The sequence below is a fragment of the Mobula hypostoma genome, chromosome X1 (genome assembly GCF_963921235.1).
Source record: "Mobula hypostoma chromosome X1, sMobHyp1.1, whole genome shotgun sequence".
Classification (NCBI taxonomy): domain Eukaryota; kingdom Metazoa; phylum Chordata; class Chondrichthyes; order Myliobatiformes; family Myliobatidae; genus Mobula; species Mobula hypostoma.
In genome coordinates, this window is record NC_086128.1 from 39,405,476 (window position 1) to 39,477,564 (window position 72,089).

General features: G+C 40.5%; 1 protein-coding gene across 1 annotated transcript; it reads left to right on the forward strand.

The window, feature by feature from the left end:
* The first annotated feature begins 2,235 nt into the window (after positions 1 to 2,235).
* On the forward strand, positions 2,236 to 42,226 carry haus7 (HAUS augmin-like complex, subunit 7). Its single transcript, XM_063036987.1, has 10 exons — positions 2,236 to 2,337; positions 7,727 to 7,842; positions 9,101 to 9,183; positions 10,478 to 10,539; positions 21,155 to 21,267; positions 22,932 to 23,081; positions 33,812 to 33,914; positions 35,085 to 35,291; positions 38,309 to 38,420; positions 42,003 to 42,226. Exons 1-10 carry the CDS (start codon positions 2,281 to 2,283, stop codon positions 42,068 to 42,070), a joined length of 1,071 nt encoding a protein of 356 aa, XP_062893057.1. The 5' UTR covers positions 2,236 to 2,280; the 3' UTR covers positions 42,071 to 42,226.
* The last annotated feature ends 29,863 nt before the right edge of the window (positions 42,227 to 72,089 follow it).

Consider the following 72,089-nt stretch of genomic DNA (forward strand, 5'->3'; position numbering starts at 1 on the left):
TTATCTGAATGGTGGCCGATTAGGAAAAGGGGAGGTGCAACGAGACCTGGGTGTCATTATACACCAGTCATTGAAAGTGGGCATGCAGGTACAGCAGGCGGTGAAAAAGGCGAATGGTATGCTGGCATTTATAGCGAGAGGATTCGAGTACAGGAGCAGGGAGGTACTACTGCAGTTGTACAAGGCCTTGGTGAGACCACACGTGGAGTATTGTGTGCAGTTTTGGTCCCCTAATCTGAGGAAAGACATCCTTGCCATAGAGGGAGTACAAAGAAGGTTCACCAGATTGATTCCTGGGATGGCAGGACTTTCATATGAAGAAAGACTGGATGAACTGGGCTTGTACTCGTTGGAATTTAGAAGATTGAGGGGGGATCTGATTGAAACGTATAAGATCCTAAAGGGATTGGACAGGCTAGATGCAGGAAGATTGTTCCCGATGTTGGGGAAGTCCAGAACGAGGGGCCACAGTTTGAGGATAAAGGGGAAGCCTTTTAGGACCGATATTAGGAAAAACTTCTTCACACAGAGAGTGGTGAATCTGTGGAATTCTCTGCCACAGGAAACAGTTGAGGCCAGTTCATTGGCTATACTTACGAGGGAGTTAGATATGGCCCTTATGGCTACGGGGGTCAGGGGGTATGGAGGGAAGGCTGGGGCGGGGTTCTGAGTTGGATGATCAGCCATGCTCATAATAAATGGCGGTGCAGGCTCGAAGGGCCGAATGGCCTACTCCTGCACCTATTTTCTTTGTTTCTATAATATTATTCTTCTCCCTTCCTGTGTAGCTAAATCACACTCCCTAGCAGAACCTGAATTCAATTGCACAAAAGATTCTGCGAATGCTGGGAAGCCAGAGGAACAGACACAAAATGCTGGAGGAACTCAGCAGGTCAGGCAACATCCATGGAAATGAATAAACAGTCAACGTTTTGGGCCGAGACTCTTCTTTAGAACTGGAAAGGAAGGAGGAAGATACCGGAATAAACAGGTGGGGGGAGAGAAAGGAGAACTCGCTAGGAGGTGATAGGTGAAACCAGGTGGATGGGAAAGGTAAAGGACTGGAGAAGAAGGAATCTGATAGGAGAGGAGAGTGGACCATGGGAGAAGGGGAAGAAGGAGGGGCTCCAGGGGGAGATGAGGAGAAGAGGTAAGAGGCCAGAGTGGGGAAAAATAATGGAAAGGGAAATCAATGTTCATGCCATCAGGTTGGAGGCTACCTAGACAGAATGTGAGGTGTTGCTCCACCTCTCTGAGAGAGGTCTCATTGTGTTAAAAGAGGAGGCCTTGGACCGACATGTTGGAACGGGAATGGGGATAGGAATTGAAATGGTTGGCCACTGGGAAATTTCACTTTTGGTAGGTAGAGCGGAGGTGCTCGACAAAGTGGTCCATCAATTTTTGTCTGCTTTCATCAATGTCGAGGAGGCCACATTGGCAGCACCAGATACAATAGATGAACCCAAGAGCTCGCAGGTGAAGTGTTGCCTCACCTGGAAGGACTGTTTGGGGCACTGAATGGAGGTAAGGGAGGAGGCGAATGGGCAGGTGTGTCATTTCTGTCGCCTGCAGGGGTGCCAGGAGGGAGATCAGTGAGAAGGGATGAATGGACAAGAGAATCACAGAGGGATTGATCCCTGTGGAAAGCAGAGAGTGGGGCGTGGGAGGAGGTAAAGATGAGTTTGGTGGTAGGATCCCGCTGAAGATGGTGGAAGTAGCGGAGAATGATGTACTGGATGCGGAATCTCATAGGGAGGTGAAACAAGTGGCACTCTGTCCCCGTTAAGGCGGCAGGGAGATGCCCGGGAAAAGGAGGAGATGTTGGTGAGGGCAGCGTCAAAGGTGGAGGAAGGGAAACCCCGTTCTTTGAGAAAGGAGGACATCTCTGATGTCCTGGAAAGAAAAACGTCATCCTGGGAACAGATGCGGCGGAGATGAAGGAATTGAGAAGAGGGAATAGCATTTTTACAGGAGACAGGGTGGGAAGAGATATAGTTAAAATTATTTTTAGTAATAGCCCTTTATAAGGTTGTTTTTGGTAAATGCGGTCTCTGGGATAATCCAATATCTCTTTTCATCAATTAATTTACAGACACTCGTCAAGTTTAAAATAAAGAGAGAACGCATGCGTGATCATATCCGAGACCACCCAGTTAAGGGAGAGAACAAATAATTGACAGATGGAAGAACCAATCACCTCTTAGAGCCTGTGACGGACAGGCACACTAGCCAATGGGCGGATATGTTTGAAGGCGGCTGAATGTAATTGTGCGGCTCACGATGGCGGCAGGTTTGAGCGAGAAACAACTGGGATTACGGGTGTTGCAGAGACTGATGGTGAGGGCAAAGGAACGGAGGAAGCATTGGTATTAATGTGGGAGGCAGCCCGTGGCAGGGTCGCTGTTACTGTGGAAGAGTTGCAGCCCCCGGAGGCAGGATTGGGCCCAGAGCCTGCCGGTCCCAGGAACTTGAGGGGTACAGGCGGCAGTTCAGTGCGTAGGGAGCAAAGGAGTATAACATAAAATCAGAGCAGGAGTCGATCACTCGGCCTGTCCAGCCTGCCGCGCTAGTCATACCCCAAACAATAGGGCGCCACGGTATCGTAGCGGTTTGCGCGACGCTATGGGATGTCAGAGTTAATTTCCGGCGTCGTCTGCAAGCAAGTTTATTACGCTCCCCCGCCCCCCGTCAAATGTGCGGGTTCCCCTCGGGTGCTCTGGTCTCCCTCCACGGTCCAAAGACGTTCCGGTTAGTAGGTTAATTGGTCATTGTAAATTGTCCCGTGATTAGGTTACCGACAAATCGATGGGTTGCTGAATTAACAGATGTCGGATAGATTTGCCTTTGCTGGAGGATAAACAGGGTCTTGTGGGTGGTGAGAGGGTGTCTGGTCATTTATGGCAGCCGTCTTTTTCCTTTTTGCCCATCTTTAAAGACCCAGTTCATAACCTGGCGGGCTCATGGATATTTATCCCCTGGTTTAATGTTGAGTTACGGAAAAGGTTGGCAGGTTGGTTGAACAAGTTAAGACAAACAGGGTTGCTCAGACTGCAGAGTGCAATCGGTACTGCAGAGGCAACACACACACGCAAAATGCTGGAGGAACTCAGCAGGTCAGGCCACATCTATAGAAATGAATAAACAGTCGACGTTTCGGGCCAAGACCTTGATCAGGGCTCTTGTGTTCCGTATTGCAGAGTTTGGAATTAAAGCATTCAGGGAGACCTGATCTGTTGATGGAAGTGTATTATAATCTATATGTTCTGGAGAGTGTGGGAATAGTGGTACAGTTTTGTTGGGTATTAGCACATGTGGGTGTCTTGAGTAATGAATGGGCTGATGTTATAGCAAAACAGACACTTACTAAGTTGGAGGTAGATATATTAGTTAATATGGGAAAGTATGAAGCCAAATCCTTTATTAGGTTCGCTGGGGTTGGGAAATGGCAGAAATTCTGGGATAGGAGTGGGACAGGGACATAGTATTACGAGTTGTTTCCATCAGTTCAGCAGGGCTCCTTTTGGGAAGAAATAGGAAGGAAGATGTGTGCTTGGTGAGACTAACGTTTGGACATATGAATTTGCACTCCACTTTGGCATTTATTGGTAAGCATAGTAAGAATGAGTGGTGTGATTTTTGGTTGAGCATGTGATCATAGTGTACCACAGATATTCATTGGAACTGGGGAAGCTGTTGAGGGAATTGTTGGGTAGATCTTGGGGTTTCTACTTTTCTGGCACCTGAAGCAGGGATGGTTAAGTTGTGTTTGAGCCTGGTGAATTTTTTAATTAAAATAGGTTGGGAGGTAGCATCTGATCCCCTCCATAGCTCCCTTCATACTCCATTACAATAAGTGGCAGTAATGCACCTTCCTGATAGGTGCAAGTCGCCATTAGCACAAAGGAAGAAAAATGTGGGTTGCTGGGCAGTGCGGCTCAAAGGGCCGATAGTGCTTGTTCACATTGTAATTCTAAATAATTTTTTAAAAATCCCTTTACCAGTTTTACATTGCCCTGAATTTCCCTGTTTTCAATAAAAATATTTACCTTCCCCTGAAATACTTCTTATGATCAAGCCAAAACAACTCTGGGGTTTAGAAATTCGAGACGCAGCGTGGAATAAGCCCTTCTGGCCCTTAGAGCCACACTGCCAAGCACTCCCCCAATTTAGCTCGAGCTTAATAATGGGACAATTTACAATGAACCTAATAATTGCTACATCTTTGGACTGTGAGAGGAAATCAGAGGACCCGGAGAAAATCCACACATTCCTCGGGGAGGACGTACAGACTGCCTACTGTGATGTCAGAATTGAACTCCGAACTTTGACGCCTCAAGCTGGAATAATAACGTACTAACTGTTACGCGACTGTGGCGCTGAAATACAGAGATGCTGCACCTATGCACCTTAATATTATGTGATAGTAGCCTTGTGACGATGTCTTGTTTGAGACTTCCCCCACTGGTGGAAACTTCTCAGCAACTACCCTGTCATGTCTCCTGGTAATCTAATAATGGTTTTATGTACTGTAGGTAGCTTGTCAGAGAGGGTTTGAAGGTGCTGTGCAAAGTGCAGTGTTAAATTATGATATTAGTGGAACATAATATGGTGGTGTTTCATGACGCAGATTATTTGGGTGTGGTCTGCTAAATCCTAAATTAATGGAGTATAGCCAGGAGTCAAATCTGAATTAGTGGAGGATGTTCATTCAATGCAAGTTCATCATCAAAAGGGGAAGAAATATAATAGTACTTATGAAAAGCTGTACAGAAAAGTCATAGAAACAGTTCAGTCTTAAAGTGAGTGAAGTTATCCATGCTGGTTCCTGGTGGTTGTAGAGTACTAACTGTTCCTGAACCTGGTGTTATGAGACCTAAGCCTTCTGTACCTCCTGTTCGATGGTAGTAATGAGAATAGAGCATAGCCTGGATGATGGGGGTCTTTAATGATGGATGCTGCTTTCTTATGGCAATGCTCCATGTAAGTGTACTTGATAATGGGAGGGCTTTGCCTGTGATAGACTGGACTGCATCCTCCACTTTCTTTAGCCTTTTCCATTCCTGGTCATTGATATTTCTATATCAGGCTGCAATGCAACCAGTTAGGATACTCTCCACAGTGCATCTATAGAAGTTAAAAGGTTAAATCTGTGCAAACTTCTAAGAAAGTAGAAGTGCTATTGTGCCTAATTTGCGATGACATGTATGTGCTGGTCCCGAGACAGATCCTCTGTTTGTGAAGACCAAGTAATTTAAAGCTACTGACCACCTCCACCTCCATTTCTCTAATGAGGATTGGCTTATGGGCCTCCAGCATCTTCCTTCTTCAGTTGGTACTTTATCCTCAAATTCATGTAGTCTTAAGTACCGAATTAGTGGTGTGTTAATCGGTCTCAAATCCTGAATTGGTGTAATCTGGTCTCCTGCCCCAATGAAGTGTATTCCATTGATGGCAGTGGAGGGTTAATAAGGTTACTAAAGTTGATGCTGTTGAATTTTTATTTGTTAACTTTGTACTTTTCCACTGAGATCTTAGCATGTTCCTCTATGTGAATGTGATAAGTGTGTCCATCTGGGCCAGAATGTTCAACAAGCATGGGCTTTTATGTTGCTGACTATATCACCTCTTAATAACATATTGTATGGACAGTCATGTTTACAATAGAATTGCCATGTCACATGCTGAATTAATGGAGTGAACTCTGGTACACTCTGGTGTGAATGTCAGGTGCTTGGTAGTGAAAATAATTTATTGATTTATTTGGCAATATTATTTATTAATTTACTTTTCATATTTGCATAACAAAAAGTTAGCTTATCCATAAATCACTGTGGTACAGAAGCTGCACCGCAGCTGACAGGAGGGCTCTACAGCGCATAGTTAAAGCTGCCCAATGCATCACCAGCCTACCTGCCATCAAGGATGTGCATGCAGAAAGGTGCCAGCAATATCATGAAGGATCCCACCCACCCTGCTCATGGACTGTTTGCCCCACTCCCATCAGGGAAGAGGCTATGCGTGGATGCTGTCAGGACCACGAGACTCAAAAACAGTTATTTCCCCCAAGCTATCACACTGATCAACACCTCCACCCACTAACCCACCCCCGCCATCACTACTTTATAATTTCCTGTCAGAATCACCATATATACAGATACTCCTGTATGTAGAGTCACTTTATGTACAATACATGCAATCAGTTTATGTATATAAGCTAATCTTTTAAGTATTTATATTTATTCTGTTCTTTGTGTGTGTTGTGTTTTTTTTAATGCTGCATCGGATCCAGAGTAACAATCATTTTATTCTCCTTTACACTTGTGTACTAATGAATGATAATAAATAATCTTGAATGTTGATCTTGAAATTGAATATTCTGAAGTACTGAATGGTATTTCAATGATCAGCTACTTCCCTTTCAACCATTCGGTCCATTCAGCCGAACCCTAATCACTACAACACCAAGAATACTTTGATTACTTTGCACTGAAAGATATTTTTTGTTCTAATTGTGGCCTTTCATGTAAATATTGTATATAATTTATGCTTTTTTTCTTGTGAATGTTGCTTATGTGCTACTATATGCCGCAGCTTATGTCACTGCTGCAGCAAGTGAGTTTTTCATTGCACCTGTGCATACATAGATTTGGTGCACTTTTTAAGACCATAAGACATAGGAGCATAGTTAGGCCATTCTGCCCATTGAGTCTGCTCCACCGTTACATCAGGGCTGATTAATTATCCCTCTCAACCCTATTCTTCTTTCTCCCCTTAACCTTTGATGTCCTGATTAATCAAGAAACTATCGACCTCCACTTTAAGTATACCCAGTGACTAAGTCTCCACGACTGACTGTGGCAATGAATTCCAATTCACCACCCTCTGGCTAAAGAAATTCCTCCTCATTCTGTTCTAAAGGGATGTCCTTGTATTCAGAGGCTGTGCCCTCTGGTCTTAGACTTCCTCACGATTGGAAACATCCCCTCCACCTCCATGGTCTCGCAAGACTAACGGATGCCTTTACAAGGTGCATGACCATACAGTTCCCTACACTGTATTCCATCCACCACTTATTTGTCCATTCTCCCAATCTGTCCAAGTCCTTCTGCAGACTCCCTACTTCCCTAATACTGCCTGCCCTTCCACCTATGTTGAATCGTCTGCAAACTTGGCCACCAAGCCATCAATTTTGTCATCCAAATCATTGACATATAATGTGACAAAAGTCCCAACACTGACCACTGTGACACACCAGTAGTCACTGGCAGCCAACCAGAGTAGGCCCCTTTATTCCCACTCTTTGCCTCCTGCTAGTCAATCAATCTTCTAACCATCCTAGTATCTTTCCTGTATTTCCATGGGCTCTTGTCTTGTTAAACAGCTTCACGTGTGGCACCTTTTCAAAGGCGTTCTGAAAATCCAAATGAACAATATCCACCGACTCTATATAAAACAATAACAAACTAAATGTGAAGTGTAAAATAGATGTATAGTTTATCATCATTAATCTTCACTTTAACTTAAATGGACTTCCTATGAATTAATGAAATAACTTAGAAATGTATTATTTTTGGATATTTTATGTGTTGAAAGGACTTTCAGACTTCCATTGTTTAACAATATCATCAAGTTTAATTCCCCTCCATAGATGATGCATGATTTGCTGAGTACCTCCAGTATTTTAAGTTCTCCTTGTCCTTTCCTGATGTTTGTGATATTCTTTTAGGATGTGAAATGCCCATTTGTGGAAGAAATCCAAGAGGATGATTCAGATCCAGTTATTCAGTTACTATGCACGCCGGGAGAGGACAGACTCCAGATCTTAGAATGGTTATGCATCAGGTACTCAATGTTCATACTTCAGTGTTCTTGCAATTTATGAAATGTTTGCTAATATTTTGTATTTTAAAAGATTGAAGGAGTTGCGAAGGGGGTCAGAGGTGAACCCTGTGTTATAATGTTACAAAATGTGAAACATACTAAATTGTGCAACTCAAGTGCTGATGTTGAAAGAAATCTCGGTGTCCTTTTATGAGTCACTGAAAGTTGATGTGCAGGTGCAGTAAACAGGATTATTACAACAGGGTTTGAATGTAAAAGATATTTTAATGAAATTATAAAAGCTCCTGGGTAGACTAGAATATAGCGTATATGTCCAGTGTTTATATCTAAGGAAGGATGTATTTTCGATAGGTTCACCAAACTCGTTGCTAATATTGGAGATTATCCTAAGAAGTAAGTAGACTAGAGCTTAGAAGAATGAGAGGTGGTGTAATTGGAATATTAAATTAAACAGTAAGAATAAATAGAGCCTTTTCAACTTAAATTGCTGTGGCTTGTCAGGTGCAATACAAATTGTGCTGGGATCCCAACTGTTCACAATAATATCAGTCATTTAGATGAGGGGACTTAACAGGGCATGTAGACTGGTCACCTACCGCAAAAATAAAAGGTAAGTCGTTGAAAACTTGAGTTGTAAAGAAATTTATTCAACCAGCGAGCAGTGAGTTTTTTTAATCCTTCACCCAAGAGAGTTGTGCAGGATTGCTTAGCATACTTGAAGCAGAGGTCAATATATATTTGGATGTTAAGGGAATAAAGAATATGATTTAGTACAGGAAGGTGGCGCAGGTGCAAGGGGCTGAATAACTTAATCCTGCATCAATTTCTTACATTGTTGTGTTAGATCTCATTATTAATTCCTTGTTAAAGTATTCCAGTATTTTCCCACCTGGCCTACAGTTTCCTGCTTTCTCTCTCCTTTCTTGATAGAGGGTGCAGGTGTAATATATTTGTGGTTTTCCAGTCACTTGGGATCTTTCCAAAATCAATGTAGAACAAAAGCTGTTGGTGTTTGCATCCTGTTTCATATGCAAATTGTTGGGAACTTTAACCTCACATTATTGCACTAAGGCAGTTTGTAACCAAGAGGCCTGCAGGGACAGAGTCTTTACAACCTTGATGTACTACTGACTTATAACTTTTAATGAGGTATTGATTTGCTTTGCTGTTAATGTTTTCTGCAATTTAAATATCTGATATCACTATGCTAGTCTTTCAGGAAAGTAAAATAATCAAATAATTTGTGTTTGTTTTATAGCTTTGATCCACGACTCAAAAGAAAATTTGAAGAGCTACATTATCAATCCATGCAGGACCATGGAACAGAACTTGTAATAAAACGTAGGAAGTTTTCCTAATTTTCCTGACTGTTATCGTGGAGTAGAACTTTATAGTCTATAGCATTAGAGTTTCAATGTTTTTCATTTTTCAGTTCTCTGAACATTATCTATTTAATATTTTGAATATTCTCAGAATGGCTTTTTCGAAGATGATTGTTAGAGTTCTGATTTTTATTTGGACACTTCCTGCAAAATGAGTGTAGTGAGAAATTAAGAGATGCAAGATGCAATAGATATGCGTGTCTGGAATAATGGGTATAGGCCATATGGCTTCACAAATCTTCTTGCTCTTCAGAATGGCTGGTTCATTATGGCCAAGACTATGCTCAAGTTTGCTTTGCTCTTTGGATTCCTAGCTCCTGATTCCTTAATGTTCAAAAATCTCACCTTTGAATATGCTCAATTACTGCATCACCACTCTTCCAGGTAGAAAGTTCCAACATTTCTACCTATCAAGCATGAGTGTGGGTACGTTATATTCTGTCTTTTCATTATTATGGTAAATTGAAAATAGCTGTGCTCCTCAGCACTAATCCCTGTGGCAGCCCACTGCTTAGAAATTGGCAACTTAAAAACAACTACGTTATTTCTGTTTCATTTTTGGTCCTTTAACCAATCCTGCAATCATGGTAAAGTATTACCCCCAATGCTATGAGCCATTTTTCCAATAACAACCTATTGTCCTTACCCCAACTTCCAAAAAGCAGATATTTTACACAATTCTGATATACCCTTATGTCCAGCTAGTTACATCAGTAAAATACTGTTAGATTTTTAAACATGGTTCTCTTTTTAATGGCCTTGCTGTCACTGTTTATTGTGATATTCTAAGTGCCATGTTAACTTATCCTTAATGATGGATTCCGGTGTTTTGTCAATGACATGTCATACTGTCAGACTAATTACCAACATCTTTTCCCCGTTTAAATAATGTGTCACATTTGCTACCCTTCAATTTACTGTGTTTGAGGAATTTAGACACAGAATCTGAGGAATTTAGGGAGACAATGATTAATGGAAACATTATTTCTGGAGCCATCTCTTTTAGAACCCTACAGTGTAGCCTACCAAGTCTCGAGAAATTGTTCAATTTGGGTACCTTCTCATTTCTCAAGTACAAGCTCTTCAGTGATATTACTTTGAAGATGCCTTGGTTCCCCTCAAAATCTACCACGTTCAGTATATTTCTAGATTGATAAGAATTCTGAGCAGACCTTCGTTTAAGTTTGTGTGAAAAGGATATATTCATGATATAAAATTGATCTACTAAACACTTAACTACCTCTATTTCACAGAAATGACCTGGCTTGGGGATAGCTTGGGAGTGTGCAGTGCAGAGGACTTTGATCTCTTTAGGGTAATACACTCTTGTTTTTTTTTAACCTTTGATAAAACTCACTTATATGAATTTAAAATTCTCCCTACTCTTGAAGTTCTCACTTTGTTCTTTCTATTGATGTATAATTTAATAGCCAGTCTATGAGTTATCCCTTGTGTACATTTGCATTCCTGGTCTGGTTTTGAAATTTTGGGAATTTTTTTAATATACAACTTGCTTTTTAAGGTTAAGCTCCAAAGTCTTTCATGTGTGACTTATATTCTCTTATCACAGCACAGACCATTGAGTCTTTACCGACCCTTAGAGTAAATTTATTATCTAAGTATGTATATGTCACCATATACTACACTCAGATTCATTTTATTGCAGGCATTCAGCTTGTACCAGAGAGTGAGGAGATAATTGATCAGAGTTACAGGGAAGTAGTCACCCCGAAGTTGCAGGAGGCAAGTAGCTGGGTGACTGTCAGGAGAAATGGAAATGTGAATAGGCAGTTCGTGCAGAGCACCCCTGTGGCCGTTCCCCTCAAAAATAAGTATACCGTTTTGGATATTGTTGTGGGGATGACCTTCTAGGGGAGTGCCACGGAAACCGGGTTACTGGCACTGAGCATAAGTCCAAGGTGTAGAAGGGAAAGAGGGAGAAGAGGGGAGCAAGTGGTAGTGATGGGGGACTCGATAATCAGGGGAACAGACAGGAGATTCTGTAGATGTGAGCGGGACACCCAGATGGTATGTTGCCTCCCAGATGCCAGGGTCAGGGATATCTTGGATCACATCCACAAAATTTTGGAGAGGGAGGGAGAGAAGCTCGATGTCTTGGTACATATTGGTACCAATGACAGATGAAGGAAAAGTAAAGAGGTCTTGAAAAGAGCATTTAGAGAGCTAGGTAGAAAGCTGAGAAGCAGGACCTCGTGGGTAGTAATTTCTGGATTGCTGCCTGTGCCAGGTGCCAGTGAGGGTACAAACAGGATGATTTGGCAAATTAATGCGTGGCTGAGAAGCTGGTGCAGGAGCAGGGCTTCCGGTTCTTGGATCATTGGGATCTCTTATGGGGGAGGTATAACCTGTTCAAAAGTGATGGGTTACACCTGAACCCAAGGGGAACCAATATTCTCATGGGCAGGTTTATAGAGCTGTCGGGGTGGGTTTAAACTAATTTTGCAGGAAGGTGGAAACCGGAATGAAGGGACTCAGGATAGGATGGTTGGTAAAAAAAGCAAAAATAGCACGCAGTCAGTCTTTCAGGAAGGGCAGACAGATGATAGGACAAAGTTGCAGACAGCAGGGTGAGTATCAGTGCATTAGGGATGCAGAATCAAAAAGGGTAGCAAATGTAGTGTTATATCTCAATGCACTGAGTATAAGAAATAAGGTGGATGATCTTATTGCACTTTTACAGATTGTTGGGTATGACATGGCCATCCCTGAATCGTGGCTGAAGGATGGTTGTTGTTGGGAGCTGAATGTCCAAGGTTACACGTTGTATCGGAGGGAGAGGATGGTCAGCAGAGGGGGTGGCGTGGCTCTGCTGGTAAAGAATGGCATCAAATCATTACAAAGATGTGACATAGGATTGGAACATGTTGAGTCCTTGTGGGTTGAGTTAAGAAACTGCAATGGTAAAAGGACCCTGATGGCAGTTATAAACAGGCCTCGCAACAGTAGATGGGATGTGTCCACAGATTGCAACAGGAAATAGAAAAGGCATGCCAAAAGGGCAATGTTATGATAGTCATGGGAAATTTCAACATGCAGTTCAACTGGGAAAATCAGGTTGGAAATGGATCCCAAGAGAGTGAGTTTATTAAATGCCTACAAGATGGCTTTTTAGAGCAGTTTGTCATTGAGCCTGCTAGGGGATCAACAGTACTGGATTGGGTGTTATGTAACGAATTGGAGGTGATCAAGGAGCTTAAGGTAGAAGAACCCTTAGGAGGCAGTGATCACAATATGATTGAGTCCAACTTGAAATTTAATAGGGAGAAAGTAAAGTCTGATGTAGCAGTATTTCAGTGGAGTAATGAACATTACAGTTGTATGAGAGAGGAGTTGGCCAAAGTAAATTGGAAGGAGCTGCTGGCAGGGATGATAGCAGAGCAGCAATGACATGAGTTTCTGGGAAAAATGAGGAAAGTGCAGGATAGATGTATTCCAAAAACAAAGAAATAGTCATATGGCAAAAATTGTACAACCATGGCTGACAAGGGATGTCAATGCTTATGTAAAAGCAAAAGAGGGCATACAACAAAGCAAAAACTAGTGGGAAGACAGAGGGTTTAGGAAGCTTTTAAAACCCTACAGAGAGCAGCTAAAAGAATCGTTAGAAGGGTAAAGATAAAATATGAAAGCAAGCTATGAAACAAAATGTAAAAAATAAAAGAGAGATGAGGGAATATCGGACTGCTAGAAAATGAGACCGGAGAAATAACGGAGAACAAGGAGATTGCAGGTGAACTAAATGAGTATTTTGCATCAGTCTTCATTGTGGAAGACACTAGCAATGTGTCAGATATTGAGCATGAAGAAAGCTCACCTCTGTCCCAGGATACTGACGGACTTTTACCGCTGTACCATTGAGAGCGTAACTCACCAACTGCATCTCAGTGTGGTATAGCAATTGTCCTGTATCGGACTGCAAAGCACTCCAGCGTGTAGTGAAGACTGCCCAGCGGATTATCGGCACCCAGTTGCCCACCATTGAGAACATCTACCGTAAACGCTGCCTGGGCAGGGCGAAAAGCATTATCAGGGATGCATCTCACCCTAACCATGGACTTTTTACTCTCCTCCCATCCGGTAGACGCTACAGGAGCCTCCGCTCCCGCACTAGAAGGCACAGGAAGAGCTTCTTCCCTGAGGCTGTGACACTGCTGAACCTCTCATCACAGCGCTAAGCAGTATTGCATCCGTATTGTACTGTCTCAGTACTTTTATATTTGTGTGCTGTAGCACTTTTTTTATTCGCAGTTATTTTGTAAATAACACTATTCTTTGCATTTCTGGTCAGATGCTAAATGCATTTCATTGGCTTTGTATCTGTACTCAGCACAGTGACAATAAAGTTGAATCTAATCTAATATTGAAGGGTGTGAGGGAAGAAGAGTGAGTACAGTTATTATTACAGGGAGAAGGTGCTCAAAAAGCTGAAAGGCCTGAGGGTACATAAGTCACCCGAACCAGATGAACTGCACCCTAGGATTCTGAAAGAAGCAGCGGTAGAGATTGTGGAGGCATTAGTAATAATCTTTTAAAAGCCATTGAACTCTGGCATGGTACCAGAAGACTGGAAAATTGCAAATGTCACTCCATTCTTTAAGAAAGGAGGAAGGCAGCAGAAAGGAAAGTATAGACTGGTTATCCTGACCTCAGTGGTTGGGAAGATGTTGGAGTGAATTGTTAAGGGTGAGGTTATGGAGTGGAGTACTTGGTAACACAGGACAAGGTAGGACAAAGTCAGAATGGTTTCCTTAAAGAAAGACCTTGCCTGACTAACCTGTTAGAATTCTTTAAGGAGATTACAAGTAGTATAGATAAAGGGGATGTAGTGGATGTTGTATATTTGAATTTTCTGAAAGCCTTTGATAAGGTGCCACACATAAGGCTGTTTATCAAGTTAGGAGCCCATGGCATTACAGGAAATTTACTAGCATGCTTAGAGCACTGGATGATTTGTAGGAGGCAGTGAGTGGGAATAAAAGGATCCTTTTCTGGTCAGCTGCCGGTGACTAGTGGTGCTCCACAGTAGTTGGTGTTGGGACCGCTTCTTCTAATGCTGTATACCAATGATGTAGATAATAGAATAGGTGGCTTTGCTGCCAAGTTTCCAGATGGTATGGTGGAGATTAGTGTTGAGGAAACAGGTAGGCTGCAGAAGGACTTAGAGAAGGGCAACAAAGTGGCAAATGCAATACAGTGTTGGAAAATGCATGATCATGTATTTTGGTAGTAGAAATAAATGTGCAGACTATTTTCTAAACGTGGAGAAAATCCAAAAATCTGAGATGCAAAGGGACTTCGGAGTCTGTGTAGGGAACGCCCTAAAGGTTAACTTGCAGGTAGAGTTGGTGGTGAGGAAGGCAAATGCAATGATTGCATTCATTTCAAGGTATCTAGAATACAAGAGCAAGGATGTGATGCTGAGGCTTTATAAGGCACTGCTGAGGCCTCACCTTGAGTATTGCGAACAGTTTTGGGCTTCTTATCTAAGCAAAGATGTGCTGGCATTGGAGAGGGTTCAGAGGAGATTCACAAGGAAGATTCTGGGAAGGGCTATTATACAAGGAATGTTCGATAGCTCTGGGTCTGTGCTCGCAGGAATTTAGAATAATGAGGGGGAATCTCATTGAAACCTTGCGAATATTGAAAGGCTTAGACAGAGTAGATGTGGAAAGGATGTATCCAATGGTGGGGGGGGGGTGTGCCCAGGACAACAGAGCACAGCCTCAGGATAGAGGGGCATCCATTTAAAACTGAGATGTGAGAAGTTTCTTTAGCCAGAGGGTGGTGAATTTTATGGAATTTATTACCACAGGCATCTGTGGAGGCCAGGTCATTGGGCATATTTAAGGCAGAGCTCGAAAGGTTCTTGATTGGACACAGCATCAAAGGCTATAGGGAGAAGGCTGGGGAGTGGGGCTGAGGAGGGGGAGAAAGGGATCAGCCATGGTGGAATGGTGGAGCAGACTCGATGGGCCAAATGGCCTAATTCTGCTTCTATGTCTTATGGTCTTATTAACAAAGAAATGCGATAGAATCAATGAAAAACTACACACAAGCAAAGACTGACAAATAACCAATGTGCAAAAGAAGATAAACTATGCAAGTAGAAAAAATACTTGTAATAATAAATAAATAAGTAATACCGGCCAAGGTGGCACTGGTGAACCACAGTGTCATGTTGCAAGCTGCTTACAAAGCTTATAAATATACCTCTTCTGAATTGCACTCACTGAAATCTGCAGCCTTTAATTTTCCTTTAAACAACATACTTTTGAACTATCTTAATGAACTAGTGATTTCACGATCTTCTGAAAGACTTGGTGGACTTCACTCCTAAGCATGCAGGTACGGCACCTTTAAGCAAATGAAGGTTCATCACCATGGCCTGAGGGAGGAGGGGAGGACTTCAAGCCTGGGTGGAATGCCAAACAATGAATGTTCCTCGACCAGGCATCTTGTCAACAATTGTACAGTTGCTGAAGAACAAGATTGAGGACCTAAGGGCAAGATTGCTGTATTTGATGGAAATGAGGAATTGCTGCATTTTCTGCTTCACAGAGACATGGCTCACTCTGAACACGCTGGATTCGGCGATTAGACCCGAGGACTTGTTGCTACAAAGAGGATGGACTGAACTGCTGATTTGGTGAAAGGCAAAAAGTGGGGGTCTGTTCTTCATTATAAACTCTGTGGTGCTTGGATTCACCTGTTTTGGTCATATCACACTTTTTTTTCCCCCCAACCTGGAATATTGAATGATTTATTGCCGACCTTTCTACTTACTAAGGGAGCTCTTTGTGATCCTGACCGCAGTTTACATACTGCCAAAAGCCGACATTAACCAGGCATTTGAGATATTTAATGTTGCCATCACCAAAAAATGCTGCCCAAATCATAGTCAGGGACTTCAGTCAGGCTTGTTTAAAGAAATCTCGGACCAGTTATCATCAGCATATAACCTGCAGCACCAGCAAACTAGACCATTGCTATACTACAATTAGGAATACCTTCCATTCTGTGCCTGGACCATATTTTGGGAAATCTGATCAATTGGCTGTCCTCCTCCTACTTGCTTACAGGCAGAGCCTAAAGAGCAAGGCTTCAGAGATAAGGACAACAAATAGGTGGTTGCGTGAGGCAGAGGAGTGGCTATAGAATTGCTTCAAGTCAGTGGACTGGGCAGTGTTCAGGACTCATCAGAGGATCTTAATGAATACCATGGTTGTCATGGACTTCAGTAAAACAGTTGTTGACGAGTCTGTCCCCACAAAATTATTCAGTCTTTCCCAACCAGAAGCCCTGGATGAACGATGAGATTCTCAATCTACTGAGGGCCAGATTAGTGGCATCCAGGTCTGGTGACCAAGTAAGATAAGAGGTCTAAGTACAATCTCCGGAAAGCCATCTCACGTACAAAATGGCAGTTCCAGACCAACCTTGAATCACTGGGGGATGCTTGACAGCTGTGGCAGGACTTGAATGCTATTACTTCTTACAAAATGAATCTAAGTGACATAGGTGACAACAAGGCTTTGTTCCTAGAGGAGTTCAATGCCTTCTATGCTTGCTTTGACTGTCAAAATATGGTGGAAACTTCATGAACTCCCAAAGGTCCCAATGACCCTGTGATTTCACTCTCTGGGGTTGCATGAGAGTATACTTTTAGAAACATGAAACCACAGAAAGAATCCGATCTGGGTGGGGTTCCTGACCGAGTACTAAAGACCTGTGTGATCAACTGGCTAGAGTGTTCACCAAATTCTTTAACCTCCCGCTTCAGCAGTCTGAGGTACCCACCTGCTGCAAGCAGGCTTCAATTATACTGGTGCCTAAGAAGAATGTGTAGACCTGCCTCAATAACTGTTGTCCAGGAGCACTTACATCCACTGTAATGAAGTGCTTTGAGAGGTTTGTGATGAAGCATATCAACTGCTGCCTGAGAAGTGACTTAGATCCACTCCAATTTGTCTACTGGCACAACAGGTTCAAAGGTTCAATTTAATGTCAGAAAAATGTATACAATATACATCCTGAAATGTTTTTTCTTTGCAAAACATCCATGAAAACAGAGAAATGCCCCAAAGAATGAACGACAGTTAGACGTGAGAACCCCAAAGTACCCCCCCCAGCTCCCCCCTCCTGCGCATAAGCGGCAGCGAGCAACAATCCCCTCTCCCCCCACCAGCAAAACAAAAGCATACCCGCTACTGAGCACAAGCGTGAGAGCTAAGTGATAGCAAAGACACAGACCTTGCAGTTACCCCAAAGACTACCTCAATTCATCCGGCATTCGGCAACCCACATGTTCTTTCTTTCCCTGATAAAGGAGAGGGAGGTGTCTCCCATTTTCACAGCGAGCGGGAGACATAACAACAACCCGCTGGTTTACGATTTTAAAAAGTCCGTCAACAGCATGTGCCATTTTATTAGTTCTTCACTCAACCCTGGAACATCTGGACAGCAAAGTTGCATACCTCAGGATGCTCTTTATCAACTACAGCTCAGTATTCAATGCCATCATCCCCACAAAACTAATCAATAAACTTCAAGACCTTGGCCTCAATACCTCCAACTGGAACCTCAAGTTTCGCACTTGCAGACCCCAGTCAGTTTGGATTGGCAACAACATCTCCTCCACAATCACCATCAGTACAAGTGTATCAAAAGGCTGCATGCTTAACCCCTTGCTCTACTCGCTTTACACTTATGACTGTGAGGCAAAGCACAGCTCTAATACCACATATAACTTTGTTGATGATGCCAGTGTTGTGGGCCAAATCAAAGGTAGTGATGAATCAACATACAGGAGGGAGATTGAAAATCTGGCTGAATGGTGCCACAACAACCTGTCACTCAATGTCAGCAAGACCAAAGAACTGATTATTGAATTTAGTCTGAGGAAAACTGGAGGTCCATCATCAGAGGTGGAGAGGATTAGCAACTTTAAATTCCTTTATGTTATCCTTTCAGAGGATCTGACCTTGGCCTAGCACACAAATGCAACTATGAAGAAAGCATGGCAGTGCCTCTACTTGCTTAGAAGTTATGAAGATTTGGCACGACAGCTGAAATTTTGACAGACATCTATAGATGTGTGCTGGAGAGTTAAGTGACTGGCTGCATCATAGCCTGGTATGCAATCACCAATGCCCTTGTACAGAAAATGCTACAAAAAGTAGTAGATCCAGCCCAGTCCATCACAGGTAAAGCCCTCCTCACCATTGAGCACAACTACACGGAACATTGTCACAGGAAAGCAGCATCTGTCATCAAGGACACTCCCACCACCCAGACTATAGTTTTTTCTTGCTCCTGCCTTAAGGAAGAAGGTACACAAGCCTCAGGACCCACACCAGCAGGTTCAGGAACATTTATTACCCCTCAACAATCAGGCTCTTGAACCAGAGGGGATAACTTCACTTTACTTAACTTGCCCCATCATTGAACTGTTCCCACAACCTATGGACTCATTTTCAAGGACTTTTCATCTCATGTTCTTGATATTTATTATTACTATTATTTCATTTTTTTCTTTTGTATTTACACAGTTTCTTCTCTTTTGCACACTGGTTGTCTGCCCTTTTGGGTGTGGTCTTTCAATATTGTGGACTACTTAAAATGCGATATGGCCAACACTTGCCTGGCCGTGTAACACCATGTCTTAAGACCATAAGGCATAGGAGCAGAATTAGGCCATTCAGCTCATTGATTCTGCTCCTCCATGCCATCATGCTGATCTAGTATCCCTCTCAACCCCGTTTTTCTGCCTTCTCCCCGTTACCTTTGATGCCCTGATTAATCAAGAACCTATCAACCTCCTTTTTGAATATACCCAGTGACTTGCCCTCCATAGCCATCTGTTGCAATGAATTCCATTGATTCACTACTCTCTGACTAAAGAAATTCCTCCTCGTCATCTTCTAAATCCTGCTATTCTGAGGCTGTGCCCTTTGTACTAGACTCCCCGACTATAGGAAACATCCTCTCCACATCCACTCTATCTATACCTGTCAATATTTGATAGGTTTAAATGAGATTTCCCCCCTCATTCTTCTAAACTGCAGTGAGTACAGGCCCAGAGCCATCAAACACTCCTCATACGTTAAACCTTTCAATCCTAGAGTAATTCTCGTGAACCTTCTCTGGACCCTCTCCAATACAAGCACATATTTTCTTAGATAAGGGTGCATTATCAAGGATGCATCTCGCCCTAACCATGGACTTTTTACTGTCCTCCCATCCAGTAGGTGCTACAGGAGCCTCCACTCCCGCACCAGCAGGCTCAGGAAGAGCTTCTTCCCTGAGGCTGTGACCCTGCTGAACCTCACATCACAGCGCTAAGCAGTATTGCACCCATATTGGATTGTCTTAGTAATTTTATATCTGTATGCTGTAGCACTTAGGTTTTTTTATTCGCAGTTATTTTGTAAATAATACTATTCTTTTGCACTTCTGGTCAGATCCTAATTGCATTTCATTGGCTTTGTATCTGTACTCAACACAACGACAATAAAGTTGAATCGAATCTAATCTAATCTAAAAAAAACTGCTCGCAATCCTCCAAGTGTGGTCTGACCAATGCCTTATAAAGCTTTAGCATTACATCATTGTTTTTATATTCTAGTCCTCTTGAAATCAATGCTAGCATTGGATTTGCCTTCCGTATTATTGACTCAACCTGCAAGTTAACCTTTAGGGAATCCTGCACCAGGACTCCCAAGTCTGTTTAAACCTCTGATTTCTGAATTTGCTCACTGTTTATAAAATAGCTTACACCTTTATTCCTTCTACCGAAGTGTATGACCATGCACTGTATTCCATCTGCCACTTCTTTGCCCATTCTCCAAATTTGTGTAAGTCCTTCTGCAGCCTCTCTGCTTCCTCAACACTACTTGACGCTTCACCAATCTTGGTATCGTCTGCAGACTTGCCCATAAAGCCACCAATTCAGTCATCCAAATCATTGACATACAAAGTGATGTGATCAATTGATCTTCAACTATCCACACCAGTATTTTTCCTGTAATACCATGGGCTCTTATCTTGTCAAACAGCCTCATGTGTGACAGCTTGTCAAGGGCCTTCAGAAAATCCAAGTACACAATATCCACTTACTCTCCTTTGTCCATCTTGTTTGTTACTTCTTCAAAGAGTTTCAACAGATTTGTCAGGCAAGATTTCCTTTTAAGGAACCCATGCTGATTTTAGCGTATTTTATTGTGGGCTTCCAAGTACCCTAACCACTGAAGTCAGGCTAACTGGCCTATAATTTCCTTTTTCTGCTTTCTCCCTTCTTGAAAAGTGGAGTGACATTAGCAATTTTCCACTCCTCCGGAACCATTCCAGAATCTAGTGATTCTTGAAAGATCATTACTAATGCCTCCACAGTCTCTTTAGCCACCTCTTACACAACCCTGGGGTGTAGTCTATTCGGCTCAGGTGTCTTTTCCACCTTCATACTTTTCAGCTTTGCAAACACCTTCTCCTTAGTAATGGTAACTACAATCACTACTGCCCTCTGATTCTTGAATTCTAGCATTCTGTTAGTGTGTTCCACAGTGAAGACTGACAAAAAATACTCAAGTTTGTCTGTTATTTCTTTGTCCCCCATTACCAACTCTCCAGCGTCATTGTTATTGGGGTCTTGCAGTGCCACTGACCTAAATATGCTTTAATTGGTATTGTTAATTCATTAACTTCTAACCTTCTCATTATTCATGCAGATTGCCACTTGATTTGTTTTGCATTGTATTCTGTATTCATAAGTATACAGGCAGATGTATTGGTACTCCTTGGGAGATCCAGGCCAATATAAAAGTGTTGACCCAAAAGTTGCTTTATTAGTTACATATACTGCAGGTTATCACGCATGGATGATAACATTATAATGTTTTCCTGGTCATTATTAGGGCCAGGCAAGTCCCTTGAGACAATTAATGATGATGGATCAGATGTTAAAAGGCCTCCAAGAAGTTCAGCACATTTATGCATCAGCCTCAACAGACGTAGAAAGTATTAGCAAGTAAGTAGACCAATATTTGTCATTAAATCCTGAAGTTGCCTTGTTCTGTTTTATAATTCCATCATTTTAATTTATTTAATAAAGCTGATCCATCACTCTTGGCGCAGAGTGCATATGCATGTCGCAGGATGATGTAGACTGCACTCTGCAGTGATGTCTCAAAATTGATGCATCACAAATACTTAGTTTGCTTCTTGCACATTGGTTACTTCCATCATAGCATGGAAATCAGCTCTCATTGTTGCAGTTTTGTTTTGTGAAAAATGTATGGAATTTTTGAATAGACATTCAAGCATAATGAGGATCAAAGCATTTTGCCTTTAAATTTCTGTTTGAATCTTTGCAATAGTTCATTAAAAAGAAACTGAAGCTTGTACATCAGAATATTTACATTTTTTGTCTCCTTTCCAGTTCCAGAGGGCGTCAGTCTCTTCTGTATTAATCTTGTCTTGCAATCCTCTTCCTGTCCCTGTCTGATTGTTGATAGGACTTTAATTAAAGAAGGTGTGCTGATAAAAAGCAATGCCTAAGCCTGTTGCCACTTGGCACTCATACACACCTTCTCCTTTACATATTCCAGGAATGTAATCATGAGCCTTTGATTTCTCATCATGATGTCATTTGGAGCATATCAAATGAAAAAAAACTGGGTGGGCACAGACTGTGTCAAACCTAGTTCCCAATAACTGAATTGTTCATTGCCCTGCACCTTGGAATTTATTATATTTTCCTGAAGGAGCAAAGTAAATTACTGACTGAAAGCAATACATGAGTCAATCTCTCCAGTCCTTGAACTATAGATTCTTATTTCTTCTTGCCTGTATGTGTGCAGATCTTGAACTACATCCTTGCTTCATATGTTGAAAAAATTTAATCATTGGGCCTTGGCCAGTATTGCACAGCAAGTGCAGTGATCCCTGCTCCCCAAAATGCTAAAGACATTGCTGTTTGACACTTAACGAATAAAATGTCAGAAAGTAAAACTTTTAAAATAGGGACTGAATTATATCCACATTCTTGTCCAGTTAATTTGTCCTTGAACCTAACACATATTGAAATTGCTGTTGGTTTTAACGCTGATGAGTCAGGCACAGGAAAATTTCCATATTCTGATGAGAATTAATATGTTGTAAATGCATACCCTCGAGCTGCTTAATGTATGTAAAACTGTAGAACCATTTTGGAAGTATCTGAAACAACTGCTATTTGTGACAGTAATTTTAGGATTTCTGTTTCTGCTATAATGCTCTGGTGTTCAACAAAGCAAAATGGGATATGAAATAAAAATGTATGAGTATTGCAGTAATTTTTAGCTGCAGTCTTAATAAAACCTGAAAGTGATTATGTGAGAGTTTGTGCTACATTTGCTTGAACCATAAAATAAATCCAATGGCACCCTCATAATTGTAATTCTTTTGGTAGATTGAGCAGCTGGAAGAAGTACTGTTGAGAGCAACTTGAGAAAAGTTAGATATATCCTACAAGAAATGTGTCCGATTTGTTAATTAGCCTTTTGCTGACATGCTTTCTCCAGTTCTGCAGTTCTTAACATTCAACCATTGATACTTTAATGTTGAGAATGTTCACTAGATCCAGAATCATTAAATAAATATTTACTTTGAAGTTTGAAATATGGTAATCAACTTTTATTTCTTTTTATTAAGGTGCATTAAAAAATCAAATGACCAGCTGCTGTATGATGTCCTGAGTGATCGCCAATTTTGCTTGCCAGAAAATTTGAAATGTAATCTCTCCCTTGATGCACATAGGCTCCTTAAGAAAGCTGAAGCCAACTTTGATTCACGAGGAAAAATGTAAGTGATCCTTTATTAAAATTCTGCTTTGACAACCTGAATCATCTCTAAGAAATTATGGCCTGACATTTTTCTGTCCATAAAATGAAATCTCAATTAAAAAAAAAAGTCCCACTGTACACCATCATATTGTTAAATCCCTATGTCTCAGTATTTGGTTTTATAAGAGCCCCACTCTCATGAAGATTATAAGCACAGTGGCCTCTGTTCCATACACATTTTATTCATAGAATATGGGACTCTACAGTACAGGAACAGGCACTTGAGTCTATAATGTCCAGACTGAACATTATGGCAAACTAAACCAAATCACTTCTGTTGCTTGTGATCCATATCCCTTCAACCCTACACATTCATGTGCCTATCTAAAAGTCTCTTAAGTGCCATTTCTGTATTTGCTTCCACCACTACCAACAAAAAACAACATCCTTCCCTGCACATCTCCTTTAAATTTTTGCCCTCATCTTAAACTTGTAAAATTAGTCAGCTCGATCATGGGTACTAGCCTCTATTATCCAAGACAGCATCAAGAAGCAGTGCCTTAGGAAGGTTCCGTAGTGTCCAAGATATCTTCAAGGAGCGGTGCCTTAGGAAGGTGATGTCCATCATTAACGATCCCCACCACTGAGGGCATGTCCTCTTCACATTGTTACCATCAGGAAAGAGGTACAGAAGTCTGAGGGACACTCTCTCCGATTCAGGAACAACTACTTCCCTTTGCCATCCGATTTCTAAATGGACATTGAAACCATGAACACTATCTCACTTTTTTTTTGCACTACTATTTAATAGACATATACTTACTGTGTATATAGTAATTAAATGAATGTATAGTATGGAAATGAATACCAATGTATTGATCCACTTGACCCGAAACAGGAGTGTGTGGGCCATGGAAAAGCTCAAACTGGGCACGGCACCTGATGATGATACTTACCGTAATTCAGTTATTTTCTCTATATTTATATATCATGTATTTCATTGTACTGCTGCCATAAAGTTAACACATTTCATGATATATGCCGGTGATATTAAATCTGATTTTGATTCTGAAATGATATCCTCTAGTATTTAACATTTCTACCCTGGGAAAATTATTCTGACTGTCTACCCTGTCTGTGCCTCATAACTGAATAAATTTCTGTCAGGTTTCCCCTCAGCATCTGGTGCTCTAGAGAGAACAATCCAAGTTTGTTTAACCTCCCCGGTAGCTCATACTCTCTAATCCAGGCAGCGTCCTGGTAAACCTCTTCTGTATCCTTTACAAAGCCTCCACATTTTTCCTGTAATGTGGTGACTGGAACTGTATCAAGTGGAGTAGTATCCAGTAGCTCTGAATATCTACCTGTTTGGCACCACCAACATCCTGAGGTTGCTGGATTATCAGTTTTACTGTATATCAATTAAATTTGCAAATAGTTACTGTTACAGATTACAGACGTAACACAGCTAGTATATTAACATAGTTATCCCATGGCACAAGTAATTTTGCATGTTGTTGCTTAGTCATTAAGTCGAGTCAGACTCTTCATGACCTCATGGACTCCTGCACACCAAGTCTTCTTGTTGGAAACTGCCTCTCTAAGATCCTCCCAGGTCATACATATTGTCTGAGTAATATTATCTATCCATCGTAGCCTCTGTTGTCCTCGCCTTCTTTTATCTTCTGTTTTACTTAATATGAGAGTCTTCTCCAAGGAATCCTGTCTTCTCATGATGTGGCCAAAATATTTGAGCTTTTGTCTCATTATCAAGCCTCCTAGTGAGCTGTCTGGCTGTGTTTGTTGTTCTGTGTTCAATTCTAACTGTTGTTTCTTGATCTTTGTAGAAGTTTCTCACAAGGCAGATCAGACGTCCAGGTATCCCAAATTCTTTAAGGATTTGCCATAGTTTATTATGGTCCATACTGTTGAAGGCTTTAGAGTAGTCAATAAAACATAGACAAATACTTTTCTGGAATTCCCTCCATTTCTCCAATATCCAGCGTAGATTAGCAATTTGGTCTCTGGTGTCTCTGCCTCTTCTAAAACCAGCTTGTACATCTGGCAGTTCTCGTTCCATATATTGTTGGAGTACATGTTGTTAAAATAAAACTTGAAAAATACATGTCCTCTGGTATTAGACATTTCAGTCCTGGGAGAAAATTACTGGCTGTCTACTCTGTCTATGCCTTGCATCATCTGATACAACTTTGATCAGCTCTCCCCTCGACCTCTGCTGTTCCAGAAAAAAACAACTCAAGTTTATCCAACCCCTGCTAATAGCACATACCCTCTAGTCCAGGCAGCAAATCTCTTCTGGTAAATCTCTTCTGCACCAAAGCCTCAACATCTTACCTATAATGGGGCAACCAGAAATGAATGCAATACTTCAGAAGCAGTCTAACTAGAGTTCTGTATATTTACAACATAATTTCCTGACTTTCAAACTCAGTTCCTTGACTAATAAAGGCAGCCATGCATTTGCCTTCTTGATCACCTTATCTGTCCTGGGCCCTCCACAAAAGTGTAATTACAAAGAAAGCACGGCAGCGCTTCTACTTTGTTAGAAGTTTGCCAAGATTTGGTATGATGTCTAAAACTTTGACAAACTTCTATGGATGTGTGGTGGAGAGTATATTGACTGGTTACCTCACAGCCTGGTTATGGAAACACCAATGTACTTGAACGGAAAATCCTACAAGAAGTAGTGGATATAGCCCAGTCCATCACAGGTAAAGCCCTCCCATCCATGGAGCATTGTTGCAAGAAAGCAACATCCATCATCAGGGAACCCCACCACCCAGGGCATGCTCCCTTTTCGCTGCTGCCATCAGGAGGAAGATCCAGGATCTTCAGGAATCACACCTGCAGGTTCAGGAACAGTTATTACCCTTCAACCATCAGGTTCTTGAACCAGAGGGGGTAACATCACTCTACTTCATTTGCCCCATCACTAAACTGTTCCCACAACCTATGGACTCACTTTCAGGGATCATTCAACTCATGTTCTGGATATTTATTGCTATTTATTTATTGTTATTATTTTGTTTTTTTTCTTTTGTATTTGCACAGTTGTCCTTTGCACACTGGCTGTCCGCCCTTTTGGGTGTGGTCTTTCATTAATTCTCTTATAGTTATTGGATTTATTGAGTATGCCCATAAGAAAACAAATCTCAGGGTAGTATATGGTGACGTATGTATTTCGATAATAAACTTACTTTGAACCTGTGAAGCCACTTTCAGGGAGGTATGGACTCCAAGATCCCTTTGCACATCAATACTGTTATTGGTCTCATTACATTTGGTCTCCTGAAGTGCCACACTTCACATTTGATTGGGTTAAATTCCATCTGCCATTTCTCCGCCCATATCTGCAAGTGATCTATATCCTGCTATATCCTTTGGCACTCTTCTAAGCTGTCCACAGCACAGTCAATCTTCGTATCACCTGCAAGCTTACAGACCCCTCCATCTGCTTTTTCATACAGTTTATTTATATTTATCACAAACAGCAGAGGTCACAATACGGATCCCTGCAGAGCACCACTAGTCATATACCTCCACCCATTTTAAGTCCTATTAACCACCTGTTTTCTAAACACAATCCAGTTCTGAATCCAAACAGTCAATTCACCATGGATCCCATGTGTCTTTGTCTTCTGGATTAGCCTCCCATGAGGGATCTTGTCAAAAGCCTTAATAAAATCCATGTAGACAACATCCACAGCTCTACTTTCATCAATCACGCTCATCACCTCATTAAATAACTCAAAGCAAGTTTGTTCGACACAAATTGCCTAGCACAAAGCCATGTTAACTATCCCTAATTAGGCCATGGTTTTACAAATGGTCAAATCCTATTCCTAAAAATTCTCTCCAGTAATTCCCTGCCACTGATTGAGACTCACCAGCCTGTAGTTTGCAGGATTACTCCTGTTTTTCTTGAATAATGGAACAACATTAGCTTCTCTCCAGTCCTCCAGGACCTCACCTGTGGCGAGATAGAACATAAAGATGTTGGTTAAGGCCCCAGCAATCACATCTTTGCCTCTCTCAATAACTTGAGATAGATCCTGTCAGGCCTGGGCTCTTATTCACCTTAATGCTCTTTAATGTTCTATGTTTTGAATTGGTTTAATTCTAGCTATATATTCTAGGAGTATAAATTTAGTTTGTATAAGCTTTATCAGATGATGTTTCAAATAATGCTGCTCTTAAATAACTTTGGATCCATGCCTTACCAGTATGTTCCAGTCAAAGCTAAGATGGCTCGGTTTTGGGTTTGGTTAGCTGGACATTCTCCATCCTTGGCAGTCTTGTTTTCTTCATCATTAATCTCGACAATGTAACCAGCAACATATTGCCTGTTTCTTCAGATGAAAGCAAATTTGTTTAGCTTTGGTTGCAACTTATTAAAATCTTGCACTAGCCTTGCTAACTTTCCATTTGGGGAGAGCGTTCAGCTCTCTCAACACTACACTCTGTAAAGCTCTCTCTAAACGTAATTCCACAATCCATCCACTTCAAAATCCACCTCTGATTATACATTTGATTGCTACTGTTGCTAAAGATCTACTTTTTCTTTTGCATGTGAAGTGCTTTGAATGCTTTGTTTGTTTGAACATGTCATGTATGCTTTTGTTGTAACTGGCTATTCATTGCTGGTAACCCAATTAATAGGAAACTCTAATTAAGCCTATGCAGTGCAGAAGAGATGATATCCCACTGCAACTATATTTAAACAAATTCAAAATGCTCCATTTTCTGTGATAGACATAATCATATTTAATATGTTGACTTGAAGTCAAATTTACTTTGACTTTGAAAGCAATTCTCATTTGCATTTGAGTACAGTGCCTAAAAAAAATTCACTCCCCTTGGAAGTTTTCATGTTTTATTGGTTTACAGCATTGAATCACAGTGGATTTAATTTGACTTTTTTGACACTGATCAATAGAAAACACTCGTTGGTGTCAAAGTGAAAACAGACCTCTACAAGGTAATCTAAATTAAATGCAAATGTAAAACACAATAAAATTGATTACATAAGTATCCACCCCCCCCCCCCTTCAAGTCAGTATTTAGTAGATGCACCTTTGGCAGCAATTGCAGCCTTGAGTCTGTGTGGATAGCTCTCTATCAGTTTTGCACATCTGGACACTGCAATTTTTCCCCATTCTTTACAAAACTGCTCATACTCTGTCAGATTGCATGGAAATCATGAGTGAACAGCCCTTTTCAAGTCCAACCACAAATTCTCAATTGGATTGATATCTGGACTTTGACTTGGCCACTCCAGGACGTTAACGTTGTAGTTTTTAAGCCATTCCTGTGTCGCTTTGGCTTTATGCTTGGGATTTGTTTCTTGCTTGTAAACAACTCTTCTCCCAAGTTGCAGTTCTCTTGCAGACTGCATCAGGTTTTTATCCAGGATTTCCCTGTATTTTGCTGCATTCCTTTTACCCTCTACCTTCACAAGCTTTCCAGTGCCTGCTGCAGTGAAGCATCCCCACAGCATGATGCAGCCATCACCATGCTTCATAACAGGGATGGTGTGCTTTTGATGGTGTACTGTGTTTGGCTTACACCAAACATAGCGTTTAGTCTGATGGCCAAAAAGCTCAAGTTTGGTTTCATCAGACCATAGAACCTTCTTCCAGCTGACTTCAGAGTCTCCCACATGCTTTCTGGCAAACTCTAGCCAAGACTTCATGTGAGTATTTTTCATCAGTGGCTTCTCTTTGCCACTCTCCCATAAAGCTGCGACAGGTGAAGCACCCGGGCAACAGTTGTTGTTTGTGCCATCTCTCACATCTCAGCCACTGAAGCTTGTAACTTGTCCAGAGTTGTCATAGGTCTCTTGTTGGCTCCCTCACTCGTCCCCTTCTTGCACAGTCACTCAGTTTTTGATGATGGCCTGCTCTGGGCAGATTTACAGCTGTGCCATATTCTTTCCATTTCTTGATGATTGACTTAACTGTACTCCAAGGGACAGTGAGTGACTTGGAAATTTTCTTGTATCCATCTCCTGACTTGTGCTTTTCAATAACCTTTTTGCAGAGTTGCTCAGAGTGTTCTTTTGTCTTCATGGTCTAGTTTTTGCCAGGGTACTGACTTCCAGATACAGGTGTATTTTTACTACAATCAATTGAAACACCTTTACTGCACGTGGATTAGTTAGTTAATCCATTTAACTAATTATGTGACTTCTAAAACCAGTTGGCTGCAGCAGTGATAATTTGGCGTGTCATATTAAAGGGAGTGAATACTTATGCAATCAATTATTTTGTGTTTTAATTTGTAATTAATTTAGATCTGTTTTCACTTTGACATTAAAGAATCTTTTTCTGTCGATCAATGTCAAAAAAAAACAAATGTAAGTCCACTGTGATTCAATGTTGCAAAACAATAAAACTCGAAAACTTCAAAGGCGGTTGAATGCTTTTTATAAGCACTGTAAATACAACGTGTGGCATTCTTGTAATCGCGTGATGTGCGGCAGAAGAAATTCTTTTTGCATTCTTGGGTACTTTTTTTTAAACTTGTGAGCTAGGTGGTTATTAGAAGGCAATAGCTAGATCTGTCAGTTAATCTCCAATTAATGTGGAATTTGTAACTTTATTGCATAAGACAAAAATGGTTTTATGCAGTACCCTTCCTATCCCTGGGACCTTCCAAATGTTTCATAATCATTTATGTTCAAAATTAATATACAGTTGGTAACTGTAGGTCAATGTATTTATGACAGAATTTCAGAAAAAGTCATTAAATGTGACCAAATTAACACTTTATCCGGTATGGCATGGTTGTTACATCTCGGATGTGATGAGAACTCACTGTTTATCCGTGTTTTGACATTTTTCACCCACTTGAGGGAGCTGCTGCATCTTAAATTTTATCCGAAAAAAGGTCCCTCTGACTATGGCACTCGCGCAGTAAAGCAACAGAATTTTACCACGAGTTAAATGCTACCTTCTTTGAATAAGACTCATGTTAGTGATCTTCTGATTCTGTGATTAGTGTTGCTATTGAAGCAAGGCTCATTTTCATAAAGTCTCGTCATATGCTGATAATCTGCTGTTATTTATTTCTAATGTTGAGACTTCATTACCCCATGTGCTTTCTTTACTCTCCTGTTTTAGCCAGTTGTCAGGTTATAAATTAAATCTACATAAAAGTGAACTTTTCCCTTTGAACAATTTGATACCAACAAATTCTAACTTTCCTTTTAAAATTGTAAGAAACCAATTTACCTATTTAGGTGTAACATCAGTAAAACTTATAAGTGTTTATTTAAAGAAAATTTTCTTACTCTATTGAATCATGTAAAAAGAATACTATCAAATTGGTCCTCTCTTTCATTATCGTAAATTGATCGAATTAACTCTTATCAAAATGAATATATTACCTAAATTTATACAGGTGTCCCCCGCTTTTCGAACGTTCGCTTTACGAAACCTCGCTGTTATGAAAGACCTACATTAGTTACCTGTTTTCGCTAACAGAAGGTGTTTTCACTGTTACGAAAAAAGGTAGTGCACGAAAAAAGCAGCGCGCGCCCTGAGCAGCCAAGCTCCTCCCCCGGAACTGCATTCTAGCCAGCATTGCTTAAACACGTGCCTGTGAACAGCCGTTAGCAAGATAAGTTCTAAAGTATCGGAAAAGCCTAAAAGAGCTCGTAAGGATGTTACACTTAGCGTAAAACTAGACATAATTAAGCGTTTCAATTGTGGTGAACGACCTAAGGACAAAGTGAGTTTCGCTTGTGGAAGTTGATGAAGATGATTTTGAAGAGGTTTTGGCATCCCATGACCAAGAACTGATAGATGAAGAGCTGATGCAATTGGAAAATGAAAGGATAACAATCGAAACGGAATTCAATAGCGAACGGACCGAAAGTGAAGTCGTCCAGTAACTGAATGTGAAGCAACTGCATGAAATTTTCACTGCAATGATTGCAGAAAAGTGTGACTTTAATTTTGAAAGGGTACGTAGGTTTAGGGCATATTTGCACGATGGTTTGAGTGCTTACAAAGAACTGTATGATAGAAAAATGCGCGAGGCTAAGCAGACAAGCATACTGTCATTTTTCAAGCCTTCCACATCAGCCACAGCCGCCAACGAACCTCGACTTTTGACATCGAGGCAGGCAAACATAGAAGAAGATGACTTGCCTGCCCTGTTGGAAACAGACAACGATGAGATGACACCCCAGTGTCCCACCATTCCAACCCCCGTGCCGCAGACCGATACATTGCCGCGGAGAATGAAGCGGTAGCCGGGACGCACCCAACACATCTTTAAGAAAAAAGCCGAAATAAACGAGCTAATTAATTAGGTGCCGCCCAGTATGTAAATGTCGGCCCAGATCAGAGGCGACGCAATCGGCAATCGCCTCTGATCTGGGCCGACATTTACGTGCTGGGCAGCACCTAATTAATTAGCTTGTTTATTTCGGCTTTTTTCTTAAAGATGTGTTGGGTGCATCCCGGCTACAGCTGTACCACTGCATGCTTCGATGATCGGTATCGATCGGTCGGCGGCCTAGAGGTTGGGAACCACTGCACCACCCCAACCTCTGATGACTCAGCCTAACACACCATCAACAGTATGCTCGGCACTGTCTTCCCGATTCTGGTAAGTGATACTACACTGTACATACATTATTTCTACTTTATATAGGCTGTGTATTTTTATGTTTTATTTGGTATGATTTGGCCCTTCATAGCTTAAAGGTTACTGGAGAGAGTGTTTCTGCCGAGAGCGCTTGAGTGAGATTTTCGCTACGGAGAACAGTGTGGCAATGATTGTAGAAAAGTATTTCTACTTTATATAGGCTGTATATTCATCATATCATTCCTGCTTTTACTATATGTTACTGTTATTTTAGGTTTTATGTGTTATTTGACATGATTTGGTAGGTTATTTTTTGGGTCTGCGAATGCTCACAAATTTTTCCCATATAAATAAATGGTAATTGCTTCTTCACTTTACGACATTCCGGCTTATGAACCATTTCATACGAACACTCTACCTTCAGATGGTGGGGGAAACCTGTATATCTTTTTCAGGCATTGCCGGTTTTCATTCCTAAATCCATTTCTGATTCTCTTGACTCTATTATATCTTGTATATGGAAGAATAAACGTCCTAGATTAAATAAAGTTCATCTTCAGAAAGATAAAAAGAATGGAGGATTAGCCTTACCAAACTTTAGATTTTATTATTGGGCAGTTAATATAAGAAATCTTACATTTTGGTTATATTATATAAATCGTGAGGATTGCCCGACGTGGGTTTTTTTAGAAGCTAATTCTGTTAATCTCTATTATTTCTCTTCTTGGATCCTCACTTCCTTTGACCTTGAGTAAGTTAACTCATAATCTGGTAGTTAAACACACTATGAGGATTTGGATACAATTCTGAAAATATTTTGGCTTATTGAGATTTTTTCTTTCGAGTCCCATTTTTTCTAATTATTTTTTTAAACCCTATATGATTGATGTGGCTTTTAAAGAATGGGATAGGTTCGGTATTAAATGCTTTCAGAACATGTTTGTAGAGGGAAGTCTTTTTTTGTTTGAACAATTGTCAACTAAATATAGTTTACCCAAAATGAGATTTTTTATGCTCTCAAATAAGTGCATTTCCTAAAAGTCCTGATAAGAATCTACTAGATGTAATCTTTAATCTGAAACCTTTTTATAATGGATCTATATCTAATATTTATAATATGTTGTTGGGAATGAGAAGTGTTCCTTTAGATAAAATTAGAAATCTTTGGAAACAAGATTTACAGACTTCAAATTCTGAGGAAACTTGGAATCAAATTTTTAAATTGGTCAACACTTCATCGTTATGTGCCCGTCACTCTCTCCCTCAATTTAAAGTGGTCCATAGGGCCCATATGACTAAGCATAAGTTGACTTGTTTTAATTTAGATATAGCTCCGTATTGTGATAATGGAGAAGCTTCACTCATTATATGTTTCACACATGTCCGAGTCTTGGAAAATATTGGAAAGAAGTATTTCAAACCTTTTCGATACTTTTTAAAGTAAATTCTAAGCCTAATCCTTTGACTGCTTTATTTGGTATTGTTGGAGGAAAGGATATTATTTTGGAGCCATCTGATTTGCACATTTTGGCTTTTATGTCCCTTACAGCCAGAAGGACACTTTTGCTTAAATGGAAAGATGTGGCCCCTCCTATTCTCGCCCAATGGTTACGTGATGTGAAGTCATGTTTAAATTTAGAGAAGATTCGATGTTCAATCTTTGCATCTAATTGAGACTTTCGAACATTGTGGGGACCTTTTCTGAATTATTTTCAAAACCTTTGATTTGCTGTTGAAGCACAGATGATGACTAACAATCTTTTTTCTTTTTGTTCTACTAATCAGCTTCGGTCTTGGTAGTGGGTTAGATTTTTATTATATAATAAAATTATTATTTTTCAATGTTATGAACTAATTGGCTTGTACAAATATAGGGTAAGGAGTCTTTATATGCGATTTAGTTTAATGTATTGACATTTTTTCCTGTACTCTGTATTCTTATTTATATATATAAATTAATTAAAAAACATTGGAAACAAAGCTCATGCTCAGTGGCTATATTCTATTTCTTCATCGTTGAGGTAATTACATTCAAGGCTTCATCTTAAAAGATGTGAGATTTGTTAAATTATGAAATGATTTAGTATTGAGTGCAATTTTTTTTTACCTTGTTTATGTAAAAAAAAATTTCAGGAAATCCTCGCCACCTTCTTTTGAATCGCTAGAAAAATTGTTGACAAAGCTTTCTGAGGAATTAAAAGAAACAAATCGACATCTTGAAGAGATGAAGAAAACAGTAAGTTCTATGAAGCATTTTATAACAAACTGATCTTGTTAAATTACCTTACCTTTGTCAGTTCTCACAAAGAAAGAAGCATTTATTGAGTTGATCAGTGACAACTGATTTGAATCTTTTAAACTTGTTCTTTTGTTCATGGGATTTGTTGTTGCTGGAAAAGCCAACAGTTATTGTCCATGTCTAATTCCCCATAAAACAATGGCTTGCTACTCAGTTTTCAAAGAGCATTTAAGAGTCAACCATATTAATGTGTCTGGTGTCATGTCTAGGCCAAACCAGGTTAGGACAGCAGATTTGCTTTCCTGAACAGTATCAGTGAATTTTAGATTTTTGTTTTCCGCAACAGTCCAATAGTTTCATGGTCACTTGCCGATGACAGGTTTTCTAGATTTGACTTACTGGAATGTAAGTTCTCTATTTGGCATGATGGATGTTGAAGTCGCATCTATGAATCTGCTGTAAAGGCCTCTAGATACCACTCCAGTAATTTAACCACTATTCTATTGTATGCAAGTGTTACCAGCATGGATGCTTGTCTGTGTGCTGAATCCAGAAGCAGCACTAAGCAGCATTGGGGTGGGGGGAGAGGGGTGGTAATGCTTTCAATTGTGGTGAATGTAAAGAAGAAGTCTCAGAGCTCCTGAATTCGGGTGATAGCAGATAATCAGATTTTTGAGAGGTTGAACAAATTAGAGGAGGAAAATGAAAGTTACATTTTGTTGATTGATGGGTATATGGAAACATTTCCATGAGTTTCATTGCCAAGCTGAATGATGTTTATTCTAGGAAATTGGAATATCTTTGGTCACCAACATTAGCGAGCGTTCCTCAGTTAGATATACATAAATGTTGATTATTAGCTGTTTCCCCCAAAAACTTTTAAGATTATTAGCCATCTGGTGTCAATCAAATGAAATCTTCTAATTGTTAGCTCTTAATTGGCCTTGCATTGATTGTGGTTCAGACTTCCTAAGCTAATTTTAAATGAGATTCTTACAATCCATCTAATGAAATCTTTATCTAACCATTTTGGGAAAGATACAATCTCGTGCTTCGGGGTTGTAACACACTGCCACTCAATACTCAATATCTTTTTGTTTTCTGATTAGTATGGAATTGCCTTAATAATGCATTAATTTAAACATTTGGATTATTTATTTTATACAGGTTGCTTTTAATGGATCCATTGAAAGTAATGATACCATCATCCAAACCTTGAAGCTCACACTTTCAGACTTTCATCAGCTGATGACTGTGTTTTCCGTGGCATATGACCATGCACTTGGAGTCAATTGTAATAAAGCCTCACCTCAACTTTGCAACTATGGACCACTATCTAAAACTGTACATAACCTGTTAACAGATTTTACCAATGTAAGTTTCTCACTTGAAAATGCTGTCTTTGAAGTACAGAGATTGTTACATTTTGATCTTTGTTCTCTGTTTATTGACTTTACAGTGGTAAAATCAATACCTTATCAATCAGGATTCCCCAAAATGTAGAGAATCTGTGTTTGAGAGCTGAAATATAATTTCTGATAGCAATGATAGAAATGTTTGACTCAAGGGAGAGCACTTAGATAATTGGTACCCAAAATGGGTGCTATTGCCCTTGAGTGTGTTGAGTTTCTAAAGGGGCGATAAAGTTGAAGGGGACGTTGGAGGATGCTCAGTAGCAATGGGGGAAGCTGAGGGATTACAGGATTAATTTAAGAAATTAATTGCTTATTATAAGCATTTGATCCTCAGTGCCTCATAATTGATTCCAATGATCAAGTGATCATCTCTTGCTAACCCACTGTTCTCTTGGACTTTACTCAAAGTGCATTATAATCATTGAAAAGCAGTGTGACACTTCTGTATTTGGCATGTCATGAGAAATCTGGACTGAGACATTGTGTTATTCTGGACCTGGCACTGACTACTGTTGTACAGTGTTAAATAGTACAATTTCCATACTCCCATACAGTCTGTTGTTTTGAAAGAAGTTGGACAACGGCATTGAAACTGTGCTCCACTAAATATGATATTGGAAAGGCAATAAAAAACATTTTGACCTTTTTCCAAAGTGCAGGATAACAGTTAGAGATTTCTTTCTGCAACCAAAAGTCTTGATATGATTTTTTGAACCCCAACTTCAGCTCAAAGTCATTTTGTAGTGAGATCAGTTCTTCCTCCATCCTTCCTCATTACAAGTGTTCAGGAATGGGTTTATTACCCAATCTGGAATTTGGATCGAGAAAAGAGCCTGAAATCTCTGACATGCCTTTATGCAGCTCACCCAGAAACTTGAAAATCATTGTTTGGTATTCTTTCTTTCTCTTCCAACTCAGAGAGGCTTGGAAATTGGAAAAGGTTGCAAGGGTAAATGTGCATATAAATAGGGTTAACTTGGACAGAAATGTGGAGACAACTGATCTGACTTTGAAAAGATTCACATTATTTCCTTGCAATTGAAGGTTGATTTCATCTTCATGAATAATTCTGACAAATAAACAATTTGTTTGATATTCTTGTCTAATAGCCTAATATTCTTGAGTTGAATGAATCACTTGAGTCTTCAAAGAATTGTATCACAGTTTTAAAAAGTGCATAAAAGTATCTCAGGTAGTTTCCTTTGGAAAGCCATCTGACTTCTGTATGCACCAGCAAGCATTTAAGCTGTTCATCATTCTCAATACAAAGCTCTCAAACTAGTCGAGAATTGAGAGCGTGGAATTTTATTTTAATTACCGCTGATATAATTATTGAATGATTTTTACAGTCATTCACTCAGGTCTTTTTATGACAAAATGCTGTCTCTGAATTACACAGTAAATGGTATGTATGTTAGGTACAGCTTGTTTTAAGAAAGTAATAACCCCACAGTGGCGTTCGGTCATTGATAGTGCCCATCTGTTACACAAGCAAGAATGTTGGTGAGCAGAATGTCCTTCTCTTTGAAAAGTTGCTCAACAACCTGAAATATTGACTCACCCCTTGTAGCTGTTTCTAGTGCCCTTGCAAATAACAGCTCTTGAACCATACTTTCATCTTTTATGAAGTGAACATAACCAAGAAGCAAAGATTCGTTACCTGGCAAAGTTAATTAATCCAACTGCAAAGCAAATTCTGTTGTCTTAAGTATGTTGCACAATGTGTCTTCCACATTCTCAGACATTGTACTTGGAACTTTGAACTTTTGAGCATTTCATCTATTCACCTTTGAACAGACTCATGGAAACATAGAAAACCTACAGCACAATACAGGCCCTTTGGCCCACAAAACTATGCCGAACATGTCCTTACCTTAGAAATTACCTAGGGTTACCCACAGCCCCTCTATTTTTCTGAGCTCCATGTACCTGTCCAGGAGTCTCTTAAAAGTTCCTATCGTATCCGCCTCCACCACCATCGCTGGCAGCCCATTCCACGCACTCGCCACTCTCTGCGTAAAAAAACTTAGCACTGACATCTCCTCTGTACCTACTTAAAAGCACCTTAAAACTGTGCCCTTTACGCTAGCTATTTCAGCCCTGGGAAAAACTCGTTGCTGAGCTTGCTGCTGTTGGTTGCTTCGTGCTAGTGTAAATCCATATTTTAGATACGCCACACTATACTATCTACACATCTTTTTCGTTGGGTCTGCTTCTGCCATTTTCATTATGGATTAAGACTACAGTCAATTACCTAATGTTTAAGTCTAACCTGAAGCACTGCAATCAATAAAGGGGAAAGTTATGACATCATCATAGCTCAGGCAAAACCTGATTTTCTGCTTGAAGGTACAGAAAGTGGGGCAGCAATATCTCGGTTAGGACGTGGGCTAGAGAAATGCAGTCAAGACAATTCAAAAGCACAGATTCTGAACTTTACCCCATTGAACTCTATCCCCTAAATCACAAGAATTCTCACTGTGTGACCAGAGTATGTGAATCATAACAGTTAATCGTAGTGAACAGCAATAATGCACAGGCCAGGCCTGCAAATAACACAATTTTTTCAGTCCAGATTTCTCATGATATGCCAAATACAAAAGTGTCACATTACTTTTCAACAATTATGACGCGCTTTGAGCAAAGTCTAAGAGAACAGTGGGTTAGCAAGAGATGAGATGATTACGTAATTGCTGTAATCAATTATGAGGCACTGAGGATCAAATGCTTATAATAAGTATTTAATTCCTTAAATTAATCCTGTAATCCCTCAACTGCCCCCCTTGCTACTGAGTGCCCTCCCATACAAGCACCTTTATCCTTAAACTCCCACCGCGTCCAGGGGGATGATATTGCCCACTTTGGGAACGACTGGTATAAAGTGACTATTATTCCCTTTGATGATTAGGATATAGAATTTAGTGACTGGACAGTGTCTGAAGTCAACATTGCTGATATCTACAACTCTTTATAAAGGAGCTTGCTGGCTTGGCAGAGATAAATGTCACAAGCACAAAGTTGGAGGAGATTGTAAATGGACTACAGAAAGATGTCATAACGTGGGATAGTGGTGAAATTGCTACACTGCGTGAGTAACAGGAATATCTCGACTAACTTTGTGTGAATTTCTATTGCATGATCTTTCCAGCAGAAATTTGTCTACTGATATGGAAAAAAATATTTTAGCTATTGTTTTTAAAACATATATAAAATATAAATTTATTTTTCAGTAACTTGCTGGTATTAAATATAGGGAAAGTTTTTTTTACAGTATTTGGGGAGCAAGGTTTTACAATATTGTGTAAGTGTGCTTTTAATTCTTATCCGTGGTTTGGCCATGCACTTTCTCCACTACGAAACTAAATTTTATTTTACTTTAATGTTCACTAGAAATGAATTCAAGATCAGAACTACAACAGTGATTTTTTAAATTCTGATTTTATGAGGAAATATGGTTCCTCTTTCATGTTGTTCTATTAAATCAGTTCCCCACAATATCTCTTTTGAGACCAAATGCAACTTCTGATCGAAAGATTCAGCATGCTATTTGATCTTGGGGTTGGTAAGGGACAGTGTTGGTCTGCTGTACGTAGCATCAGTTTTTCTCAATGTAGTGGAAAATCATGAGGTACTTTATGGATGAAACAGAAAAGCAAAGGAATTTTAAATGGTGACAGATTGGGAAATGTTGATGTTTAAAAGGACATAGAAGTCAGTGAAAGCTAATGTGCCAGAAGGTAAGTTGTATGTTGACATTTCTTAAAGGATTTGTGTGAATGTTTTCAGCCATTTTCTGGAGACTTGATGAACCTGCACTTGGAATATTGATTTCCTTGCTATAGAGGGAGTACAGTAGACTGAGATAAATGGTGTGCTGTGTGAGAAGAGACTGGGTAGACTGGCCAGTATTCTCAGGAATATAGAATAATGAGAGGTGGGCTCACTGAAGCTTACAATATTCCTTCAGGGGTCAAAAGTTGTATGCAGAAAGAAATTGAGATTGAGAAGTCTAGAACCAGGTGTCAAAGTAGTTTATTGTCATGTGAACAAGTATATGTATGCACAGTGCATTAAAGAACTTACCTGCAGCAGCATCACAAACACAGCATCATACAGGTCCACAACCCCTTATCTGAAATTCTGAAAACTGAAAAGCTCCGAAAACCAAAGTTTTTCTCATGGAGTGTGGAGCGTGACGTAACAAGGCTTGTTTGGCGTGCCAACAGCTGACGTCGCTCAATTCGAGTTAATTGCTGGCCTTGAACAACGTGCCTTTATCAGTGAGCAAGAGATTATGGCAGTTTATTCAGTTAAAGAGGGATTGCTTAGACATAAACCTATGTCAATGAGACAGATGACACTTGAAGAAGTCTTTTAAAATGCCGTCTGTCGTAGTGCTGCTTCATAACTTGAGAATCCTATTCCTGGCCCATCGGGTACCTGTAGAGTATTTAGCTTTGTTTGCCAGACGTAATGCAACTTAACTAGAGGTACCTGTATGTAGTTAGCTTAGTTTGAACCTGTATATGTCCTAGAGTATTTACATTCTACATTTATTCCAATAAGTCATTTACCATGTGTTTGATTCAGTTCGTTTGAAGCTGTATATTTTTATGTTTTATTGAATGTTTTTTGTTGGAAACAAAATGTACTAGTGTATTTATGGTCTATAATTATCCCACTATTTCACTTATCAGTACTGTATATTACTCTATAAATAAACTGTAATAGTATTTGTAAAAGAGCGCGGATCGGGAAAACCCAGAAGTTCTCTCTCCAGCACTTGTTGTTTGAGCATGTACAGACTTTTTTTCTTGTCATTATTCCCTAAACAATACAGTATAACAACTATTTACATAGTATTTACATTGTATTAGATATTATAAGTAATCTAGAGATGATTTAAAGTATATGGGACGATGTGCATAGGTCCGGAGCTCCCCCGGGTCCTAAAGTCCACCCACACTGAGACAGATTAATTATCAATTTTCTGAAGTCCGAAATGCAACTGGCCCCAAGGATTTCGGATAAGGGATTGTGGACCAGTATAAGCAGCCTTAACAAAAAAACACACAAATTAGGAGGTAAGCCATTTAGGGATGCATGACTGGAATCCTAAAGCCATGCCTATGGACTCCGATGAGAAATTTTTTTCCTCCCACACTGAAAATGGTGATTTTTCCATTAGTATTCTCTATCCTCCTGAGGTGTGGAAGTTCAGCCACTGAATTATTTGAAAATGGATCTTGTTGATAAATAGTTTCCTGATTATTAAAGGAGCCAAGAGATGTGGCGATAGTACAGAAAAATGGCACTGAAGTTAAAGATCAGCCGTGATCTTGATGAATGTTGGAACAGGCTCAAGGGGCCTGATGGCTGCCTTTGGCTCCTGTTTCATATGTTCCATGCAGAACTGATTGTTCTCCTAAAATGATGTGAATGGTCTGGCTAAGATGTGAGTCATCAGTCATAAGGTCAAGTTTGTGGATCAAGAGGCAGTATTGGCAGTGCTAGGTAGTATGACGCATTTTGCTTTGCGAAATGACTTATTTAGATTCAGTAGCTGACCTACACAGGATACGTCTGATCTAAGTTCACAGCTACTATGGGTGACATTCGTTGCAGGATATGACAATTACGTAAGTGATGATGGGAGTGATCTGTCTAAAGCTTATTGGTGATAAAGGTTTTTCCCTAACTTGGAATACTCTGTTGTCTCCTTAACACAGGGGTTTCTAACCACAGAACCCCCCCCCCCCCCGGGTTCCATGGCATTAAAAAAACAGGTTGGGAACACCTGCCTTAATGTGAAACTTTGCCGCTGTTGAATAGTTTGTTGAGCCTGTTTGCTGGTAGTATTTGATGAGCCATAATGAATTCTCAGAAGGGGCTGACTTAGTATTTTTATCTTTTAGAGAGCAAATTGGTTAGATTTTGAGTTCCATCTACCTAAGGTATATCTTGGGATGAAATACCAGATTCTTTATAGTCCCCACAAAGTTATGGTTAATTCTCATAGCTAGCTGTGAAGTTTCCAATTTATTCATTGTCTATGTAAAGGTGCCCTGCAGAATATCTGTAGAAGGGAGTATTTTGCACTATTACGCTCAGGTGGAATGATATTCTCCTAATTATCTTTTAAGAAGGGGCTGCTTTCTGATTCGAATACATTGATAAATATGTATTAGTGATGTATTTTGAAACTTTTATTGTTGAGGTAAATTTATTCTACATCTGAACTTAAGTAATCTGATAGACATAACCAATAAGTGCTGGAAATTTTTTTTTTCCAAAAATACAATTCCTCTCCCAAGTATGACGATAATCAAGTGAATTATCGAAGGTTGCCTTATCTGAGTTAGTGACTTTTAGTTGCAGTATGTTTGTGTTTTATTGAACTCATAATTTGCATGCACGAAACTATTTCACTCCTTATTTATTGTTCTCCGCTACCACTGGTTTAAGAAATTAATTGGCAAGAACATTTAGCTAAGAATGTAAGATTTATTGGAGTTAACCCAAGAACATGTAAAACAAGCAACAGCATTTTTTAAATAATTTGAGACAAATAGAACTGCTAGTTTCATGGCAAAATTTCTGATACTGAGTACACTGTTTGTGAATTTTATGCAGTGACATTGCTTTTAAAATTTGACACTTTTTCTTTCAGCAACACAAGTGAAAAAGATGAAGAGGAAATATGCAGGTTTTCTGGAAGCTTTTCAGAACCATGCCTAATTAAGTTGTACTTCTGCAGAATAGTCTTTAATACTAACTCTTACTGAGCTCCCTCGCCTATTTTTGAAAATAAAAATGCTTTTTTATGAAAAATATTCCAGATTTTAAAGCTTTCTAAAAAATTGTATTGTGCAGTAATTAGCAATAATTATTAAATTTTTTTTACTAAGTTAATAATGTGTCATGTTTCATTAACTGGGGTAGCATTGCACTTAAACATTTTCAAGTATAATAGCCTTGTGATTTTATTTGTTTAATAGTTAATGTTGTACATGTCCTAATTGAGAAAGTGCTGAAAAAGTGCTTTCTATTTCACTTTTACTGAGAACATCATGTTTGAAATGTGCAGAAGTATTATTAGTTGATGTTCTTTATAATCAGCCCAGTATCTTAGCTGCCAGCTGTGTGTCATGTTCAGTCCTCTAGGCCAGTGGTCCCCAACCTCCAGGCCACGAAGCATGCAGCGGTGCAGCGGTAGCCGGAATGCACCCAGCACATCTTTAAGAAAAAAGCCAAAATAATATTTTGGCTGTTTTCTTAAAGATGTGCTGGGTGCGCTCCAGCTACCGCTGCACCCCTGCATGCTTTGCAGCCTGGTATCGGTCCGCGGACAGGAGATTGTAGGTACCAGTCCTATCTCAGATTTGCACTTTATAAGTTGTCTTAAGTTGACATTGCTGTCTAGTTCCCAGAAAGCACTGCTTAGTGGCTGTTCCATCTTTTTGATAAGATTTAAAAACTAAGGCCCTGTCCAATTCATCTGAATTCAAAACATCCCACAGCATTATTTCAAAGAACAGTATACATGGTTATGTATACATTGTCCTTGTTAATATAAATCCTTACATCAACATCGCCATCCATTGTCACCATCCATTGTCCTTGTTAATATAAATCCTTACATCAACATCGCCACAGCAGATTTATCTGATCTTGATAAGTTTATGGAGGTTTGCATGGGCAAATTTGTGATTGCATTCTGATACAGTGCCTATAAGAAGTATTCACCCCCCCCCAGAAGTTTTCATGTTTTATTGTTTTACAACATTGAATCACAGTGGATTTAATTTGGCTTTTTTTGACACTGATCAACAGAAAAAGGCTCTTTTGTGTCAAAGTGAAAACAGATCTCTACAACGTGACCTAAATTAATTACAACTGTAAAACTCAAAATAATTGATTGCTTAAGTATTCACCCCTCCCCCTTTAATATGACACACCAAATCATCACTGCTGCAGCCAATTGGTTTAGAAGTCAGATAATTAGTTAAATGGAGATCTATTTTGGGAGACTTGTGTGCAGTCGAGGAGTTTCAATTGCTTGTAGTAAAAATACACCTGTATCTGGAAGATCCGACTACTGGTGAGTCAGTATTCTGGCAAAAACTACACCATGAAACAAAAGAACACTTCAGACAACTCCGTAAACAGCACAACTCTCTGAATATCCCTTGGAGTACAGTTACGTCAATCAACAAGAAATGGGAAGAATATTGCACAGCTGTAAATCTGCCTAGAGCAGGCTTGTCCTTAAAAACTGAGTGACCGTGCAAGAAAGGGACTTGTGAGTGGGGGCACCAAGAGACTTATGCCAAATCTGGAGGAGCTACAGGTTTCAGTGGCTGAGATGGGAGAGACTGCACATACAACAACTGTTGCCCGGGTGCTTCACCAGTTGCAGCTTTATGGTAGAGTGGCGAAGAGAAACGCACTGTTTGGAAAAATACTCACATGAAATCTCAGCTGGAGTTTGCCAGAAGGCATGTGGGAGGCTCTGAAGTCAGCTGGAAGAAGGTTCTATGGTCTGATGAAACCAAAATTGAACTTTTGGCCACCAGCCAAACACTGCATATCATCAAAAACACACCATCCCTACCGTGAAGCATGCTGGTGGCTGCATCATGCTGTGGGAATGCTTCACTGCAGCAGGCCTTGGAAAGCTTGTGAAGGTAGAGAGTAAAATAAACATTTACGGTAAATGGACATTGAACCCGTGAACACTAACTCACTTATATTATTTCTGTTTTCTTTGCATGATTTTTAATCTATTCAATATATCTATGGAAAGGAAAGGTACGTTGCATCCAGAGTTTCTCCGGTTAGCGGACAATTTCTCTCCATGCCTCTCTGACGTAGTGGGGAACCACGTTTGAGGCAAGCTACAGCAGTCGTTTGCCATTGCATTCTGTCGGGTGAATTTCCAAAGAGATCACCAGCTCGTAACCCAGCACGGATGGAAAGCGTGTAGGGGAGCCAGCTCGATACGAACTCGGGACCTTTTGTCCCGAAGTCCGGCACTGATGCTACTGCGCCACCAGCCGGGTCCAATATATCTATAATGAAATTGATTTTTTTTTCTTCTATATTATCTGAATATTGAACTGCTGCTGCTAAGTTGACAAATTTAACGACACATGCCGGTGATAATAAACATGATTCTGATTCTGAACTAAATGCAGCAAAATACAGGGAAATCCTGGAGGAAAACCTGATGCAGTCTGCAAGAGAACTGTGACTTGGGAGATTTGTTTTCCGGTAAGATGATGACCCCAAGCATAAAGCCAAACCTACACAAGAATGGCTTAAATGCAACAAAGTTAATGTCCTTGACTGGTCAAATCAGAGTCCAGATCTCAATCCAATTGAGAATTTGTGGCTGGACTTGAAAACAATCCCCATGCAATCTGGCAAAGCTTGAACATTTTTGTGTTCAAATGTGTAAAGCTGATAGAGACCTATCCACACAGACTCAAGGCTGTAATTACTGCCAGAGGTGCATCTACTAAATACTGACTTGAAGGGGGAGAATACTTATGCAATCAATTATTTTGTCCTTTATATTTGTAATTAATTTAGATCACTTTGTAGAGATCTGTTTTCATTTTGCCACAAAAGAGTCTTTTCAATGTCAAAAAAAGCCAAATTAAATCCACTGTGATTCAATGTTGTAAAACAATAAAACATGAAAACTTCCAAGGGGAGTGAATACCTTTTATAAGCACTGTATCACAGGAGTGAATGCATATTTAAAAGAATAATTAATATTTTGCGAATGATGTTAAAATGTTTAATACTATCTGAATTTGAGCCTTCTTGCATACCTCAAGTTTTAATTATTTTCCCTGTAATAGTGAGCACTAGATAAAAGATTTATTTAGAATCCCTGTGTAAAATGTTCATACTGATTACATGAAAACATGATTGAATATACATTATTTAGAGTAACAATACGAAATGCTGAAGGAGCTCAGCAGATCGGGTGGCATCTATGGCAAGGAATAAAGAGTGAAAGTTTCAGGCTGCGACCCTTCATCAGGACTGTATCGGAGCCACTGGATAGTAATCATCAAAACACATTACCTTTGTATTCTTTGGCACAGGATAAGTGATGGTCTTAACAGGTGGCAACCTCCTTTTAGGATAGGAAAAGGGTTAAAGGTGTTTGAATACTCCCAACGGCTTATCAACACAGGATCTGAGAACACAGCCAGGGCTTCAGCACGGCCAGTAGTTTTCTACAGGTTTGCTTTTCGGTAAGCTCATCTGATGTCTGCGACAGGTGAATCAGAGGGTGTTTGAACAGATGACATAATTTCTCTGACTACCTATACAAAACTGTATAGGATGCATTGATCTCATTGGGTTGATGTTAGCAGTACTGCTTCACTTCATTTTGCAGCCCGTTTAGCATGCAAACCTTGCCAGAATCAATGGCTAACCTGGGACTCTAGCTTGGTGTGGTATGAACTTATGCCATCCTTGTTGTTTTTACACAGGTCATATCTAGATTTCATACACTGGTTCGAATCACCTGATTGGATGTCTTCGACCTGGATTTCAGTAGGGAGTGGACCTCCTGGGGTTGTTTAAAGTTCCGATAAAGATACCACATTACATATAATTTTCTACATTTTTAAGTTCATGATCTACAAAGTCCTTTAATGTTCCATTTGTAAGTTTCCACCTACCCATGCAATCTGCTTTCAATAAAAATAATGGCACATTCCTCAAAGTTTTGCATATATGAATGGTAGATGACCAAGTCTTTAGTGCCAATCAGTTAATTACCGCTTTCTGAAGGGTGTTGGCCAATATCATTGGCTCCACTAATTTGCTACTGCTGAAAAAAAAATCAAAGATTTTATAGGTTCCTTTAGTGTAATAGATTTATTTGTTCTGTCATGTCCAAACTGCTGGAAGAAAAGGTATCAGCCTAATATAATTTCTGTCTCAGTAACTGTAATGCTGAATTCTCTGGCACCTGAAGTGTAAAAAAAAATCTAACTAAACTGTTCTACTGCCATTGAAATAGTTCTGAAATGTAGGGAGCTCCAACCCTAGCCTTCAAACTACAATTTGCAAATAACATTCTCATACATTGGTCTGGCTGAACTAAAATTGTTGGCAGCTCATTCACTGAAACGGGAGAGAATTGATCTTGCACTTGACATCCGTGAAACAACTCATCACTGTGCATCACCCCACTGACTATAAAGAATCATAATGAGACGCAGGATATATGGATTGCTTGTCATGAAGGCAGACATAAAAGACCATAGACCATAAGGCATAGGAGCAGAGTTAGGCTATTTGACTCATTCAATCATGGCTGATCCTTTCCTCCTCCTCCTCAGTCCCACTCCCCAGTAACCTTTGAAGCCGTGTCCAATCAAGAGCCTATCAAGCTCTGCCTTAAATACACCCAATGACCTGGCCCTCCACAACTGCCTGTGGTAATAAATTCCTTCCTGTATGCTTCTAAGCCTTGGACTACCTTCAGAAATGTCTTAAAATATTGAAGGGAGATATTACCAATTTTTTTTGCAATATCCTACAATCATTGCAAGCTTCTAAATTGGAACCTAACCAGTGATTCCATTTGGGTGTGTCTTACTTGGGCAAGGGTACCTATTGTGATGTCATAGGTTTTGGCAAGTCAGATAATTAATTGTATTGTAGCACAATATATCCATCAGTAAATGCAACAACTGTGACATAATAATGACAGTGTCCACAGCAACGACTTAAGACAAAGTTGAAATGGTACCTGCGATGGGGTTTTATGATCTCTGATCTTCAACAGCCACCTATTATACAGGATGACTGGATAAGCAGAGCCGCCATGGCTGGTGCAGGCTGAGTTCTGTTAAATTCTACAAAATTAAGTGGTCAGTACGCAATCCTGAGGAAAAGTTAAATCACTAAACATCAAGAGCCACCAGTTAATATTACAAGGTATGTTGTTTCTGCTTTTATTTATCTGTTTATTAGTTGATAATTATATGCAAGATCAATTGCATCAGCTACTTTTACTGTCATGTAAATGTTTCTGATACTGGAGGTACTTAATTGTGCACATTCAAGCATGCAGTATATTGCGGTTCAAACACCCCATAGTTTTAATACCACTTAAGACACTGTGTACTTGGGTATTTCATTTTGATTATTTTGTACCTTTTGTCTATGGTTTAGATTGTAGTATCAGCTGCCATTCTTGGGAATTGGCACTTTTTATAGTATCTGCCCACGTACTTTATTCTTCCCTTACAAATACTTTGAGCAATATTACAGATATTGATCCTGCAAAAATATATGATTTGAACCAGTAAACTTTCTTGGAGGTTCTAAAAATTAGCATTTTACTTATTATTGCAAATATTCCAAGTCTTGGTGACTAAGTATCTTATGGAGTGTGCCATTGATTAAGGTATTAGGTACCTGAGACATTATTGCCTATAGAATTGTAATGGTATACAAGAAGGTAATTCATCCTGTGCTGGTTTCCTGTGGAGTAATCCAGTTGCTCTACTTTTCCTCTTTAATTTTGCAAATTATTTTCTATCAAGTCTCAATCAATTTTTCTTTAAAAAGACTCATTTTACTATCTTTGCTGTGGGTAAACTCCAGATGACAGCCACTCCATGTAGATAGCATAAATTCCTATCACTCCCTAAGCCCATCCCCAGTCATTTATCCATCATTTCCAATCTGTCCCCCTGGTCCTAGTGCCATTTTTCTATTTACCCTATGCAAACACATCATGGTCTTGTATACCTCTGTTAAATCTCTTTGCACTCTTGTTTGGTTTAAGAAAAACAACACAGTGTAACATCACATCTGAACTCCTTCACCCCTAGAACGATACAAGTAAATCTTTTCTCCAACCTATCTGGAATCCACATGACCTTGCTAAATGCAATGATCGGAAGTCAATGCAGTCCTTCAATTATAGATTAACTAGTGCTTTTATAAATGTTCAACATAATCTCCCTGCCTTTGTACACCATGCCTTTATTTATGAACTGAAGAAGCTCTAGCAATGCACTGTCTGATCTCTCAACATGTTCCTGTCATCTTCAAAGATTTATATGGGTCCCCTTGCTCCTGTACATAGTCACTCAATGTTGTCTCTCTGTTCTTTCTGCCAAAGTGCATCTAGCATTTCATTTTTCTCCACTTGTCACACCTCCATATATGGTGTCATCTGCAAATACACCACTACCCAGATTACTGGCATACAGTATAATGGATGGGAAAAACCTAGAAATTGAAAGACACCCAAGCTGAAATGTTGGTGTACAAGGAGCAAACTATTCTTTTGTTTGTGAGCTTGTCTTGGTCAGCACTGTGGATGATACCATCCATTATTTTGAGAATACAGCTAAGAGGTAGTAGTGGGCTGGACATGTCCTGTCTTTTGTGGACAAGACCTGTTTTCAACGTTGTCAATTTGATTCCAATTTTGCAACTGTACTTGAATTATTTGGTGGGGTTACAAACAGTCTTTTGGGGGAACTCGGTGGGTTGAGCAGCATCTATGAGAGGAAAGGAAATGTTGACATTTTGGGTTGAAACCCTGCATCAGGGCTAGTTGTGTTCCCACGGAAGATTGTTGCTCTCCTGTGTCGTGTCTTGGGTTTCCATTTAGTGAGCTTATTTTCTGGGTGAAAGTTACAGCATCAGAGTTGGGATGGTGTTGAAACTATTTCTTGGAACAATCAGGAGAATATCAAAATCTACTCATAAATACTGTATTGAGATTAATAGAGGCTCCATACACCATGCTCCAAGTATGACCTAACCAATATCTTATACATCTGCAACATGACTCTTGTACTCAATAAGGCCTTTAGACATAGGAGTAGAATTACGCCATTTAACCCGTCGAGTCTGGTCCACCATTCCATCGTGGCTGATTTATTTTCCCTCTATCCCTCTCAACACCATTCTCGTGCCTTCTCCCTGTAACCTTTGACACCCTTGCTAATCAAGAATCTATCAACCACCACTTTAAATATACCCAATGACTTGGCCTCCAGAGCTGCCTGTAGCAAAGAATTCCACAGATTAACCACCCTCTGGTTAAAGATACCCAAACCTCAACTTCACCACCAGCTTTATATTTGTACCCTGCAGGAAACCCTTTGGAATTGGGTTTAGTAGTGTCTAGGAGAATCCTTAAAACATCATGCTGGTTATTTTTCATTTGTTGCTTAGTTACTACCAAACCCTCGCTTCCCTTACCGTAGTAAGGTCCATCCCAACAGCTTGTTTTACTTGTTTATTACCTAGTTTATTACCCTAGCTGTGTTAGAGGCCGGCAGTATTTCCCAGGATGTGTAACACTTGTACTAATGGTCGAGTCAATAATAATTCATAAATATTTTTCCACATGTAGAAGTAGTTTACCTGTGTGTGGTCCCCATCCAGTAGTTGACCAGATCGGAATATCTCTTTCTACCGCATTCCTAACGTAATTATAGTCAGTACATATCAAGACAGGTCCTGTTGTTTTAGACATAATTCTAGTGCTTTAGTCTCTGCAAATTGAGCTGTATGAATCCCTAACAGGTGTGTTTGCAACTCATGTGGTTCAAATTCAGTTTTCGATTAAAAAAAATTATTTTGTAGTCAAGAGCAGAGATTATAATTGAGTGGATCCATCTTTCTGGATTTTCATGACTAATCTATCATAGTATCATATTGGAGAATAGTGCTCTAAAGAGTGTTGTTCTACATAGGTTGTAGAGAAGATGGTTCTGCATCTTCTATGAAAAGTAAGGATTGTAAGGCATACCTCTCAGGAATGTACAGTATTTCCATTTTATGGTGCTGTTTTTTTAAAAGTGTTTGCCATTCCCCCTATCTAGTTATACTAGCTCTCCGTTCATTTGGTAATTTACTATAATTTTTCAAAGCTGCAAACTCTGTTCATGCAATAATTAGTTTGTCCCCTTGCAGTGATCTTACTGCAATGTCTGTCTGGGCCTCCATCAGTCAGAGTTAACCATGGAGGTTGCATCCTAGCTGTCTAGGCACACAAGCCTGGGCAGTACGATATGGAGAGCAAGCTGTTGCCCATGTAGCAAGCCCCCCCCTCTCCACTCATCTGATGAATCCAAAGGAAACGGCAGAGACCGATACGGTTTGGTACCAGCAGATGGCAGGAGTTGCCAGTCAGCATTGAACTCAAAGTAGAACTGCCTTAGGGACTCCAGCTCTGGATTTTTCCTCAGGGTTTACTCCCAAAGCCTCCTCCATGAGTGGGCGTAGGCACAAGGCAGCGGAGGCTTGAGATCAGAGCTTTCCTTCTGGATGAGCTGCCAACCACGGCTGATGAGCCCCAACTGCCTGAAGCGACTGCTTTAAAGGCACCAGTAACCCGCCTTTGTCCCTTCTCCTGTCAGTAGAAATGGTTCTGCTGGGTTCAGTAGCTAAGCCACGCATGAAAGCCAGGAGCTGGACTTGGTTGTCAGAGGCTGTTTGAGGCTCATGCCATTGGGAGTGTTTAATAGGTGGTGGGAGCTTGTCTCCACTACCAACCCCAGCCATAACAACCTTAAGGAGCCTGCAATAAATGTATGGAATGCCATAGTAAGACATTGTTCTAAGGCAGTAAATTTCTGTTCTGTTGGGGTGAGATTATATGAGGCATAATGTATGGGAGCCAGTATTTCTTCTCCCTCATTATAACGGATGGCTACAGTGGTTTTTAGAGAAACACAAATTTGCAGAACAAGAGGTTTTGTTAGGTCTCTTGTCTGGAGGTCTATTGCTTGCTGAACTGTATTCATCAATTTCTCTACTATTCGGTAATCTTCTGGGGTAAAAACAAAAGACTCTGCATTTTTCAGTGTACATCTGTCGTAACAATTGAGAATAGTCAGGTATGAAAATTCAAAGTTCAAAGTAAATTTATTATTGAAGTACATACAGTATATGTCACTATTTGTGAACCTGAGATTCATTTTCTTGCGGGCAGTCACAGTAAATACAGGAAACACAGTGGAATCAATGAAAGACCACACCCAACAGGACAGACAAACAACTGATGTGCAAAAAAAATCCAACAAATCGTGCATATACGAAAAGAAAGATGAATAAATAACTAAATGGACAAACAATACTGAGAACATGAAATGAAGAGTCCCTGAAAGTGAGCCCATAGGTTGTGGGAATAGTTCAGTGATGGGACAAGTGAACTTGTGTAAAGTTCAAGAGCTTGATGGTTATGGGGTAATAACTTCCTGAACCTAGTGGTGCAGGGCCTGTGTCTCCTGTACCTTCTTCCCAAGGGTAACAGTGAGAAGAGAGCATGGCCTGGGTGGTGTGGGTCCTTGACGATGGATGCTGCTTATCTGCAACAGCGCTCCATGAAGATGTGCTCATTGGTGGAGAGAGCTTTACCCGTGATGGACTGCACTGTATCTGCTACTTTTTGAAGGCTTTTCTGTAGAAGGGCATTGGTGTTTGCATACCAGGCCATGATGCAACCAGTCAATATACTCTCTGCCTCACATCTATAGAAGCTTGTCAAAGTCGAATCTTTGCAAACTACTAAGAAAGCAGAGGTACTGACGTGCTTTCCTCATAATTGCACTTACATGTTGGACCCAGGCCAAATCCTCTGAAATGATAAAACCGAGGAATTTAAAGTTGCTGATCTTTCCACCTCTGATCCCCCGATGAGGACTGGCTCATGGACTTCTGGTTTCCTCCTTCCAAAGTCAATAACCATCTCCTTGGTCTTGCTGACATTGAGTAAGGGATTGTTGTTGTGGCACCACTCAGCCAGATTTTCAATGTCTCTCCTGTATGCTGATTCGTCACCTCCTTTGACTTGCCAATGACAGTTGTTTGTCATCAGCAAACTTAAATATGGCATTGGAGCTGTGCTTAGTCTCACAGCCATTAGTATAAAGCAAGTAGAGCAGGGAGCTTGTGGTGTACATGTGCTGAGGGAGATTGTGGAGGAGATGTTGCCAATCTGAACTGACTGGGGTCTGCATGTGAGGAAATTGAGGATCCAATTGTATAAGGAGGTATTGAGGACAAGTCTTGAATCTTCTTGATTAGTTTTGATGGATAATAGTATCGAATGCCAAGCTGTAGGTCGATAAAGAACATCCTGATGTATGCATCTTCACTGTCCAGACGTTCCACAATTGAGTGAAGAGCCAATGAAATGGGATCTGTGGTTGACCTGTTGTGACGGTACGTCGGTTTTATCATTTCAAACTGGAGTGGGTCCAATTTGCTTCTCAGGCAGGAGTTGATACGTTTCATTACCAACCTCTCAAAACACTTCATCACTGTGGATATAAGTGCTACTGGTTGATAGTCATTGAGGCAGGTCACCATGCTCTTCTTAGGCCAAGGGTGTAATTGAAGCCTGCTTGAAGCATGTGGGTACCTCAGACCTCTGAAGCGAGAGGTTAAAGATGTCAGTGAACACTCCAGCCAGTTGATCACCACAGGTCTTTAGCACTCGGCCAGGTACCCTATCTAAATGCTTTCCTTAGGTTCATCCTCTTGAAGGATGGTCTCATGTTGGTCTCAGTGTCCATCACAATACCATGGGATAGGTATTCATATAACTGAGAACTGATGTTTGCTTAGTCCCACCTCAAGAAGTACTTCCCTATCCACTATTTAGCTTTGATATGAATTGATTTTTAATTTGAGTAAATTTAACTTCGGCTTCTCGAGATTCTATTTAACCCAAGTTCTGCTTTCAAAATCTTTTTGTTAGTGATAGCCAGGGTTTCTGTAACAATGGAACTGTAGGTTATTTGGTATCGAAGTGTAGTTTTACATTGAATGTGCCAAGGAAGTTTTCATTATAGATTGGCCAAGAAATTGCTCAAAAGCAGCAGAAGTTGGGCCAATGTTTATTTTTGCTTTGTCCAATTGACTGAAGAATAGAAGAATTGACACCAATGACTCAGAAAATTGACATTGTAATCCAAATTGCCACTATCTTCAATGTGAAATTTAACACCATTACCAGCATTCTCTTGAGAATATCGTATAGGACAATATTGTTTGAAAGAAACTTCTCTTGGATATCTGCAAGGTTTAAAAAAAAACAAATTTTGCAGATTTGGACCAATCTCTTTGAATGTAAGTGCATTGAAGTCAGCAATCTAAACATAAATCAGCTACTATCTTCTTCAATGTTGTGGATTGAACTTCCTTGGCATTCAGAGTAGGTGTATGAGCTGTTATCATTTGAATGGTGACCATGGCTGATGTACCATTGCTGAATTAAGCCACTTTTATTCGGGTATCATGGTTTAGCTTACATTGTTTCACTTCACGCTTTGATGCTTGCTGTAAAATTTTAAATTAGACTTTTATTATCACCTTCCTGGTATGATTTGAAGCTGTGAAACTAAATGATCAAATTCAACAATCTTATGTATTTGTTAAATCTATACCAAAGATGAGGAACATTCATATTGAAGAATCTAAATCGTTACATCCTGGATCAAAATCACCCAAGTAGGTTGAAGGCTAAGTAGAGCTCTACTCGATCTAATGCATGTTTTGGGTCAACTATGAACTTGAATCAATTCGCAGTGAATATCTGAAACAAAAGGGGCTTTTTGTTCAATAACCAAGTTTGGTATTCTGTATTTTCAGTTTTCTTTCACAATATGGTCACAAGTTACTTAACAAACACTACTGATCCTTGACCAAAGGTTCATATCTATTGCGAAGTTTTACTTGGAATACCTACCTCTGTGCAAAACGCTATAAGACTTTCCAGAATTCTCTAGCCACATCATTGGCTGAATCAAATTATTGGGGCCAAGGAAGAGATGAATATTGTTTGCTGTGATAAATTATTTTTGTCATATTCAGGAACTGAAACAATAACATAAAAGTGCAAAAGAAAATACCTTGCTGCTCAAATATGCAGAGTTTTAAGATATGTTCTGTCTATGACTGCGTGAGTTTCCTCAGGATGATCCAGTTTCCTCCCACAGTCCAAAGACGTACCAGTTGGCATGTCAACAAATACACTCAAAAACTTCTATAGTTGTACCATGGAGAGCATTCTGACAGGCTGCATCACTGTCTGGTATGGAGGGACTACTGCACAGGACCGAAAGAAGCTGCAGAAGGTTGTAAATCTAGTCAGCTCCATCTTGGGTACTAGCCTACAAAGTACCCAGGACATCTTTAGGGAGTAATGTCTCAGAAAGGCAGTGTCCATTATTAAGGACCTCCAGCACCCAGGGCATGTCCTCTTCTCACCGTTACCATCAGGTAGGAGATACAGAAGCCTGAAGGCACACACTCAGCGATTCAGGAACAGCTTCTTCCCCCCTGCCATCCGATTCCTGAATGGACATTGAAGCTTTGGACACTACCTCACTTTTTTTTTAAATATACGGTATTTCTGTTTTTGCACATTTTTAAAAAATCTATTCAATATACATAATTAATTCACTTGTTTATTTATTATTATGTTTTATTTTTTTTATTGTTATTATTGTTTTATCTCTGCTAGATTATGTATTGCATTGAAGTGCTGCTGCTAAGTTAACAAATTTCATGTCACATGCCGGTGATAATAAACCTGATTCTGATTCTAATTGGTCATTGTAAATTGTCCCATGATTAGGCTAGGGTTAATTTGCGGGTTGCTGGGCGGCCTGGCTTGAAGGTCTATTCTGTGCAATATCTCAATAAATAATCAATAATTAAAGTTGGTATATTACTTTATAAGTTTCCAAGGTTGTACAAAGTCTGATCCACTACATTTTTTCTATTAATTCTTATCTATTCTGATTTATTCCTTAGTTTAACATAATCGGCAATTATTTCATTCTGAGAACTGGATCTCACAAAACATGGTTCTTCGATATCTGAGAGCTGAGCCCAACCAAATGGCTGTACTTCAGTGCTTAGGAAAAGTAAAAAAAATGTGAACGTTGGTGCATTTTCCTAGAGTACAAACTGAATATATTTTGAGATCACACTGAAAGTCCTGCAGCACTGGGTGATGCAAAATGAAATTTATATGTCAGCTAATGTTCTCCTGCACTTTAATTTGAGGCACAGTAACCTGGATTTAGATGGTGTCTTTATTGTAGCAAACCAAAAGGTGTTCTGTTGAGATCAGATGTACACAATTTACCACATGGGTTTCCACCAGGTGCTCCAGTTTCCTCCTACATCCTAGAGACATTCGGATTAGGGTTAGTAAGTTTTGGGCATGCTGTATTAGTGGCAAGCTGGCTGGTGGCGTAGTGGCATCAGTGCTGGACTTTGGAGCGAAGGCTCCTGAGTTTGAATCCTGCGAGCTCCTTTGCACACTAAGAGCCTTGGATCATTCAGCATAGAGTCCCTTGATTTTTGTGCAGATTTAACAAATAACTTTCATAAATGAAAATGATTATATTTCTTTTTAAATGCCAGTATATGAATCTGCAAAAGCCAATACTGCCATGACAGAACATTCAGCTACAAAATCAGTCTCCCAGGAAGAGACATCCAGCAAGATAAGCTGTGAGACAAGAAGGTAGATATTTGCATTAATTTCTCCATCCAGAGATCCACTTGGCCAAAGTTTAGCATATGAATGATCAAGTCATTAGGTTAAAGTTTACCTGCTTTGTGCCATAAAAGTGGAATGTCTTAGAAATAGAAATGTCTTAATGCTGAGCATCTTAGTGTTAAATGGTTTAACTATTTCATCCTTCACACGTCTTCCCAAGGTGCTTTATAGTTACTTGTCTTGAAAAGTGGTCAGTTATGTAGGGAATGACTTCATCCCGTTTCACATTGGCATTCCCTACATAAACTAGCATCCTGCTTCACATTGGTATTCCCTACGTAAACTAGCATAGTTAGCTTAACAACAGCAGCAACAGCACAGTATAGAAAAATCAAAACTAGCTGATTCTTTTTTTTTGTAATTTTTTATTGAAGTTCATCATCAAACAAACATTTGCATAAGATGTATGTCAGATACTGTACATATATATCATATATTCATATTTGTCACAAATCTCCACATCATATTTATCTGAGGTATACACTTATAGAAAAGAGAGGGAAAAAAGAACAAGCAAAAGGAGAAAACTATGTACAAGTAGGGAGTGATCTTTTTTTTTACAACATATTCATTGATTTGTGAGAATAAAATCAGGCCTATGAGGTATTATGTAATTAAACCATTTTCCCCAGTATGAATCAAATTGTTCCAACTTATGATTAACAGATGCTGTTCTCCATTTTGTAAATGTCCATTGTAATTTCCATCCATGCATTCAAAGTTGGGCTCTCCTGTGATAACCATTTCCTGGTAAGAGTCTTTTTACCAGCCACCAGTAGTATATTCATTAAATATTTATCTCTTTTCAACTATTCCTGAGGTATATACTCAAAATATATGGTCTTACTTAAAACTAGCTGATTCTTAACCAGATTTTATGACTGATAACTTGAAATCATATCCACAATATTTTAGTCAGTTTAATCATGTATATCATTGGTCATATTTTAATGTGTTTTAAAATATGTTTTGTACAGAAGGCCACAGTACCAATGACATTTGGTGAGCTAGAGCTGCCATTTTACAAAAGGACTTCTACATCTGAATGTGCGCATTCATTTTTTAATATAATAATTGGCCAGTCAAATATGTTCTAATAAAAACAGGTAGAAAATGGATGCTGCCAATTTATCTCAACATTTTTACCACATTCCAGAAATTTGATTCATTTGCAGGGCTGTTAATCTCAGTAAATACCATACTGTGTGAAAGCTTTTGGCACACGTACTGTATGTGCCAAAGGCTTGCACAATATTGTAAATGAAAACAATTAGTTAAAGCAAACAAACTGTGGCAGAACTGCTCTCTCCATAATTTTAATAGGGAAAGGGGCTGAAAATGTTTGAACAAAACATATCTCAGACAAAATGCTGAACATAAGGAGGCCATGGTCATTGTAATCTAAGACTCTGGAGCTTTCATTTTGAGGATTAATATAACAGTTTAAAATGACATAGAATGAAATTACCTTAATATGTGGCAGATTAGGTTCATGCATAACTTTGTGAAAATATTTGTAAAATGTAATTGCCTGGAATCGTCATATAAATAAGAATAACCTATTCATTCAAACTCAATGGCTTATGAAAGTTAATTGGATTTTTTTTAACAACATAGTATTAATATTTGTGACTGACATACTTAGTTCCCATATATCTTTCTGGAGTGAAGTTTGAAATATTGCACTTTGTGCATGTAAAGATTTGATAGAAATTTTGAACTCTGTACAACAAAGCCAGGTCAGTTGTTAATTTTAACCATGATTTAAAAAAATAACCAAAGATATTTATTGATCAGGGTAAATAGCAGGATTATGGAGATCGGCTACCGATCAGATTACTCTCTCATTGTTATGTTGCAACAGTCTTGAATATTGAACTAGGCCACTCTGGTAGATTGTATTTAGTTCATTGTAAAAAAGAATATTTTCTCACTGTCAAGCCTGTTAGATTTTTGTTGTTGTTCACTAAGCCCCAATCCAAAACTTCCCTAACTAAATTTAAGTAATAGATGGAGTAAAGATCAGTTCTTGTCACCTCAGGTTTGTGTCCTTTGCACCTTTTTAAAAATTATGTAAAATAGCTCCCTTTCACTCTCAGACAAGTGTGCCTTGTTCAGATAGCATTCTCCATATGATATTTGTTGACAAATCATAAGTGATTCTTATAAATGTCTTAACAGTTTTGCTATGTAGTGCACAGAAGGTATTTTCTTCTGAATGGGTAAATATTTTATGTTATGCTTAGTATACATAATATAGTAAAATCCTGTGGGATAGACTATCACAGCACTATACTGTTATTTCTTGAACTGTTTGACCAGGTAACTCATTTCTTATAGTTCAAAGAGGGACAGACAGCAGAACATAATGCCACAACGTTCCACGATTAATGCGATTATTCCCCAGCAAAGAGCTACAAGCAAGAATTGGAACGCATTTAGCAATAAGTTTCAGGTAGAATACACTTAAACTATAAAAAACATATTGACTTTACATGAAGAATTGTTACTCCTCTGGTTCTTACCACATAACTTATTTTGCTGTACAGACCATTATTAGGGCCCATGCTGTATGAGAAATAAGGGAATCTAATGGAAAGAATAAATTAAATAATTTTCAAAACTACAGGTTTTGAAAAAAATCAATTTGTGATTGTATTAGAAGGAATTTAGAAATTTTTACCAACGTTTATTAAGAAGTGAACAACCTGCTGGAGGAAGTTTGTTGCTCCAGATACCGGCATCTGCAGTCCCTTGTGTCTTTATTATGAAGTGTATTACATTTGTTGTTTTACTTGTTTTTCCATTGATGCACTAAACCATTGGCTTTGTTTATCCTCAGTATTTCCAGATGTGTATATTTTGCTGCTTTGCTTTGTTAATTTTCAAGGATATTAAGTACGCCAGTATATTAGCCTATTAGGGATGACACTGGAGTTCTAGCCAAAGAGCTATCTACCTTGCCTTTTGTGAAAATGAATTTAAAACAATCCGGTGCTGTGCTTTAGTAAAGTACCCACACAAGCCTCTGGACTATTGTATAAATGGCTTGCTAATTTGTCTCAGGGTGGGCTCAATAAAAGCCTCTATGAACAATGCACTGGTATTCTAAAACACAGGCTCTACTAACTAAAGAAATAATGAAGTGATCCTAAATATAACTTGACCCAAAGTTATTACATCCAATGCAATCCAGTTATTCAAAGTGGAGCTGCCTTATAGTTTCCTATGGATGAAAAAGGGAGCAGAGAAGTGAAGAAGCAAATACAGAGTGAGAAGAATCAGAAACCATGTTTTAGATATTCTAATTAATCTCTCTCCTGACGCTAGCATCTGGTTAATATTTTATGTAAATTTGGCACCCAACACATTAACACATTCAAACTATACGACCACCTAAACGAGTTCATTTCACTACTCCAATAGACTCTATTCTTTCTTCCAGAAATGCTCCATCTCCAGAGTTTATTTGTGTTACCACTTGAGTGGTTATCTGCTCTGCATATTTATGCACTCTGGTGCTCCAGTGGATTTAGTTCACCACCATGGACGTAGGATGCACTTCCTCTACACCAATCGTCCCCACCAAAGCCTTTAGAGAATTGCCCATCAAATGCCACCCCAGCCAAAGTATACTTGGGTGGTACAGGATGCGTTTCAGTTGTATCCATCTCCACCTGCCAATGAGTGGTAACATTGGCAGTTTATATTTGTTCTAATTAGTGACAAATACAAATCAGTGGTAGTTTTTGAAGCTCTGTAATTGGGAGTCTGCAAATAAAAACATGCTCAAAATGTTTCTTAACATTTGTTCTTTTAGTTACTTAAAATAACTAGGCATCCTTGAAATACCTAGAGATTTTGTTACTGTTAACTTGTCTCTGCATTCTGAACTTCCCCTTCTTTCTTGAAGCATGGGCTTGAGGAATCATCCCGTGGACTGAAATAACTGGTGAACCGAGTTGGGCTACAGAACAGTGATGATGCAAGAGAAGTGGTGAGAGGCAATAGGTGGGCAGGGTGCTCGTGGTGAATGACTTGGTTAAGATATAAAGACTAAACACAAGAGATTCTGCAGATGCTGGAAATCTTGAGCAACACACACAAAATGCTGGAATTCCTCCAGTATTGTGTGCATGTTGCTCAAGATGTGAGGACTAATTGGAAAGTCGATGAGAACCTTTGACCTTTCCACAATAAATGGAGAGTGGCAGAAAATCTGGTTACAAGCATAAGATAAGAATATTCTCTTTGGAGAATATACTCTTGGTAATCTAAACTCACAGGAGAATGTAAAAGCTTTTATAGATATGTGAAAAGAAAAAGATTGGTTAAGACTAATGTAGGTCCCCTACAGACAGGAACAGGTGAATTGATTATGGGGAATAAGGACATGGTTGACCAATTGAATAACTACTTTGGTTCTGTCTTCACTAAGGAGGACATAAATAATCTTCTGGAAATAGTAGGGGACAGAGGGTCTAGTGAGATGGAGGAACTGGGGGAAATACATGTTAGTAGGGAAGTGGTGTTAGGTAAATTGAAGGGATTAAAGGCAGATAAATCCCTAGGGCCAGATGGTCTGCATCACAGAGTGCTTAAGGAAGTAGCCCAAGAAATGGTGGATGCATTAGTGATAATTTTTCAAAACTCTTTAGATTCTGGACTAGTTCCTGAGGATTGGAGGGTAGCTAATGTAACCCCGCTTTTTAAGAAAGGAGGGAGAGAGAAACCGGGGAATTATAGGCCTAACATCGGTGGTGGGGAAAATGCTAGAGTCGGTTATCAAAGATGTGATAACAGCACATTTGGAAAGCGGTGAAATCATCGGACAAAGTCAGCATGGATTTGTGAAAGGAAAATCATGTCTGACGAATCTCATAGAATTTTTTGAGGATGTAACTAGTAGAGTGGATAGGGGCAAACTGGTGGATGTGGTATATTTGGATTTTCAAAAGGCTTTTGACAAGGTCCCACACAGGAGATTAGTGTGCAAACTTAAGGCACACGGTATTGGGGGTAAGATATTGATGTGGATAGAGAATTGGTTGGCAGACAGGAAGCAAAGAGTGGGAATAAACGGGACCTTTTCAGAATGGCAGGCAGTGACTAGTGGGGTACCGCAATGCTCAGTGCTGGGACCCCAGATGTTTACAATATATATTAATGACTTAGACGAGGGAATTAAATGCAGCATCTCCAAGTTTGTGGATGACACAAAGCTGGGCGGCAGTGTTAGCTGTGAGGAGGATGCTAAGAGGATGCAGGGTGACTTGGATAGGTTAGGTGAGTGGGCAAATTCATGGCAGATGCAATTTAATGTGGATAAATGTGAAGTTATCTACTTTGGTGGCAAAAACAGGAAAACAGATTATTATCTGAACGGTGGCCGATCAGGAAAAGGGGAGGTGCAACGAGACCTGGGTGTCATTATACACCAGTCATTGAAAGTGGGCATGCAGGTACAGCAGGCAGTGAAAAAGGCGAATGGTATGCTGGCATTCATAGCAAGAGGATTCGAGTACAGGAGCAGGGAGGTACTACTGCAGTTGTACAAGGCCTTGGTGAGACCACACCTGGAGTATTGTGTGCAGTTTTGGTCCCCTAATCTGAGGAAAGACATTCTTGCCATAGAGGGAGTACAAGGAAGGTTCACCAGATTGATTCCTGGGATGGCAGGACTTTCATATGATGAAAGACTGGATCGACTAGGCTTATACTCTCTGGAATTTAGAAGATTGAGGGGAGATCTTATTGAAGCGTATAAAATCCTAAAGGGATTGGACAGGCTAGATGCAGGAAAATTGTTCCCGATGTTGGGGAAGTCCAGAATGAGGGGTCCCAGTTTGAAGATAAAGGGGAAGCCTTTTAGGACCGAGATCTTCACACAGAGAGTGGTGAATCTGTGGAATTCTCTGCCACAGGAAACAGTTGAGGCCAGTTCATTGGCTATATTTAAGAGGGAGTTAGATATGGCCCTTGTGGCTAAAGGGATCGGGGGTATGGAGGGAAGGCTGGTACAGGATTCTGAGTTGGATGATTAGCCATGATCATACTGAATGGCGGTGCAGGCTCGAAGGGCCGAATGGCCTACTCCTGCACCTATTTTCTATGTTTCTAAATAGAAGAACAGCCTGAGAATGCAGAAGCCTGGAGAGAAGAATTGGTATGGTCATGGAAATCTTCAAGAAACCTCCAGATAGGCAAAATGGTACAGGAGGGAAAAGTAAAGTTAGAACTAGATCTGAAAGGTAAATTTCCCAACCCTATGCCAAACAAAAAAAAAAGGAAACCTTTAAAATACTCACTCAGCTATCTTGCGGCCAGATTTCATAACTGGTTTACTTCTGAAACAACTAGGGAAGACAACCTCCGGCTCTGTCAAACCCGTGAGATTGAGGCGCACTTGATCCCACCCCAAAACTCGGTTTGTGTGGATGCTGTGTCATTTGCTACCCTGTTACAAATTAATGCCACAAAATTACAGACAGTACACTTCTTAAGATTAAAGGAATTATATTTATGAATCTTAACTGAAAGGTTGGCAAAGAATAACAAAAAGAATTGGGCCCATTTTAATTAAACAGTCAAATGTGCACAAGTTAGAGCTCACCTTGAACTTCCCTGTCACTCACGCGCTGGGCCCTTGGTCAACATGAAAACACACACCACCTTCCGAATGTTGCTTGCAATCCATCTCGAACAAATGGGTCTCCAACCAATCGCATGCTACGACCGGTTCTCCCCAGCGTCTTCTCTCTTCATCTCCTCTCGAACAAAAGAAAACCTCAAGCCCAACCTTATTGTCCCTCACCAAGGAAACCTCCCGCTAATTGGATGGGACACATTCCACATCATCCCTTTATCTTCAACAATAACCCAAACAGGCTGAGAGCAGAACAGACAGTGTTTACAAAGCTGCTAAATGAAATACCTACAGCATAACAGTGAAGGTGTGAACCAGGGCATTATACTACCAAAGCAGTGGCACAATTACCACAACTACCTCACAGCTCTAGGAACATGATTTCAATTCTGACCTGACATTCTTTCTGTGTGAAGTTTGGATATTCTCTCTGCTACTGCATGGACTTCCTCAAGGTTACCTTCCACACTCCAAAGACCTGCTGGTAGGTTAACTGGTTCCTGTAAATGATCTCTTAGTGTAGTGTAATGGAAAAACGAATCAAGGGGGAGTTGATGAGCAAGTGTAAGAGAGAATACGTTGCAGTGGTTCAAGGAAGAAAGGAAAAGAGGAATGGCATTATTCCCTGGAAGTTGATATTGAACTAATGGACCAAATGGCCTCCTTTAGTGTTGGAACATAGATCAGTGTAGCACAGGAAGAGCCCTTAAGGCCCAAAATGTCTACATCAACAATGATGGAGACTTAAAATGCACATCTCTCTATATATGGTCTACATGCCTCTATTCCCTGCTTGTTCATGTGTGTGTGTGTCTAAATGACTCTTAAACGTATCTGCTTCCACCACATTCCCGGCATCATGTTTCAGGGAGCTACCCCTTGCTGTGCTATAATAAGTGAGTTACTTGCACCGCGATTACAGTAAAGGACAGAGGTGGAAGTATTCATCTGGCAATGCCTTACAATCCTTTATAGAGTAAAGGCAATTTTACTTCCCATTGAATATAACTGCAGTTACTTACATTTACATTTTAATAGGAAGATGCAAGAATTCGTCAAAACATTGAAAGGGATAATATTTGCCTACTGGAAAGGATTGCAAAAATAATGGACCCTCCAGGAGGTGCACTAGTTTCAAGTGCTTATAATTTTAAAAGGTAGGACATGATTTGATTTTTTTTTAATATCTCAGTATTCGATGTTTTCAGATACAGATGATATCTAACCAGCTGAATATCCCCGGCATCTTCTGCCTTTATTTCAGGTTTTCCAATTTACTGCTTTTAAATTCCTAGAGGGAGCGCTTGCTCGGAGTCATTGACTTCATACTAAATTAGTGAGAGAAAATGATTTGTGTGAATTGGTGGAAAAAAAACAAACACCATCCAGGATTACACAGAGAAGGAGGAGAAAGAACAGCAGCAAGGTGTCATGAGAAATAAATGCAAGTTGCTGAAGAAAAATATGGTTATTGGTTTGTTTGTAAAAATGTTCATATTTGCAGAACCTGTGCTATTTTCAGTGCAAATTATGTAACGGAAATCTGCAAGACCAGATTTCTTGAAATGGTGGCATCTGCACCGGGCTTTGAGGTGCGTGGTCCTGGGTTTGAATCCGGCCGCTCCGTGCATGCTTTCCATCTGCGCTGTGTTGAGCATCGAGCTAGCAACTCGGCTTCATAAAAAAAAAACAGATAAAAGTGCTAAAGAAATGACAAGGCGCGATAAGGAACAACAAAACAAACAGTGGAACATTACAGCACAGGAACAGGCCTTTCTGCCCATGGTGTCTGTGCCCACCATGTTGCCCACACATGGTCCTATATCCTTCCATTCTCTGTCTGTTCATATATCTGTTTAATGCCTCTTTTAAATGTTTCAAGCATCTACCAATCTCTGGGTAATTAAAAAACTGCCTTGTAAATCTCCTTTAAACTTACCCCCCACCACCATCTTAAAGCAATGTCCTCTAGTTTATTATACACTTTATTAAAATTCAGCATCTGAGGATTGTTGTGTAACTTTGACTTATAGGCTACCAAAATCTGATCATGAAGAAATCAAGCTGAAACAGCAGGTAGGATATGCATAATTTAAAACTCAGGTGGTTCAGAATGTGACTGGGGGCTATGTTTACTCGAATAATGTATTACAGTTTGTTATTGTGTAATTTTCTTGAATGTATTGATTGGGTCAGGACCATGTTGTAATAAAAATCAGCATCTTGTAATAGTGGAATTAGTGTGCGAAGATGTAGTGGGTGGTGTGGATGTGGAAGGCTGGTCTTGTTTCTGTACTATATGACACAATGACTCAAGATCAGTCCTCACCCTCAGCTCAATTGTTGCCTTCCCTACCACATGGATCTTGTTTCCATGAAACAAGTGACTTAAGAAGTATAACTGTACTTCTCCCTAGACATTTGGGATTGCTACCTATAAGTTCTTGTTTTCAAATTATATAAAGGCTAATTTCTCTCTATTGGCTACAAATGGCAAGCAAAGAAATTGAATGTGCCAGCATATAGGTTAGCACGTTTCATGGCAAAAATAAAACTGAATTTGTTGTAAAACAGAAAGAAGATAATCCTGAGTTGAAAGGGCAAATTACTAATTTGTTTAATTTACAGTCATACATCATAAAATCCCATTGTCCTATTATTGGGCAGTCCAATGCATTGTGCTGGAGGACTCCGAAATAAATTCATTAATACCTTCATTAGAACACTGATAATATAAAGATAAAGATCATCTTTATTTGTCAAATGTACATCAAAACATACAGTGAAATGCATTGTTTACATGAAATCAAATCAAATCAGGATTGTGCTGGGTAGCCCGCAAGGGTTACCATGCTTCTGGTGCCAACATAACATGCTCACAACTTGCTAACCCTAACCTGATGTCTTTAGAATGTAGGAGGAAACTGGAACATCTGTAGGAAACCCGTACGATCATGGAGAGAACGTACAAACTCCTTACAGACAGTGGCAGGAATTGAACCCCAATTTGTAGCCAATTTGGAGTTGTAAATTGTTATGCTAACCGCTGCTCCACTGTGCCACCCCATAATTCATGTGCAATAACTCATCTTGTCAAAAAGGTGAAGTGACAGACAATTATTTGTTCACGTTCTGGCTTTTAGACAAGAATATGAACATGGAGCCAAGGTTCAAGGTTAAACAGATCACGGTAAGATATAAATCCATTGGTGGTTAAATTGAATTGCCTTGCAAAAGGGAGTTGACTAACAAAGTGTGACGAACTGCATGTCTGGTCATTTTTATTGCGAATCATTCTTTGGCTGTCATATTACAGCAGCTAATATCATGATTGGCTAGGTGACCTGAAGCCCACATGTATTTCTACAAGCTATCCTACACTTTTTTTGAAGTATCACTCATCTTTCTAGAAGGAAATCTGATCTGGAAAACAGCAAAGATTGGAAAGAGGGCAGGCATAGTGGTTAGCACTGCGTAACTCTGCGAGGAAAATCACCTATGTATGCCAGTTTCTAACTCCATTTATCAAATATATAGTTGCGTTATTGATTCTGTTTATAATCACAGAAGCGTGAGGAGAAACATTCAGCAATTGAAAATGAAAACCTTGCAATGCTGGATAAACTGGCGACCATAATGGCTCCTCAACCTGGAGGACCTAGCTGGAATGACTACAAGAAAAACAAGTAGGTTATTTGGTTTGTGTATTGGTGCTTTTGCTAGATTCAGATTTAGATTTATTTATCACATGTATATTGAAACATACAGTAAAATGTGTCATTTGCACTAACAGCCAACACACCCAAGGATGTGTTGGGGGGAGACTGCAAGTGTCGTTACACATTCTGCTGCCAACATAGCATGTCCATAATACTCGGAAGAACAACACAAAACCTGCAAAGTGACAAAACAGCAACTGCAAAATAAGGCCCATTCCTGCCTCTCACCCACCCATCTACCACGCACATACACAGTCCCTAACCCCAACTCTTTGTTGCTCATTTTCAAGACCTGGGTGTTGTCAGCATGGCCAGCTCTTATTGTCCATTCCTAATTGCCCCTTAGAAGGTGGGGGCAAGCTGCCTTCTTGAATTGTCACTGTCTTTCAGATGAAAGTATCTCTTAAATGATTTATTTCTTCTTTGATTTCTAACTGTACTTGGTTGTGAAAACTGCTGCTTGATCCGTGAATTCACCAGTACCTGGTAAGCTCTGTCTTAATCAGTTTGTCACTATGATTATTGGACCATAAGAGCATAAGACATAGGGGTAGAATTTAGCTATTTGGCCCATCGAGTCTACTCTGCCATTCCATCATGGCAGATTTATTATCCCTCTCAATCCCATTCTCTTGCCTTCTCCCAATAACCTTTGGTATCCTAACTAATCAAGAACCTATCAACCTCTGCTTTAAATATACTCGATGACTTGGCCTCCATGGATTCACTACCTTCTGGCTAAAGAAATTCCACCTCACTTCAGTTCTAAATGGATGTCGCTCTTGTTTGAGGCTGTGCCCTCTGGTCCTAGACTCCTACACCATAGGAAACATCCTCCCTACATCCACTCTGTACAGACCTTTCAATATTCAATAGTTTTCAATGAGATCCCCTTCATTCTTCTAAACTCCAGTGAGTACAGCCCCAGAGCCATCAAACGCTCCTTATTTGTTAAACCTTTCATTCCTGGAATCATTCTTATGAACCTCCTCTGGACCCTCTCCATTGCCAACACTTCTTAGATAAAGGGCTCAAAACTGCTCACAATACTCCAAGTGAGGCCTTACCAGTGGCTTATAAATTCTCAGCATTACATACTTCCTTTTATATTCTTGTTCTCTTGAAATGAATGCTAACATTGTATTTGCCTTCCTCACCACTGACTCAATCTGCAAGTTAACCTTTAGGAAATCCTGCACGATGACTCCCAAGTCCCTTTACACCTCGAATTTTTGAATTTTCTCCCTGTTTAGAAAATCGTCTGTGCCTTTATACCTTCTACCAAAGTGCATGGCCTACACTATACTCCATCTGCCACTTAATTACCCATTCTCCCAATCTGTCTAAGTTCTTTTGCAGACTCCCTGCTTCCTCAACACTACTTTCCCCTCCACCTATCTTGCTATCATCTGCAAACTTGGCCACAAAGTCATCAATTCTGTCACCCAAATCATTGAAAAGAAGCAGTTCCAGCACCGACCCCTGCAGCTCACCACTAGTCACTGGCAGCCAACCAGAAAAGGTCCCATTTATTCCCACTCTTTGCCTCCTGTAGGTCAGCCAATCTTCTATCCATGCTGGCTCTTACCTTGTTAAGCAGCCTCATGTGCAGCACCTTGTCAAAGCCCTTCTGAAAATCCAAATAAACAACATCCACTGATTGTCCTTTCTTTATCCTACTTGTTATTTCCTCAAAGAATTCCAACAGATATATCAGGCAAGATTTCCCCTGAAAGAAACCTTGCTGACTTTGGCCTACTTCATCATGTGCCTTTCAAGTACTCTGAAGCATCATCCTTAACAATGGACTCCAACATCTTCCCAAGCACTAAAATCAGACTAACTGGCCAATCAAAGTTGCTGGTGTGCGCAGCAGGCCAGGCAGCATCTCTAGGAAGAGGTATAGTCGACGTTTTGGGCCGAGACCCTTTGTCAGGACTAACTGAAGGAAGAGTTAGTAAGAGATTTGAAAGTAGGGGGGGGGGCAGATCCTAAATGACAGGAGAAGACAGGAGGGGGAGGGATGGAGCTAAGAGCTGGACAGGTGATTGCAAAGGGGATATGAGAGGATCATGGGATAGGAGGTCCGGGGAGAAGGAAAAGGGGGAGGGGGGAAAACCCAGAGGATGGGCAAGGGGTATAGTGAGAGAGACAGAGGGAGAAAAAGGAGAGTGAGAGAAAGAATGTGTGTATATAAATAAGTAACGGATAGGGTATGAGGGGGAGGTGGGGCATTAGTGGAAGTTAGAGAAGTCAATGTTCATGCCATCAGGTTGGAGGCTACCCAGACGGAATATAAGGTGTTGTTCCTCCAACCTGAGTGTGGCTTCATCTTTACAGTAGAGGAGGCCGTGGATAGACATATCAGAATGGGATGTGGAATTAAAATGTGTGGTCACTGGGAGATCCTGCTTTCTCTGGCGGACAGAGCGTAGGTGTTCAGCAAAATGATCTCCCAGTCTGCGTCGGGTCTCGCCAATATATAGAAGGCCACATCGGGAGCATTGGACGCAGTATATCACCCCAGCCAACTCACAGGTGAAGTGTCGCCTCACCTGGAAGGACTGACTGGGGCCCTGAATGGTGGTAAGGGAGGAAGTGTAAGGGCATGTATAGCACTTGTTCCGCTTACAAGGATAAGTGCCAGGAGGGAGATCAGTGGGGAGGGATGGGGGGGACGAATGGGGATGACCATCTCTCACTGCTCCCCATCTATAATTTCTTTGGCTCTTCAACTTTTCGACCACATTTTGACTCAGACTCGCTATCACAGCCATATATCGTTTCTTGGAACATGCCTCCATCGCCAACTTACTCCAGTTGGCTTTAGGATTCATTTTCGAGCCTCTCAATTTGGACCTCCTGAGGATCCCAGGTGCTCACATTTTATTGACTCTGCCTCTCTTCGCTTCTCCTGTCAAGCTCTGAAGGCAACTCTCTCCGCCATGAGGAGGTATTTGGTGTCCCTATCCCAGACCCTTCCACACCCTCAGGACACTTTCTTCGCCGTCTGTAATGGTCCTACCCGTTATTTCATCTTCCGTCGGATCCATGCCTGCAATCGCCATTTTTTTGACTTTGTCATATTAGGCAAAGATGGCAAGATCTTACATCTGCAGACCCCAGAGCCTGCTGGCCCTGACGCTAGCAGGCATGAACTTCAGATTGCGACCCTTGCCATTGATCTCGCCGGCTCCAACAACTCAGGGCATATTCAAAACCCGGATTCCAGCAACGACCATGGACACCTTCAAAGCGATTGCGCAACCAACTGCGACTCCAGCCTTGAACTCCAGGCCGGGTCTTTATGTGCTGCTATTGTGACTCCCGTCTCCCCTTCCCCAACCACCACTCTGCAATGCCGTCTCCCTCAGATCCCACCGTCAGCTCCTGGGCCCTCAGAGGCTCCACCTTCCTCTCACCCCAACCCTCCCCTCTCCATTGACACCCCCAGCCTCCCCCCTCCCCCCTCTGATCCCAGCTCTCATCCGTGCCGGGTCTTTACCATCCCCTCCGACCTTCAACTGTCTGAGGCAGAACGCTCTGTCCTCAGTAAGGGCCTCACCTTTGTTCCCCTTCGCCCACACCTCAGCGAGTTCCACGTTCGCCATGATGCGGAACTCTTCTTCTGCCGTCTAAGTCTCCGAGCCTACTTCTTCGGCAAGGACTCTTCCACCCCCACCGATGACCCCTTCTCCCGTCTTCAACCCTCCTTCTCTTCATGGACACCCCGCTCTGGTCTTCTGCCTGCTCTGGATCTCTTTATCGCTAACTGCCGACGGGACATCAACCGTCTCGACTTCTCCGCACCTTGTTCCCATTCCAACCTCACTCCTTCGGAACGCTGTGCTCTCCACTCCCTCCGCACTAATCCTAACCTTATTATTAAACCCGCCGATAAGGGGGGTGCTGTTGTAGTCTGGCGTACTGACCTCTACCTTGCCGAGGCACAGTGACAACTCGCGGATACCTCCTCTTATTTACCCCTCGATCGTGACCCCACTGAGGAGCACGAGGCCATTGTCTCCCACACCATCGCCAGCTTTATCCACTCAGGGGTTCTCCCATCCACTGCTACCAACACCTCATTCCCACACCTTGTACTTCCTGTTTCTACCTCCTACCCAAGATCCACAAACCTGCCTGTCATGGCAGACCTATTGTCTCAGCTTGCTCCTGCCCCACCGAACTCATTTCTGCATACCTTGATATGGTTTTATCCCCCCTTGTTCAATCCCTTCCTACCTATGTTTGTGACACTTCTCACGCTCTTAAACTTTTCGATGATTTTAAGTTCCCTGGCCCCCACCGCTTTATTTTCACCCTGGATGTCCAGTCCCTATATACTTCTATCCCCCATCAGGAAGGTCTCAAAGCTCTCCGCTTCTTTTTGGATTCCAGACCCAATCAGTTCCCCTCTATCACCACTCTGCTCCATCTAGTGGAATTAATCCTTACTCTTAATAATTTCTCCTTTGGCTCCTCCCACTTCCTCCAAACTAAAGGTGTAGCTATGCGCACCCGTATGGGTCCTAGCTATGTCTGCCTTTTTGTTGGCTTTGTGGAACAATCTATGTTCCAAACCTATTCCAAACCTATTCTGCTATCTGTCCCCCACTTTTCCTTCGCTACATCGACGACTGCATTGGCGCTGCTTCCTGAACGCATGCTGAGCTCGTTGATTTCATTAACTTTGCCTCCAACTTTCACCCTGCCCTCAAGTTTACCTGGTCCATTTCCGACACCTCCCTCCCCTTTCTAGATCTTTCTGTCTCTATCTCTGGAGACAGCTTATCTACTGATGTCTACTATAAGCCTACTGACTCTCACAGCTATCTGGACTATTCCTCTTCTCACCCTGTCTCTTGCAAAAATGCCATCCCCTTCTCGCAATTCCTCCGTCTCCGACGCATCTGCTCTCAGGATGAGGCTTTTCATTCCAGGACGAGGGAGATGTCCTCCTTTTCTAAAGAAAGGGGCTTCCCTTCCTCCACCATCAACTCTGCTCTCAAACGCATCTCCCCCATTTCACGCACATCTGCTGTCACTCCATCCTCCCGTCACACCACTAGGAATAGGGTTCCCCTGGGCCTCACCTACCACCCCACCAGCCTCCGGGTCCAACATATTATTCTCCGTAACTTCCGCCACCTCCAACGGGATCCCACCACTAAGCACATCTTTCCCTCCCCCGCTCTCTGCTTTCTGCAGGGATCGCTCCCTATGCGACTCCCTTGTCCATTCGTCCCCCCCATCCCTCCCCACTGATCTCCCTCCTGGCACTTATCCTTGTAAGCGGAACAAGTGCTCCATATGCCCTTACACTTCCTCCCTTACCACCATTCAGGGCCCCAGACAGTCCTTCCAGGTGAGGCAACACTTCACCTGTGAGTCGGCTGGGGTGATATACTACGTCCGGTGCTCCCGATGTGGCCTTCTTTCTATTGGCGAGACCCGACGCAGACTGGGAGATCGTTTTGCTGGACACCTATGCTCTGTCTGCCAGAGAAAGCAGGGTCTCCCAGTGGCCACATCCCATTCCCATTCCCATTCTGATATGTCTATTTAATTCCACATCCCATTCCCATTCTGATATGTCTATCCAAGGCCTCCTCTACTGTAAAGATGAAGCCACACTCAGGTTGGAGGAACAACACCTTATATTCCGTCTGGGTAGCCTCCAACCTGATGGCATGAACATTGACTTCTCTAAGTTCCGCTAATGCCCCACCTCCCCTTCGTACCCCATCCGTTACTTATTTATATACACACATTCTCTCTCTCTCTCTTTCCTTTTTCTCCCTC

Excerpts from the sequence above, each read along its gene's own strand:
- haus7 (XM_063036987.1), top strand. The coding sequence starts at position 2,281 with ATGGCGGCAGGTTTGAGCGAGAAACAACTGGGATTACGGGTGTTGCAG. Across the intron at positions 10,540-21,154 it reads AGGACTTTGATCTCTTTAGG|GGCCAGGCAAGTCCCTTGAG; the intron begins GTAATACACTCT and ends GGTCATTATTAG. Across the intron at positions 35,292-38,308 it reads TGTTAACAGATTTTACCAAT|GAGCTTGCTGGCTTGGCAGA; the intron begins GTAAGTTTCTCA and ends CTCTTTATAAAG.